Here is a 72,089-nt window from a genome sequence, read left to right as displayed (position 1 = left end):
CGGCTATTAGCTAGCAAGTAGGGCTATTAGCTAGCTGGTGGGGCTATTAGCTAGCCAGTAGGGCTATTAGCTAGCCGGTAGGGCTATTAGCTAGCCAGTAGGGCTAATAACCCGGTGGGGTTATTAGCTAGCCGGTGGGGCTATTAGCTAGCCAGTAGGGCTATTAGCTAGCCGGTGGGGCTACAATGGAGAGACTCAAGCGCACTGCATGTGCATCCGGCCCGGCAAAGCATCCATTGGTCGGCTTCTGCTGGTCCTCGTCGTGATAGGCCGACAGCGTAGCGCACTCAGAAGTAGACTCCTCCAGACCAAAAGTTTTAGCTCACTATTAAAGGATTTGTGCTGTGATCTCTTCATCAAAGAGCACTGAGGGGGAAAAGAAACTTTTCATATTATTGCTGGATTTAATGGAGGTTTGACACCGGAGAGTCTCGGAGTCCATAAAATGTCCTCTCAGATGAACACACTGCTGGAGGGAGGAGATCAAATTGTGTCTCCGCTCCTGTGCTTGAATGAAAGAGCACAATTAATTGAAATGGTGCGTGAGTGATATGCGGAGACAGCCGGCGGTCCGCGAGGGACGAGGACGGAAAGCTGATGTGTTTTTGACACATTATTATCTGTATAATAGGGTTTTTCCTCCTCTTTGGGAGCGCTGACATGACACAAGCGGTAACACGCCGGCCCGAGTATCCCTTTCCATCAGCCGACCTAATATCATACTTTTACCCCCCCAGTTCAGTGGGGCCCGTATCACATATATAGTCTCTATGATTGAGTCCCCCCCCCCCCCTCTCTTGATGGCATATTCCTCATTTAGGCTAAATCAAAGAGACGTGGTGTCACACCTAACCACCGCTCATTACCGGAGTACGGCCAGCAATTCACCTGCGGAGACGCGGTAATGCCGGATGGAAATGTGCCGAGCAGGAGCAGGAATGGTGTTTTTAATTATGTGGCACCTCACCCGCCGGCCCCGAGCCGCTGCCCGAGCCTCCGAGGGCCCCGAAACCTAATTTCAATACGTGCGTCTCATCAGACGGTGGGGAAGGGGGGCTCTGCACCAGCAGCACAAACACAGTGTTGATGATCTGCCTAAGGCTTCCATCAGCAGCTTGTTTCTCACTTACTTTGTGTTTTGTATATACGTGTCTCTGCTGCTGAAGCCTGAAGGATTCACACCTAATGATCTCAGTGCTTCCTGCTTTCCCATCGAGTCCTCCGGCCTGTCAGTCTGGACTAAAGCAGCCGCAGTGGGAATTAAAACCCACCAGGAGACCCTATGTATACATGTAGAGGGTTCTCAATATAGATTTGATTTGTTGAGTTAAAACCTTTTAAGCCCCAAACCCCGCGGCGCCCATTATCGGACAAGAAAAGAGAAGAATAAGTCAAGTGACGTTACCTAAAGGATCTCCGGAACCACAACGCTGATTAACTTCATTTAAAATGCTGAAATACAGTAAAGCCTTGTGGGAAGAGTTCTATCGGCGCAGAAAAAATTTAACTTACCGTTAAGTTTATGTAATAACATAAACCCCGTGACCCCGCCGTCACTTACGGGCGGCGGCCGTAACGTTTCACCAGATCGTTAATAAGTACACTTTACAAAGATTTCAATAAAAGACAGCTCTTCGTAACCTGTAAGGCCCTGAACCTCACAGTTGGAACAACTCGGTGAGGCATTTTGGGGAAATCTTGCTTATATCATGCTGGATGTTCATAGTTATGATCAAAATATGTTATAAAAGTGATTATTTTTTTGCACAAATAAATTCTGAAAAAAATGATATCAAATAATCAAAAAGGTATTCCGAGAATGGGAATGATACATCACTGGAAACCTCAGTGCCGGGTCATGTACATATAATGGTGATTTAACGTGTATTGTTAGAATAGTGTAATGCTTGTATTGGTATCCACGCTGTGTCAGATCAGATCCTATTTGCTGATTTAATAACTAGTTTGTGAGGTGGGCAATGTATCAGAAACACCTTTTTCATGGTTCAGCCCACTATAACAGCAGCAGGCTCCACCTGAGCCAACACACACACAGCGGAGTAGTATCAACACACACGGAACATTAATATGGAAGGTGGCGTTTATTTATTGCAGCTCCACAGTATTACATTATAAAGGTGTTTTGAGTGGCTTGTTTTATTTATGTATGTGTATGTATGTATATATATATATATATATATATATATATATATATATATATATATATATATATATATATATATATACATATATATATATATGTATATATATATATACATATAAATATATATGTATATATATATACATATATATTATTATTATTATATATATATATATATATATATATAATAAAAAAAACTAGAATGAAACCAGAAAAAAAAAACTCAACATCAGTGTGCTGCTATCCAAACAGCTGTAAGGCTTCATGGTGCTTTCACTGGTCTTACTGAGAACTGTTGTCTGCAGAGCTGAATGCATAAATAGATATTTAAAAATATTTTTTTGAGTTTTTTCTTTCTTTTTTGGGGGGATTTTCCCTTCCTTGTAAGCTTAATGTTTTTTTTTGCTCATGTAAGCAAGAGAAGCACAAATGATGGACAGACTCCAGAACGTCATGTTTCAGAATCAGCTTTGATGGTGAAGTATAAAGCGTGGACACACACACACACACACACACACACACACACACACACACACACACACACAGGGTTTGACTGCTGCTCGTAATGCTCACATATAGACATATAGACATGCAGATGTTCTTTATTGCCCTCTGGGCATCCATAAGGTCTTTTTGATTTCTGATTCTAAAAACAGGAAACGCTGAAGCCATCAGACAGATCTACACAATAAAACCCATAAACAGTCAGACAATAGTGCAAAGGATGCTGTCACATGTGGAACGATGAATGTAGCAGGTTGCTGTGTATACATGAGCTGGTAGTAGTAGTAGTAGTAGTAGTGGATACAGTATAGTATATAGTGATGATCTAAAATATGAAACGCAAAGAATTTACTAAAATGTTGCGTTTCACGCAGTCTTGTCATATATATATATATATATATATATATATATATATATATATATATATATATATATATATATATCAGTATGTGAGTGAGTGACTGTTCATCGAAGCCATGGCCTGGAGGAAGAAGCCGTTTAGGGTTCTGCAGCGCCCCCGAGAGGGGAGAAGCTCAAACAGCTTGTCGTTGAAGGGTGTGAAGGGTCCGCAGTGAGGCCTCCGGCCTCTGGAGGGGTTTGGGTCCTGGAGGGCCGGCCGTCCCCGAGGATGTGCGGTCCTGATCCACACCCGGAGAGCGGACTGGAGGACTGCAGTGTGTAATGCATCAGCAGCGCCCTGAGGCAGGTCCAGCTTCCTGTCAGGGTCTCTGTTGGAGGTCCACCAGGTCCAGGGTGACGTGGATCCCAGAGACCTGGAGGCTTTCCACAGCAGACTGCAGCACATTTAAATCCTGTGTGTCCATGTCACAGTTTATATTACAATATGTCCACCAGTGATGACCGCAGTGGCCTTTGACTACTACTGGATATTAATAAACCAGGCAGATATTAAACAAGTTCACACTTCACCATTGAAACCTAGTTGGGGGGTGCAGCACAGAGGGATTATGGGAGCCTGTGAGGTCCCCATGTTCAGGATGATGTATCCAGACTCTGCAGGAGCAGCAGAGGTCAGAGAGCTACGGGGCCTTCAGGAGGACTCTAAAGAAACGGGTTTGGTTTGTCCGCTCTGGGCCACCGTAGGACTAGAAATGAAGGGCTCGTTCTTACGAGTAGTATACATTCATGAAAACATAGTTATGAATAACATTTCTCTTTTTTTACAATCAACACTTGAAATGATGCAGGCACTTGCAAATGACACGGTAGTACAACATGTAAACCATACTTTGGTGTTTAATTTTTACCTCGTGTCATAAAAGAAATTGAGCGGTCCGATTTGACATAACTATTTAATGATTTAATGTCATTGATATAATGCATTGCAATCACAATACAATTCCTACTTTCGTCACCCAGAACATGTGTTAAACACTTACATTCCTGCATTGGATCTATTTACGACCAAACGTCTTCATTTAGGAAAACACAAAATTCAAGCATCAGGTGACATTTAAAATCATAAAAAATAATGGAATATATTTTCAGGATTCTGAGCATCATTGCATATCTGTACATTAAGAAAAGTTTATATATATATATATATATATATATATATATATATTAAAAAAAAAAATATATATATATACGCATCATATTGTAGTTGTCATAGAAATTCACAAAGTTATATAGTATGTTTTAAAATGGTAAATGATCAGAAAGTCAGATACAGTACAGTATACATCTAAATAGTCATGGTACAGTCTGTTATGTGGTGACAGTGTGTAGTTTCATTAGAGCAATATTTAGTATTAAATATGGAGAACTCTCCTGCGTTTATGAACCGCTGACCTTATTTCAGAGATCCGACCAAAACGCCCGGCCAAAAGATGCTGACTCATGTGTTTCAGGACCTGCAGGACTCAACATCTTGACGTCTCTAATGATTCTTTACTTCAATACGGTGCGGAGAACCTGTTAGATAATGTTGAACTCTTACCAAAAGTTCTCATGCAAACACAGATCAAATAACATTGTGTGATATATTTAGATATTTGAGGAGTTTAAAGGACGGATACTTGCGAGTGCCAAATGAGGCTCCAGTCTGGACTCTTTGGTTGGACTGAAGAAACAAGCTGATTGAAGGCTGGTTTAGTCCGGGCTGAAACCGGACCCCTCCCTCCCGGTGAACCTGCTCTCACCCATTCTGCTGCTGTGGCCCCCGGGGGCCCGAAGGCCCCTCGGACAGAGCCAATATAGCGGGTGCTGCTGACGAGCCTCAGAGGCAGCAGCTGGAGGAGAGAAACCAGGTCCTCTGAAGCAGCACAGCAGGTCAGGGTGGAGTTAAGGGGAATGTAAATGTGGAGATCAGTCCGCTGAGTCCCCTGAGGAGCGGAACACTGTCCAGGTTCCATCTGCAGGGATCATTCTGGTTTATGATAACCTGGGTCTTGAGCTTGGACGTTTATTACTGATGCTGGAGACGTTCAGCTTGACAACACCCCCATCATCTATATGCTGTCAACTATGATAAAAGGCATAAAGAAAGTACAGGCAAATATAATATCCCCTGATGACAGAGTTCTGCATCATCCACATACAAAAGCTGGATGCAATTAGAATACATTTGATTGGTTTATTGATTATAATCAAAGCTAGTTAATCCAGAACATGCTCGACATTTCTTTGCTAAAGCAATAACTGCCCCTTGAAAAGGGCCGGTTACACCTTCTGGCAAATACGCTTTTTTATGTGCGATGGCATTACGCGACAGACCCTGGAGGTGAAATTCCCCCGTTTGGCCACTAGGTAAAGGGCTTTAAAGCGTGGCCCTCTTCGTGGGGTCTGCAGATGTCAATGTTCTCGTCTGTGTGTGTGCTGGAGGAGGACCAGGAGGACGTGAGCTCCACATCTCAGCAACATGTCATAGAAATATTATTGTTGTACATAACTCAATGCATGTATACACATATCTGCAAAACACTGAATGAACCCACAAGACCACAGCTGATTGACCATACCATTACTTTATTGTAGATATACTGGGCTACAATTATTAAAAAAAGAAAAGAAAAAAATCCAAACAAACATAATTAAAGGTATTTATGATCCATAAGGTGCAGACCGCAAACCACTGCAGCACGGTATACAGTATGAGTGAGGAGGTCAGTTTCTATTCCAATGTCTCTTAACCATTTGCTGCAGGTTGTGATGGCCCATAATTCCCCGTTCTGATGGCAGTTCATCGCTCCATCTTCCAGCTCCCCTCTGCTGCTTTGGAGACCCAAACCAAGTTAGTGCTCTTATCAGACACACACTTCTTTTCTCCCCCTCCATCTTTCACTCCTTTTCACACTCTGACATGAGGTAAAGTATGGCGCCCAAGTGCAATGCTCAATTGTGCTACATGTACAAAAAAGAAAGAAAAAAAAAAAAACACCATAGCCAGTACGAGAAAACGTAGTCGGCTCAGACTACCTCACCCCTCCTCAGTTTAACAACAAAAACATACAAGGCTGCTGGATACGGATGCCACTTAGACGAGATTAATTATGATCCTTATTTCCATCAGTCACAGACTAAAATAGAGTGGGTGTGGCACCGTATGAGTGATTCACATTCTGTTTTAGTATCCCCTGTCCCTTTGGGAGATTTACAGATCATTAGTGTGTTGAGCTGGTGGGAAAGTCTAAACTGCTGTGTGTGTGTGTGTGTGTGTGTGTGTGTGTGTGTGTGTGTGTGTGTGTAATATTTCTCTGAAGGGGAAGCTGAATGCACAACAAAGAGTTACTTTGAGAAATAATGACAGATTGCACTCTTATTTTAACTGATTGTATAAAGAGACGGACTGAAGCTTCGCGGTGCAACCGAGTTCTGACAAATCCCCACTTCCATATTTGAAGCTCTACTCCTGTAATCTGTGAAACTCAAACCTGATGAATTTGTGTAAATCTAGTCGAGGCTAACACGGATCTCTGCAACGGCGTAGTCGGCCCATTGTAGGTCAAATAGTGGTGGGGAGGGGCTTATATTCCGCACACAAAATGTGCAAAACATTGTAAATATATATCTATTTTTTTAAATCATGCAAATTTATAACTTTCCCTCTGAGAATCTCTGATTTCATCCTCTGAAATGTACGACTTTAATCCCGGATAATAAACGTTTCCCCCCCCCCCCCCGGTAAATTTCCTTTAATCGAGACAAATAAAAGGTTGGCTTTTTGTACATTCGTAACTAATCGTTTTTCCTCACACATAAACCTTAGAATATTTTTTAAATGGTTCTCGTAAATTTCAGTTTTTATACTGCAAGGATATGATTTATCTTTGAATTTTTGAGAATTTTCCGGAAATCCCCCCCGTCCCGGCTCGGCGCTGTGATCATGTAGCTCTGATGCTGATGCTGGACGCAGACGGTCACTTAATCACAGTCTTGTCTTTTGAGGTAGAAGCAGCCGTTTGTGGGATTATGAGACTGAATTAGGCGTCTGATAGATTAACACAGTTTAGAATACACACAGGTGAACGTCTCCTTCAACACGAATATACGGAGATAGTTGTAAGTCAAGTATATCCCCTCTGCCTGTACTCTGGAGCAGAATCCAGAGAAATCCAACTTTAGCGAGTGCAATCTGATTATTTCAACAAGCATTTACCATCTCATCAATTCCTTTTTTTTTTTTTTTTTTTTTAACACCCAGAATTCCAAAACAGATTCTCAACTGATTCAAATGAATAGCTAGTGAATGAGAGAACAAAATAAATAATAGTCGACCTGGAGTATGGGAGAGGAAGACGCGGCTCTCCTCGGCAGCTCGATGGCTGACAACGGGACGACCAAAGCAAACAGATTTCCACAAAAAAGAAAAGAAAAAAAGTCAAATAAAGAGGTATTATAGTTACAGTGCAAAAAAGATGAGAAATTCAAGCTTAATACAAAAACATAGCACCAAACAAAAAAGAAAAAAATATATAAAGACAAGAAAATGCATGCAATTAACTGAGGTATTCAAGTGAAAAAGGGCTTATTGATAAGGGGAGGAAAAAAATAAGTAATTTAGCGAGAAGCAAAAAAAAAAAAAATGTCGAAACAGAAACCCCCCAAAAAGACTGGTATCCTTATCTTCAACCCCGTAGTGTCCCGTCGGTTACAGCTTTGGTAGGAACGGGATGCGAGGAACACTCGTGTGCTGAAGTTAATTGGCCGGTTCCACAAAAGGAGAGCGTATTTGAAACGATGAGAGCCTTAAACACGAGTATCCTACGTAGAAAAGTCTGCAGCATATCAGCGCGCCGGCGGCTTCCTCTTCTCGTATCAAAACATGTCCGACTGAGTCGCCGTGGTCGTGCCGCCCTGACGCTCCATGGATTTACAACATTTATAGAAGCAATCCAGTTGTCATGGTTTTATACACAAACTACAAGAACATGCGACCTTAAGTGCGGTTAAAAACTACTTTAAATTACAGTAACTGGGAATGTTGGAATTCCTCTCCGTTCTGCAGGATACGGGAGCCTTAGCGTCGAAGGCCGATATCAAATATCATTCATGGATCTCGTTTGTGTTTTTTTTTAATATATATATATATATATATATATATATATATATATATATATATATATATATATATATATATATATATATATATATATATATATATATATATATAATTTTGGTGTCAACAGGACCACCCAATTGGAATAATGGAACCCTAATGGAATAAGTGCAAACATGATTAAGAATACCATTTCAAGACAGATTTCAGACAGAAGCCACCGGTTGGTTTGCTCCAGTGGTTTCCGTGAGCCACGGCCGCCTGGCACCGCTGAGGAGTTTAGCGTTTTTTGTTGTTTTTCCTTTTTTGTTCTTCCTACATTGATTTACACCTTTTGATTGAACTATATACACAATCTAATACTACACAATAAGCATAAGCCTCATCTCATTGACATTGCTAAAAAAAAAAAAAAGAAAAAAAAAGTGAGGAACAGACATTGCGACCTGACCTTCTTTTAAACACTTTGCTGAACGTTAATAAAGCACTCATGTGATTACACAAAGCAGAGAGGGAAAGCAAAGATTGTGTTTGCGCAAACAAAAAATTAAGTAGTAAAAGAAGTGATGTGAAATCTGTTGAGATCCGCTCTGCTCCTCGGTTGCGTCTCCACAGTGATTCCCCGGCTGCCTCGGTCGCACCGTTGCGGGGCCGGCGTTGCGCTGCGTCGGGAAGCGTGTTGCTTTTTAAAAATGTATTTTCTCTTTACTCTCTCCCTCCGTTAGCGTCAGTAGCTTATGTGCTAATGTTGAGAGCTCAGTTGGTTTGGACCTGAGGTTGATTGGCTTTGAGGCTGCGCAGAGCTCGTCGCGCCGCCGCCGACTTTGCGATCCGGTAGCTGCGGCCGACTCCTTTGAACTTGCCCTTACCGACGACCTCCACCGTCACCCGGACCTTCCCGTCGTACGTCCTCTCTGCAGGGCTGCACACGGAGGAAAGGAACAACTTGTCTTCAACCAGTCCCTTTCATCTCTGGTTTAGTTGAATGTAAATGCTCTCTTTAACATCTGGTCAAATAAATAGCTTTACATGAACAATTAAGTCCTAAGCAGTCATTAACCAATAGCCTTTTATCTGTGGGAAAGCCGTCACATATGCCATCTGTTAACTGAAGAGCAGAAGCTGGTCTCCTACCTGAACTTGGCAGTTTCTGGTTCCATCTCCAGCAGCTCCCTCACAGGAGAGCGTGGCACATTGGCAGAGAATTTTTCTTGAAGTGGAGAGGGGATAAAAAACATTTAAAAAAAAAAAGGAGTCATCATAAACTAATCAGAAAGACAAAATCATGAATGTTTGCCATCACCCACTCATGGACGGTCCAACAAATAAAGAATGCGTCCATAGACAAATGTGCCTTGACTCTTCCTCACCTATAAGTGGCCTCATCATTGGATAATACACCTGCCACACCGTCTCCAGTGACATCCTGCTGTCCATGTAAATCGCTCCGGCTAGCGACTCAAAGATGTCCCCCATGGCCTTCGGTACCTCGATGTCCTCCTCCTTCTCCTCATCTTCCTCAGAGCGACGCAGCTGGTTGCCGAAACACAAAAAAGGATTTTATTAATCTTTCACGCCGAAGGTGGCGCCAGAATAATTCTCTGAAGACGTTCGTTAAAGTGGACTTGTTTGTTAGCAGTGTTGGGGTAGTTACTCAGAAAAAGTAACTGGTTACAAGTTACTAGTTACTTCTGAAAATTGTAACTAGATTACTTTACTAGTTACTGCATTTGAAAAGTAACTTCACTACTAGTTACTTTACTTTCCATTTTTTTAAGCAAATGTACAAATTAACCGTAAAGATACATGGACAAACATCATGGCCCTTTCATCACTTTATTTTCAATGTTCAATAAAGGGCATCTCTTAGCCTTTCCACATAGTGTATTGTAAACATGTAAAACAAAATGGCATATACAACTCAGCCATTAACTTGAACGAACATTAACCCTGTTCACACTGTCTGACCAAAGAAATATGCCTCACTTTAAAATCCACAAACAACAGGATACAAGAGGCTACATATGGTTGGGACATTCAGGTCAAGCAGCAGAACACATTGAAAACAGGCTTTGGGAAACATGAGACCCACTAAACCAAATGTTTAAGAACAAAACCAGCTTGTTATAGGAATCATTGTAGTGGTTTAAGAAAGATAGAAAAATAAATGGTACTTTTGGTGATTGGACGCTGCAACTGATCGCTGGAGTTTCATACTAGAGTGAAGACGATCACAGATTAAACTCAAGTTATATATTAAATCTGTTAAATTATTCACCATCTGGTTCAAATATGTTCATTGTAGGTCTGAACCACAAACTACTGTCTTCTAAGATTGTATCTGTTGTTTCCCTCAATAACGTATTATGTATGTCATTAAAAGCAGAGAGCTGGAGAGAGGAAACACTTTTTACAACACGTAATGAAGAGAAACTATATTTATACTGTGGGGTATTTTATAATGATGTCACAATCAGACTCATTCCGCCAGTAGAAATGGATCCTGCGCGTATAAGCAGGACACATCAGTGTATATAAATACTCAATGCAGATTATTAAACGGTAACAGACGACAGAGAAAACATCTCCACTCTGACACTCATGATAACTAACTGTGTCTTTATTAATATAAGTAGTAGTTTAACACCATTAAATCAACTATTTTAAGTGCATTTTTATTGGCATGTTCGCTAAAAACTCTCCGGACAAAACTCCGTCAGCTGTTAAAGCGACTAACAGCTGATCAGATGTGATCCGCTGTCAGTCGGCCGCAGTCATCAGAAACCTACGTTGCTTCACGTGACGCTTCAGAGGAAAGGACGTCTCATGTCTATTAAAACATATTTCCTCGCGTCTTCTCTCCGCGCTTGGTTGAGGGAAACGGTGATGCAATGTAGAGACTTGGGACGTACCTGTGATAGGCTGTTCATGCAGGAAGTGTCGTGTGACTCGCGCGCCACTAAAAGAGAACTTTTCGGACTGGTAAAAATGTCTTGAGTAACGTAGGAACGTGCGTTACTGAGGTCTAGTAAAGTAGTGTAGTTACCAATATCTTGAGTGTAATGCGTTACTTTACATCGTTACCTATACAAGTAATTACGTTACTGTAATCCGTTACTTTGTAACTCGTTACCCCCAACACTGTTTGTTAGCATTGGAGTTTTTTTCCTCTCCAAAATTTAAATAAAATACCTCACAGACTAAGTGCCAAAACTTGCCATGGAAACTCAATGACAATTTGCAACCCTGAACACATCCAACGCAGACGGCCAGTGAGCATCTGGGTTTTAATACATTTCTTAAATATATGAAGCAACACGCTAAGTCTCTCTTTAAACCATCTGCTGACAGACTACTGACACCACATGCTACACTAGCAGCTGCATCCCGTGGTCATGAGAAGTGGTACCAGGACTAGGGCTGTGCGATATACCGGTCTAAGTTGTCCTAACGGTATGAATTTTTCACATACCTTCATACCAGTCGCCGCTGTTTGGCAGGCAACAACATTTAATGTTCACAGCTTGAAGCTGAAGGAACAGCGGACCGAGCTAGTTAGGTCTCATGTTAACTCATTTGACTCAGGGTGTGCAAAAAATGACATTGCCAAAAGGCATGCTGGGTAAATGGCACCGCCCACACAGGAAGACTTTTCTTGTGAAGGAAGAAGTCTTTTCCTGTGCAGGCTTTACCCATCATGCCTTTTGGCGATGTCATGTCTTGCACACCCTGAGTCAACTTCTATCCGTGAGACATAAGTCACTGTTCACGTATCTGTGACTGTAAACATTAAATGTTGCTGCCGGCTGAAGAATGACTTTCGTCATTCTTGCGCCACTAGTATCAAGGGATTCCCCTGGGTCCTAAATCCCTACAGTTTAGCTCCCTATGCACCAATCAAAACAGCTGCTGGCCAGTTGCGAGCGAAGGCGGTGGCAGTCCTTTTCGGCATCAATAATTTAATGTGTTTATTTTGGAAAAAAATACCGTGATATACTGTGAAACTGCCAGAATCTTACAAAATATCGTGATATGAATTTTTGCCCATACCGCCCAGCCCTACTGCAGCAGTTCTGTATTCCTTTCAGCTGCTCTCAGTAGCTTGTGTGTGAGCCTGCTGGCCCCGAGGCAGAAGAGAACCTCTACAGCAGAATGAGAGGAGATCTGGGGCCAAGATAGCAATTTCCACGCAAATTAAACCCAACTGCATGTTCTCAGTGCTGAACTCATTGGCATATGAAACGGAGTCAAAGAAGCTGACAGCCTCGTTATTGAGGCAGATCTTTTTGAATACTGACTATTATATGAAGGAGGTAAAATAACTACTCGAGCAAAGAGAAGGTTCTTTTGGGTTTGGAAGCAGGACTCACCTCGGAGTCCATGCCTTGCATCTCATTCTTCTCCAGCTGAAACTGCACAAAGTCGTCGATGACGTGGAAAAGCTCCGGTGAGATGGCCTTGAAGTACTTGTGGTAGTCGTACTTGACGGCCAGCGAGGCAAAGATGGTGTTGTTGACAAGTGCCGAACGCAGGTCGGTCAGCACGCCGGGAGAGTGCTGCCGGGGGTCTTCATAAAGGTGCTTCGTTATGAGGTAGTCTAGGATTGCATCGCCGAGGAACTCCAGCCGCTGGTAACAATCTGGAGGGAAACAAAATAAACAGTCAAGCTCTTAGTACATTCTAGCTAACTTCAAAACAAGGGATTTACTAAATTGAGTTGCAAAATAAAACCGTGTGTGTGTCTTAATAAAAAAAATGTGTGCGGAGCAGAACAACTGGCCGGCAGCGTGTCTGAGATTGAAGTGAGACACTGAGAAAAGTCGAGGTCGTGATCTTCACAATAAAACATCTTTGATGTGATGTGTCCAGTCTTGGCCAATCAGAGTTAAGATGTCTTCATTTCCCTCAAACTTGTTTTTAATGGAAGCTAGTCAGGTTGCTATCACGTTAGCTAACGTGTTTGGGTTGTGTATTGTCGTTAAAGTTACTTCATGTTCCGTTACAGTTCAGTCTTGCTAGTAAAAAAACATAGCATGATGAAACATGCCGTCACCCCCCGGTCTGGTTCAGTTCATGCTGTCACTCGTCAACGTTAAACCGGCACACCGGAGGATCTGGCTGCAGTACAATGAAGCAAATCATGTAGTTGGGCTTAGCTAACAACGTGATGTCGTGGTCATAAGAAACCCAGATATTGATTAGATGATGTGAATGAAATAGTTTAAGGAAGAGGACGCTCTATATGCAGCGCAGCTTGATGAAGGGCTGAGATGAAGTGGAGCTGAGCCTGAAGGTGGAGGTCCAAACAGACGTGAGGGGAGCAGTACAGCTTCCCTCTGTCCAGTGTTCATACATATTGATAAAGCAGGGCATGCTAAATGCAGCATCTACTCAAAGGAGATCAATTACAGTAAAAAGGGCTCACATGCCTATATATTTGGCAGATGTAAAGCATACATGTGTATGTTTTTTGTGTTAGTCCATTTTTATTTTTTTAATTAACAGCTCAGGGATGTTCAATGAGCAACCCGTTTGTGCTTTCTGAACATGGTTTGCACTGTCAGTTTTGTTTTTGAATAAAGGGTTGGAAATGAATATATATATATATATATATATATATTTTTTAAATAATCAAAAAAATTATCATTAAAATAATTGTTAGTTGCAGCCCTATTTACAATGTTGTGGTGACCCACATACGGACTGTGAGAGACATTCATCTAAGGGCTACTGTGCCTTTAAGAGCTGGTGGGGTTTCCGGGGTCTGGGTTGGTTTTGGTTGGTTTGGTTTCCGGGAAGCGTGGGGTTTTGCGCTGCCGCTATAGTACTGCACAAGTATTGTACATTTTATGTGGAGCTTGAGTAAACTATCTTGACTGCAACTACGCCTACTGTCTCGCTGTTTCTCAACTCTACAATGTAACATTATTCAAGATCAGCAACTAGAAAAGCATAAATACTGATGTCCTAATCATACTTTACTGAATATTGGCAGATAAAGATATTTCACACTGATGGTTGGGGTAAACTGTCCCAATCCGTACGAATCATGATCAACAACGGAAAATAGGTTTGCCTTAACTTCTTTGTAAAGTTTTTACAGCTTGTTCTGGTGACTCCTAAAAAGTGGCAAAAAAAATAATTCAACGTTAATCATTCAATTGAATTCCTATTCTGTGGAGACATGGGCAGAGCTGAGCAGTGTTCAAGGGCCAATGACACGCATCCATCAATTATGTATGTATGAATGTTGGATTGGATGGATGTGTGGATGGCTGAATGACCAATTTACCAAGTTCCAATTTTTGGCATCGTCAATCATAACATTTAATCTAAATAAAGATTCATGTCTCACTGCCTCGGCATCCATTACCAGCAACAGTTTTCATAACCAGATGCTACTTCTAGTCCCCAAACACAGCACTCTGAACTGGACAGGTGTGAGCTGAAGTCTGACCTGTGATGGTGTTGTAATGGTAGGAAGCGTGGGTGAAGGCTTGCAGCAGGTAAGCCTTGTTCTCAAAGGTGTAGTTGATCTTTCTTTCAAAGTTCTCAAAGCCAGAGATGAGGTGGTTGAGAGTTCGCTCTGCGTCTGGATGGTCCAGCAGGCTGCGGGGCGGGATCTTCAGCCAGCCGTAACACAGGTCGATGGCGGTGATCTGGCAGCTCGGCACCACTGCTCCCATCAGGGCCCCTCTCTCCAGCGGTAGCACCTAATGTGATCGGAAAACAACGCTCAACCTGTGTGACGGCTGCGAAGTCTCATACACAAAGGCGGCAGGCCGTGTTGAGATTCGTGTTGAAATGCCTGCTCTCTCATGAACTAGCCCCACCTCTGACAGTTGGTACCCGCTTACCTTGAGGCCCAGCGAGCAGAGGAACATCTGGGCTGCTCTCTCTCCACAGCTGGTCAAGTAGCAGCCCAGCAGAGCCTCCACGCAGTCAGCAATGCTCTTGTCGGCAATGCACTGCTCCGTGTGCAGGTCGTAGGAGATGGACTGCTTGCCGAGCTCTGCGCCGCAGTTCTCCTCAGACGGGTTCCAAAAGCCGACCACAAAGTCGTCGTCCTCCCCGGCCTTACTGGGGTCCAGGTAGCACATGGCGTCCCACGAGCTGTAGTCGAACTCCTCCGCGGTGGGCGTGCTGGGCGCCGGCTCCGTGGGGTAGTGGGCTGCGGCGGGGTGGTGGTGGTGGCGGGGCTTCTTAGGGGGCTTCCACTCGTACGGAGACTCCGGGGCGGGGGAGGAGCCCGGGGCCGCGGCGAGAGGGGGAGGCAAGGTGCTCAGCGAGATCTTCTTACCGAAGGCGCCGGAGCCCAACAGCATGTTGTCGATGAACTTGATGTGCTCCTTGTAGTACTCCAGATCGTCCTCCATGTTGACTTCGTCCTTGGGCTCGTCCTTCAGCATCAGCTCACCCTCCTCGTCTATCTCCTCGTCCACCTCCTCGTCAGAGTCGTTGTCAGGCTGCCCGTTGGCCAGGAGCTCCTCTTTGGCCTGGACGATAGATGCAAAACAGACGTTAAAACCTTCATCTCTGCACTTCATAAGGATGCCAGTTGATCGACACTTCAGACCCCCTGAGGGCCTCGAATGTAACATTTACTTTTGTCTGAATTCTTTACCTGGAATTGTCTTTAAGTCACTTTGTGCCACATTAAACATATTTATATATTCTAACATATTCATCAACAACTTAGTGAAATAGCATTACTTCTTTTTTACAATTATTATATCATATTAGTAGTCTAAACTCAAATGTGATGTGTTGCCTGACAAGGTGAAAGCCTGCCCTCTAGTGGGCTGACAACATCCGTGAATGAATACATGAACGTGCTACATTTGTGAATGGGCCCCTCAGCTCAATCTCTTTCACACACACTGCCAGTTCTTGTCCTCCCTCTGCAGTGCAGTATAAAGTGGAGAAGAAGCACGACGTCCACTGACCTCCTCCGAGTCCGGTATGTCTGTGCTGCTCTTGTCCTGGTTGACCACGTAGGCAGGAGGCAGCCAGTTCACCGGGGGGTCAAAGATGGACACCACCATCCTGCTGGGGAGCCCCTTCTTCTTTCCCAGACGGTACAGGTTACAGTTGCTCACCTAGAGGAGACGGGGAGAGGGTGAGTTCAGACCTGGAATGGCTTCTTGGATGCATTGCAATTCTCTCTGAAATTTCCAATTATCAAGTTGTCAAAATCTTTAAACTCAATTCTCAACGTTATGCTCGTCGTTAACAATTATGCGCAGTGTTTTAAAAACAGCATATAGTCAGTGAGAAGAAATAACGCATGTATATACAAATTTTGAGGCATCAAGATGAATCGATACTTGTTTCAGGAATTGCACTGTAGACCTCTGAATCTAATCAAATCCTGAGGTGCCTAGAGATTACCACCCATTCATACACTGATGGGAGGGGCTTATTGTTGGGCAGGTGGCCCCAACAATACAAGGGGCCAACTGCCCATCGAACGCTAATGAAGGCCAACGTGAGGATGTAAGAAGTGGCAGCTTTAACTGGAATATATTTGCACATTTATATTTATTTAATTGTGTGTTACATTGTGTGTATGTTTTCTACAGCTGCAACACAACTTTAGCATCGACAGAAGCAATGAAATGTCTTTAAAGTGTCCCATAACAAGTCTCACACGAACAGTCTCACCTTCTTGCTGCGCATGTAGCTGAGCCGGCCCTCGTGAGCGTCGGGGTAGGTGCAGAACAGGTACGTGGTGATGGCGTGCTTGAGGAAGGAGTCTCCGAGCATCTCCAGCCGCTCCAGGTTGAAGCCATCGCTGGCGTTGGATAGGGTCAAGGCCTGCAGGATGAGGCCCGGGTTGGGTCCCAGGCTTTTGGGGGAGTCGCCAGTCTGGGCTTCGTGCTGGGGGACAGCGGGCGGATCAGGAGAAGGTGCTGTGGGAGTGTCGGGACCCGCGGCTGCCCGGGTGCAGACTGAGGTAGCCGTAAATGTGTGGTGTGAGGTCTTCCCCGGTGTACATTCGTCACTGGGCTGCGGAGGACTGGCGCTGGGCGTCTTCGAGCTGAGAGCGGGCTGCACGGGAACTGAGGTAGTGGCTTGTATCGATTCAGGACTCTGCAGCCCAGGGGAGCCGGGCTGGGAGCGTTGGCAATTGTCACGTTGCTGAAGGTGCTCGTCATGGGGGCCGTCGTCATCACAGTCGGTGACTAGGGCAGTGCCGTTGGTTAGGTTGCTCGTGCATGTGGCTTCTCTGGGATCGGGGGCCGCGTCGGACCCCTGCTCGGGCTGGGAAGAGTGCCCGCTACTGGGGTAAGCTAGGGGATCGGGGCCAGGGCTCTCAGTCTCTTGATGCGTACACTGACCCTCATCGTCCTCACTGCCGGAGTCAGGACAGATGAAAGTTTTGCTGTCGATGGATCTCTTCCAGCCAAAGTCTAGGTTTGGGTACCTGACACACACACACACACACACACACACACAATGCTGGGAAACTGTGCAATAGGAAAACAAAGAAAATGCAGAAAAAACGTTTTCTGTTTCTAGAAAACTGTTAACATTCAACAGCTCATCGGCCATAATTCTTACTTCAACAGTTAAGGCAATCAAATATCAGAATCAGCTTTAAATATTGGCATATTGTCAATAAATAACCAAAATAACTGAAATGTCCGTTAAGTAAATGTACGTTCTTCGGGAATGCTCCATCATGAGACTCTGACGTTGATAATTCCTGAACTTGTTTGTGCCCGTTCATACGAGGCAGTACTGTAAAATGATGTGTAACAGGGCTCAAGCCCTTTAATCACATGCCTTAAAGTTTGTATCGTCTACAGCTGAGTGGGGTTACAGATACACAGCTATAGTCTTACTGTGGCTCAGCCTGAACCTGCAGTGTGTGTCCACATATAACCCACTTCAGTTCATCTTTCGGCATATAGTTTCACACAATTCGTGTTCCATTGAGCCTCAGTAACCCAGCAGACCAACCAGAACGCTACGGTTCAGCAGAAAGCTGACAGCGACTGGAGATGATGCACGAACAACCTGTGAACCACTGTACTGTAGTGTTACAGTAGAGTGATATAGTGGAAGGCCATTGTTTTATTAATTATGCAAATGCTTAACAAAGCAACCATAGGGACTCATGTGTTGTGTTAGTGTGTGTAATGGAGACCTGAAGTTGGGGGGCAGGGTCTGGGCTCCCACTCCGGCTTCACTGGCAGTCTGGGCTCGGAGCTCCTCTGCGGTCAGAAGGCAGTGGAGGCGGTAGAGGATGCTGGGCAGACACACTGCTTTCCGCCACATGGAGGCCGGGATGGGGTGGATGGCACACAGCTCTGGAACCAGGATCTGACGAGCACAGCAATAGTTTAGACCGGGACTGTTGCAGGACAGAATGTATGGAAGGTGACATGGCCAAGACTCGTCTCTGGAGGTGGTCACACTGACGTACCCTTTTCCCACCAACATCAGAGTGTAAATGGGGTTGTTGTTTGTGTGGAAATTACAACTAAAAGTAGGTGACAGACTCCTCCTCAACTGCAAGAGGACTAGTATGCCTGTCTGTATTCTGGTGCGTTACTTTAAACAAAACAAGTAAAAAGCTGCATGCATACACACATTATATATATATAAAAACATGGACACCCCCCATATTCTCATTTGTTTATTATTGTTATTGATTGTTAATTGTTTATTCGCCTGGCATCTGTTTGTTTATCTGCAAGGGAGGTTTGAATGATTTGAAAGGTTAATATTGGTTACAAGGATTTAAGTTCAGGCAGAGGGAAGTGAGGGAAAAAGCTACGCTCGCGCTATTCAGTAGAGACTAGAATAGCCTGTAGTACGATTGTGGAGCTGATCAGTGTGTGTTTCTGTACTTTTCAGTGTGTTTGGGTACTTTCAGTGCTGTTGATAAAGAAATACATACAAAACCATGCACGCATGGACCTCCTATGTCCAAGTGCGCAAAAAAAAGAGAAGTTTTTTTTGACCTTTTGACCTCCAAATTCTAAATCAGTTGACCCTTGAGTCCAGATGGATGCTGGACTCTCTTGACAGTGCTGGCATCAGTGTGAGCACCACCACAGAGGCAGCGTTACCTGTTTGTTTTGCAGACTCTCCCACTTGGCCTTCCTCTTCTCTGCACTGCTGAGGGGCAGGGCTTTGCCCTTCTGGTTCAGGTGCCGAGGGGTTAACAGGTTCAGTCTGGGAGCACACAGAAAACAAGAGCCTCTGCTTTAGGCCGGGCCAAACAACGCATGTACCAAAGGCTGTCTTCACACTGCAGTTTTATAACAAATCAAATATTCAAGAGAAGGCTCGGGCATTCTGGGTATTCTCCAGCGGTTTAGCTCTAACATGGTCAGAAAAGAAAGGGGGCAATAATGCAGATCCAGAGCGATCAAATTATTTATTCCTTGCATTCTTCTCCCTCGTCAACATCTGGTGTCTTAATTACCCATAATGCAACTGGCCTTCGAAGGGCTATGGTTATGCTAGTACCATCTTATGTATCCTGGAGCCTCTACTAGTCTGCAGCAGGCTGCAGTGGTCTGGTGAGATCACTTCCTTCTAGCTTTCAGACCCAACCAGCACAGACTCAAATGGCATCACTTGAGGACATTTCTCAGACTTCACAGTTCCCTCTGGGAACACTTATGGCTTTACACTACTTGAAACCCCGGTAAAAACACAGGCGGATGTGTGAAATTGGTGGAGTTCCATTTAAGATATAGACTGCAATGGGGTTTTTTTTCTATGTATATTGTGATATGAAACATTTCAATCTCAATTTTCTAGGCTACATTTTATAGTTAAATGTATCAAAACTGGAGAACTCTGTTATCTCACCTCTAAATTATGCTCTCAATGTTGTGCTATGTAAATATGTTTGTGCTCTAGGAAATAATGTTATCATAAACACATAGGTTGTATAGATCTGAATGGTGAAAAAAAAGAAGAAGTGTAAAATCTAAGCACATGCACATCTACAGCTATATCTGAGTGTCAGGTTCCAGGTGCTGCTGACCTGGAGGAGGTGTGGTCTACGTCCAGAAGCGGCTGGTTCAGGTTGGACAGGTCCAGGTTGTACTTGGTTTTGTAGTACTCGGCAAACGTCTCGTACTCGGGCGAAGGAAACTTACTGAGCGGCGTCAGGTCGGTGTACACGTCGGCGACGTAGAAGCGGTGAGGCTGGTCAAAGTTACGATACCTGTGAGGGAGTTGGACGGTCATTATGTGGCTCACACCGGCGTTCCTCATCCATCAGGAGCATTTACACAAGTAACCACGGTACCTTGGGATGATGACAGCATCCTGGTAGTCCTCCAGCTTGAAGGTGAAGGGGTTCTGCTTGGTGTACTGAGTGGTAGGGATGCCGGTGCGGGCCTCAGACTTCTCAATGTCCTCCATGAACATAAAGTCCATATCTAGAGTGTGGGAGTCCCCAACTGAAGGAGCCATAGAAGCAGCAGGGAGCGAGAGAGAGGACACTGATAAGAGTCTACACGCCAGGACCAAACCATCCACCCGGATCGACCGAGAGCGATTCTACTCACCGACATTCAGAGGTAGAACGCAGTAAGCCGAGTCGGCCAGCGTGGGCTTGAACTCCAGCGCCGGCTTCTCCAGCCGGAGGATGTGGGAGAAGATGTACTGGTGCAGGCGGGTGATGAGGTCGAGCTGCGCGGTGGCGAGCGCGAAGCCAGACTTCTGCAGCTCGATGGAGATGGTCACCTCGCCCGAGCGAGTGTACACCGGGAAATGGGGGATCTGGACGGAAGGAAAGCACCACACACACCGACGGTGAGAGGGCAACACTGGAGATATTTCTTTCTTTTGATAAGTGAACAAAAGGAGCACAATTCCAAGGGGCGATAACATGTTAGTCTGGTGCGAAAGGTTTTCACCGGGTAGCCTACTCGAGGTATGGGGTTGGCAGTCAGGATGCCGAAGCACCTGGTGGTGTCCTCCGGTGGGTAGAGCTTCCTCCTGCGGAAGTTGAGTTCATCGGGGAGAGGGGTGGTGAGGACCATCCCGATCACATAAAGGTAGTACGTCTGCTCGGGTACGGCGTAACTGTCCCGCAGACACTCTGGTATCTGAAGAGGACAAAAAGAAGCAGGAACAGGTCATTCACGAAATTCTACAGGAGCATTCCAAATTGCTTATTGTTCATTGACATTTATATTGTTTGTGCTGCAGAAGATAAACAACTATGTGCCCAAAAAAGTTTGCTTTGCGTTTGACTGTGTGACCTCATTACAGGTTCACCAGAAGTGGGCCGGCTGTGAGCAGTGCCGGCTGGGGAAGCTTCTGTTCGGCCCCCACGGGTTGCACTCCACTGAATATCTACCAAACCAACGGATAACCAAATATTCAGGAGCCCTAATGTGTGTGGATAACGGCTACGTGGATGGCCAGCAAAGATGAAACACTTCCTCATAAACAGCCTGTTTGGTCAGAGGTGAGCATACAAAGTCATTTTGATCAAAAACTACAGTAATTATATCTGTGAAGGTATTTAAAAGTATATCAGCAGTAAAGGTTAGCATTCTTAACAACCAAACATTTACAATGAAAGCTCAGTCTGAGTAATCAGTGTTCAAGGTTTGTCTCATGAAACAACAAACCAGAGACACGAGAGTCAGGGAGCTGTAGCGGACCAGACTTTCTTACGGCTTTAGGGTAGCACTGCCTCCTCTTGGTGGAGCCGGGCCGGCCCGGTACGCTGGTCTCCTCCTCATCATGGAGGTCCAGCTCCTCCTCGTACTTCACCGTCTCCTTCCCCACCGGCATCAGGTGATCATCCAGCTCACCTGGGAGGAAGAGAGCAAGAACAACAGAGTCAGGTCGTCTTACGGCAGCTGACAGGAAACATTGTTTGACAATATTGTCATACATCTGCAACATTTCAATTGGGGTTTTACCTATTTTGTGGAGTTTCTCACAACATAGTAGTGCAACTGCTTTCTCTGCCAGCCTGGCACAGTTCATGATAGGACCCTGTAGAGACCATTGCACGATTAATAATAGTCTGAAGAAAGTGCACTGTATTAGTGTTGATATTCTGGAAAGTCAGGGCTCACCATCACTGAAATTCTTTTAAAAAAAAGGTAATGATCTTTCTCACCTTAATAGGAACCCGCAGAGGGGAGTTGATGGGTAGGTAGAGTGTGGACTGGAAGCGGTCGCCGTGCCTCTCAGCAGTTTTACACTTGGGCGCCAAGTGGGTGAACGGGTCACTGGGCAGCCGGGCGCAGTACCTGGGGGGGAGGGGGTGGGGGGTTAACGCAGTGGAATGAGACTATGAAGTGTAGCAGCGCATGCGACCTGTAGAGTTCTGTACATTGTAATTACTGTAACATCTGTATCTCAAACTCTGTTTTAATGACTATGCTTTTTTTATTTACTTGCATAATCATTTGATGTGTACTGTATTTGCTGCCTAGAATAAAACGTTGAGGAATATGATGTTTCTTATAATTGGATAAAATCCCAATTAAGGCTCCCGTCCAAACTCAATAATAAACAACATATTCCCGAAGCCCAATCTGACTTCAAAATGATGGTACACCACCTTCGAGTGCTCAGGTTAGCTCAACCAAACTGTATGTATGTATATATTCCTTCTACCTGTTAATGTGTCCGATGGCTGTGTTGATGGTGACCCGCGGACCTCCATCCTCAGATTGGAGCACGTAGGGCGGGAGGATGTTGTCGTCGTCCAGCACCTGCTCCACTTCAAACTCCCCCACCTCCACTGACTTGGAGCACTTGTTCCTTAAGATCTGCTCACGAGTCAAATGAGATCATCGTCACAATATGTCGTACTAAATCTACTGACATAACTCTCAGATCAGAAACTGCCCGCTTGGGAACTCATTGAAACAATCAACCACTGACTGAACCCAACCTTCTCTATGGCCTTGTAGGTGGTGAGATCGTCCTCGAAGGTCCTGGTCCCCTCACTGTCCGCCAGCATGATGTAGTTGGAGACCGGTGCTCGGGCTCTGCCTTTAGACTGGACGTAGGACCTGTACTCTGTGGGCAGGTCGAACCGCACCACCAGGTTACACTTTGGGATATCCACGCCTTCCTCCACAATGCTGGTGGCGATCAGCAGGTTGGTTTCATGAGCCCGGAATTTGCGGAGAACCTGTGATTGAAAAAGAAGGGGGTGTTAATAAATAAATAAATAAATAAATAAATAAATAAATATCCAAATTTGGTATATTTCAATACTTTTGGTCAATTAGAATATTGGTCTAATACATAGCCTATTGTATCAAAGTATTGCATTAGCGAGCTTGTAACATGGGTATTCCTGTGAGTGACTCGTGGCTGCTTACCTCCTCTTGTTTCCTGAACTCCACCTCCATCTGCTTGTTCCGCGGCTGGTTCTTGCCGATGCTGTGGCCGGTGATGAAGTTGCTGCTGATGTATGCCAGCTCCGGGTCCTGCTTCCCCGCCTCTTTGATCAGACTGAGGAGGAAACACAGACGCCATGCGTCAACAACATTTTACAACTTCTCTCAGCTGCAGTGGCCGGGATATTAAACTGTATTCCAGAGGGTCACGGTTCCGGTTTAAAACAAGACATTTACTAGACATGAAGAAGTATAATAAACCTCACAAAGAAAAGGACGGAGCCCTACCGATTGAGGATGACAGCTGTGTACCGCCTCTCCACAAAGATGATGCCACACAGGATGTTGGTGAACGGCGAGGGAAAGTTGGCCTCAGGCCTCTCTTTGACCTCCACCTCCTCATCCTCGTCCTCGTCCTCCGAGTCGCTCCATGACACGTAGTCGTCCTGGTTGCGGTTGTTGTACCACTCCACGCTTTCGAACTGCTGCCGCTCAAAGGGCTTGTACTCGTGCAGGATCTCGAGCAGCCGGAGAACCTTGGGCGTGACGTACTTCAAGTCGAGCGAGGCGGGGGAGAAGTGCTCCTCGCAGAGGGCGTGCACCTTGCGCAGGATGGTGTCGGTGAAGAGCAGAAACTTGCGGCTGAGCTCCTTCTGCTCGTGTTTGATGTACTTCTGGAGCTCCCGCACCATGATGCCCGCGGCCTTATCTGCACACCAGGGACCCAGGACCTGCAGCACGGCCTGGCAGTCCCCCAGGACCTGGACAGGAGTGAGACAGTGTGAACAGCTGTTGAGTTTTTTTTTTCTTTTTTCTTATAAACTCATGAACATTAACTGCCTATTGGCCGGCGGAAACTAGGTCTAAATTTAGCACCTGGGACATCGTCCTTGTCGCCAAAATGTCAGGGCAGAAGGCCAGAGGAGCCTACTACTCATCACTAATAGAGAAAAACAAGAGCAACCCTAGGTTTCTCTTTAGCACTGTGGCCAGGCTGGCTGAGAGTCATAGCTCGGTGGATCCGTGTATTCCTATAGACCTCAGTAGTAATGACTTCATGAACTTCTTCAATGGTAAGATTTTGGCTATCATTTTTTTTATATTTGGTTTGATACGCCGTCTTTCTCTGCACTTCTGTCACTGCTAACGGCAAATTGCCAACTTTTCCATTCAGTTTGGGATTATATTATTTATAACTTCATACCAAATTTGACATGATCATAGTCCGAGTTCCGAATTACATTTCAGTAAACCTCTTCAGGGTAGCGTTTATTTATTCATTACAAAAATGAGTGATATTCTACTCGTTACAGTATCACTTGAGTTTACAGTGAACCTTTGGACACAGACAGGGAAATCATGAGCATAAACCTATTATCGAAACGATTTTATCAAAGTAGGACTTCTTTGGTGACGGCACATTAATAAAACAGGTTGTTTCTGTACAGCATGTAAAGAACATCCGCAGGAAGAATAGTCATGTTTGTATATCATAGTACACACATACACAAATATGGATGTGAAAAAAAGAAGGGGTAAATCATCAAATAGTGAAACAAATACAAAAAACTAAATGAATCTTTGTAGCTCTGACCTGTTTGGAGATGAAAGTGGGATCATGGTCCTCTCTGGTGACACATATGTTGCAGTCACTCAGGAAGTGGAGAGCTTCATCCAGCTCTGCCTGCAGACAGGAAGAGAGGCCACTCTTATCCATGAAGGGGCCACAGTCCAGCACCACTTCTCGAGGCTGAGAGGCGTATCTGAAATAGAAAAGCGTTCACCTTGGAGTTACTGCCACCGGCATGCTACTACCACCACCGTCTACTGCGGTCAATGATTCTCATTCATCAGGTGATTCTACGCCGTTTGAACACAGTGATCATCATTGCAAACCTTTAGCAAACAAAAACTCATAGTTTTACCTGTCCAGGACCACAAGGTCAGTGGCAGTTTCAGCATTGCTCTTCAGGATGCTCTCCAGATTCTGGATCTTGTGCTCCAGTTCTGACGGGTCACACTTCCCATTTAGGATGGAGGCTGTGAGACCCAGGATACGGGGACTGCCCGGGCAACCCTCAAACAGCTGCACAGGGGGAGAGGAGAGCAGGTCATTCACAAATCTCTTGGCAAAGACAAAAAAGAAGGTGAATTTGAACCACAATTTGCAACCACCATCTCACCTTCATTATCTCACAGTAAGGGTGGTCCGTGATGGCCAGGTGACAGTCATCAAACACCACCAGGTTGATTTTAGACAAAGGTAAGATTTTATTTCTCAGAACATGCAGGAATATGTGGCAAGTCATGACCAGGACCTGGATAAGAGAAGGTGGAGATGGACATATTATTGGGAGCAGTGACCCAAGTAGTTGTAGTCCATCATGAGTACCTTTTAAAAGCGCTATACAAATAAAATATATTATTATTATCGCGTGACAGCATCCAATCGGATGATGATGGCTACTTCTGCTGTGCAGCGTTCTGATGATAGTGAACAACGATCACAACACAATCCTCACGGCTCGGTTTCTACCTCGACGTTTCTAGCTTCGCTCTTGCCAATTTAAAAGTTGTTCACAGTGTGTCATTATCAGCGATCAGGGACTACAAAGCACCAACGCTGATCTTGTGGTTAAATATGTTTACTGAATGTTGGCAGAAGAGCGGCAGTACAACTTAAATATCACACTATGGCGATTAAACTGTGCAGATAATGTGCAGTTCACTTGCGTGCCAAACTGTAGGCCTTCATAATATAGTTCTGTTTTTGAAAGGCACTCAGCAAGACAGTCAATAAGACAGTAAGCATGCAGCTGGTGTTAACATATCAAAACAAACACTCAGGCAATGAGAATGATCAGCACACCTGATTCTCCAATATCTCTTGACGCCACCGCTGGTCAGTCCATGACGAGGCCTCCTCCACATCCGTGTACTCTCCCACTTGGAGGTCAGAGTGAGTCCTGACCATAGCTGCTTGATAAACTACAGACGGAACTGGACAATGCAAACCAGAGAAACAGTAAGCTACTTTGAAAGATCCAATGAAATGTAAACCACTGCTTCCTGTGAAACACTAGAAACCCGGGGCAGGCGGGTACGTACCCGTGTTCACCAGAAAAACAGTCCTCTTCGCATTTTCTTGGTAATGTCCCCGAATTTGGTGGGAGAGCTCCTTTGTTAGAAGTACTGCAATAAAGGTCTTCCCTGAGCCAGTATTCAAGCAGACAATAGTATTATGTTCAATAGCTGCTTCAAGAAGTTCTACCTGTGGAGGAAGGGACAGGTTCAGGGACAGTGAGCTGGTGGAGGAATGTGAATTCAATACAAAAGAGCAGCAACGGATAGCTTTAGAGACGCCTACGCCTTGGTGCACTCACGATCCGTCACACCCATGTGGACGGCCGCCTCCTTACCTGATATTTCCGAGGTGTATAGATGTTGTCGTGGATGGCCTCCTGCTGCCATGGCAGCCCGAAGAAAGGCCCCATGGGTGAAGTGGCAGGGGTGACAAGCTGCAGGCCTGCCATGCTTCAAAGAGGTGGAGTTGAGGAGGGGGGGACTGGGCTCCTCCACTTTATCTCATTTCATCATCCTCAGCGGTGCAGAAGTTCACTGGCAGGGGAGACGAGGAGGCCGTGTTAACGCACTACAGATCAGCTGTTCTCACCCACTGGTGGGCCTCAGAGCGCCCTCTAGAGGCAGAGAGGCGGCCAAATGGTTCAAGTCAATCAAAATAAAGACTTTTGGGGTGATTTACAAAGCTAGTTCATATCCATGTGCTTCTGTCCATCCAGGGAGAGGGATCCTCCTCTGTTGCTCTCCCTCAGGTTTCTTTGCTTTTTTTCCCTGTGAAACTGTTTTTACTATCTTTATTGGGGGAGTTTTTCTTGATCCGATGTGAGGTCCCGGGACAGGGATGTCATGTGTACAGATTGTAAAGCCATCCGAGGCAAACTTGTATTTGTGATGTTAGGCTATATAAAATAAACTGAATTGAATAATTTACTTGATTAAAATGTTTTTCATGAGCACCAATGATGATGCATTTGTTATAGTGTACCTGCCTCAGATCTGAATTTATATCTGAGTTTATTTTATTTTTTTTATATCAAGTTTTGTCCTTAAAACTAATAAATGATGATTTTTATATTCACGTGGATGTCGATAATGACAGCCTAAAGTGTTGCATGTAGCTCATTGTTGGATTTGATTGGCTTCTGTCAGAGTACAGGAACCAACTAACTGCTTTAACCACACCCTCGACCTTGTTCTTACATATGGCATTAACATAGAACATTGAATAGTCTTTCCTCAGATTTATCAGCTCGTCGATGGTGCTACTGGCTCATTGAGAGTGACACTGGACTCGATAGCCCCTCTAAAAAAGAGGATCATTAAGCAAAGGAGGCTCGCTCCATGTACAACCCTCAGACCCGCATATTGAAGCAAGCATCACGGAAGCTTGAGAGCATATGGCGCTCCAACGGCCTGGAGCAGTCCCGGTTGGTTTGGCGGGATAGTCTGAGAACATATAAGAAGGCCCTCCGTAATGCCAGAGGAGCCTACTACTCATCACTAATAGAGAAAAACAAGAGCAACCCTAGGTTTCTCTTCAGCACTGTGGCCAGGCTGGCTGAGAGTCATAGCTCGGTGGATCTGTGTATTCCTATAGACCTCAGTAGTAATGACTTCATGAACTCCTTCAAGGGTAAGATTCTGGCTATTAGAGACAGGATTAATAATCTTCTTCCCTCACCAGTATCGATCTATCCTCAAAGAGAGTAGCCTTAGAGGTAGCTGTAAACCCTGATATGTATTTAGATGGATTTTCTCCCAACAACCTTGACCAATTGTCTTCAATGGTTTCTACTTCTAAACCTTCTACCTGTCTTAGACCCCATCCCGACGAGGCTGCTTAAAGAGGTTTTTCCTGCAATTACTAGATATTATTAATGTGTCTTTACTAACAGGCTGGTTTAGAGCTTGAGAACAGATTTATTTAGAGCTCAAGAGCAGCTCGTTTAGAGTTTTAGAAAAGATTGCTCAGAGCGGTTTAGAACGCGTCATATTAAGCTGCGTTCACACAAGCGTTGCAAAAGCTTGTCAAAGCTTTTGGTGTGGACGCAGCTTTATGCCGTGTTCACACCGGACGCGGCTCGAAATTTCGCGGCGCGTCCGGTGTGAACACGGCAGTTTACTTGCGTGAGTGAAACGAGGGTGTTCACACCAAACGCGAAAAAAAAAACGCGGCGCGAAGGGCGTGGCTTAGCTCTGTTGCTTGCCTCTGTGAGAGACAAGCGACGAAGCTTTTATTTCCACTATCGACCATGGAATAAATAACCACCAGTTCTGCTTTATACTTGTTGTGGAAGTCCCAAACATGTCGGAACATGAAACGCCCTCGTATTTGGGTTCATAACATCATCCGTAGCCGCACACAGCTCTGTGAATTTCACCGACTCCTCCAGGAACTGCGTCTCACGTATCTCCGTAAAACGATACAGATTATGCCATCCACTTTTTGTGTAAATTCCACATATGTCGGAACATCAAACTCCATGGTGTCTGGGTTCATACTATTATCCGTAGTCCCACAACAGCGTCTCAATGAAGCCGCTGTCAGCGCTGGTTCAGGCGGAGCAGCAGCAGTTTCATTCAGAAACGGGGAGACGGCGGTGGTGACGGGCGTAGCTTCTCAACGCTGATTGGCTGCCGCAACCTTGCATCACGCGATTTCTCCGCCAGAGTTGGGAGAATTCAACTCACACGAATTCGCGCCGCGTCCTTCGCTTTGTTCGCCCCAGGTCAAACGTTCTGTTCGCGCCGCCTCAAACGCGTCTATCTCGCCGTGGCGCGAATAAATCGCCAATTCGCGTCGCAGCGCAGCGCGTCTGTTGATTGACTTTACATGGAATCTGGTCGCGCCGCGTCCGGTGTGAACACGGCATTAGACTTTGCCATGATTATGGTCTTGACTTCCTCATATGCGTTCATGATCATCTCCTGCCCCTCGGCGGAGAAAAAAAGTGGCTTGTCCTTTGAGTTTATTTGCCATTGTAGCGTTAGAACATCATTGATTCAGTGCTCGACTATTTCCCCTTTTGAAGCAGACGGGCAGGCGCAATGATCCAGATGACTGACGTCTGGTTCGAATTAATGAGACTGTTTGAGTGCGGGTCAGCCTTTGAGGGAACCGAGTTACCCTGACATCAATCATATCGGTAATTTAAGCTGGATAATAGGACAATTGATCGACTTAGTTGAACCACGTACGAGGAACGGGGCCCTGCTCATACACATCCTGATAATCCACAGAATCGTACAGTAACACTAGGCTTCACAACATTAAGCTAGATGTTGAATCTGGTGTATTTAGAGATTAAGAATAGCTTGTTTGGAGCTAAGGGCAGCTTGTCTGGGACAGGACAACAGCTTGTTTAGAGATTTAGAACAGCTTGCTGACAGTTTAAGATTTAAAGTGCCAAAACAGAAGATTATCTGGTGACTGTAATAATGTTCGTAGAATTAAGGTCTTCAGAAATATACTTACAGGTAATAAGTGAGACTTCCTGGATAAGCAGACAACACTTAATCTGGGCTTCATGATAAAATATCTCTCAATCAACTCCTGATGCTCCCCCACATTTAGCTGCAAACAGACCTGAAAAAAACAAAAACAGAAAACATTGATTTACTACCAGTAATCCATTTCAAACCAGAATCTCTCCATTCTCAATGAATATGAAATGTGAAGGAAGCATTCAGGTAAGCTTGGCTGTATCCGTTACTTATGTGCTGATACTATGATAGTACACTCAAAGTAACGTCTCACCTCTAGAAAAATGGGAAGTGTCGGGATTGTGACTGGGTCCTCAGCTCTGCAAAGACAAAAGCAGAGAGCAAAATGAGAATGGTACGGTACCGCTGGGTGCCAGATGCTGATTGGAGGTACATTGAGCAGAGGGAAGAATCAGAATCAGCTTTATTGGCCATGTACGTGTACGCATACAAGGAATTTCTCTCCAGATTTTGAAGACGAGAGTAATGCTGCGTTCACACCAAATGTGAAGCGATAATTCGCGCCGCTTTTACCGCGTCAGTTTACTCGCTTGATAATAAAAGTGTGTTAACACCAAACGCGGCGCAAATATTCCACCACGTCAAAGGGGCCGTGGCTTATCTCCGTGAAAAGAGCTATCATTTCCACTACCGACCATGGAATAAATAACCACCAGTTCTGCTTTATACTTGTTGTGAAAGTCCCAAAAATGTCGGAACATCACACACCCTCGCGTTTGGGTTCATAACATCATCCGTAGCCGCACACAGCTCGGTGAATTTCTCCGACTCCTCCAGGAACTGCATCTGGCTTATCTCCGTAAAACTGATACCTTTTTCTTCATCCACCATGAAAATAACCACTAGTTCTGCTTTATACTTGTGGAAATTCCACATACGTCGGAACATCAAATTCCATGGTGTCTGGGTTCATAATATTATCCATGACGGCCGCTACCAGCACTACTTCAGCAGCAGACCAGCAGCAGTTTGATTCAGCAACGGCAGTGATGACGGATGGAGCTTCTCAATGCTGACGCAACTTTGCTTTGCGTCACACAACTTTTCTCACCAGAGTTGGAAAATTAATTTGCGCCGCCCGGCGGAAACAACGCTTTTTCGCACCCCATCGCGTCTGTGCATTGACTTTGCATGGAATCTACTCGTGCGTTAACGTTTGGTGTGAACACAGCATAAGACAAGCTTTTAAACACATTTTTGACGCAGCCCATGATCGCCAACGCAGCACACGACTCTACTGCAAAGCCCCGCAGCTGTAAGCAATCCAGCAGGCAGCTTGGTGCAGCAAACAAGTCTTTATAGGTAAAGGAGCGACGTGGGCCACGCAGTCGGAGAGCTACTGCGGGGCTTGGCTCTAAAATCTCTCGTGAGATTATCATTGACCATGTGTGCGCGACGTCAGAGCAAGTCGGGATCAAATCGGACACAAATCGAACCGGCATGCATATAAAACATAATATGCCCATCAACTCTGACCAATGATGCAACACTGATGACTGGTATGTATCCAGTAGCAACGCTGAGTCTGCCCTGCAGGCTGGGATCATCCCAGCTTGGTGTGTGGCACCATTAAGACACACCAGTCCTATTGTATCACGTGTTCATGTCAACACATTGGCCCAGACAGCCATACTACTGTACTCATTATTCTGTAGAACACGCAGTCAATCTTATAACGTACAACAGCAACAAAAACACTACTGCTGTATATTTTGTGGGCATTTTGCTGCATTCCAAAAAAAAAAAAAACTTTCCTCTGTTGCCATAAGAGAAGAAACAAATAATCTTCTGGTATTCTATTCTTCTGGTACGGTTACCGTTTTCATTGTTACGATGCTGCTTTTCTTCTGGCATAGGCACATAAAAACAGTAGTCAATAGTCACGAGTGTGACTTTCTATTCTTGGACTCAATTCAAGATTAATTACATAGGGGTGCTAATTGCGGGATCTCCTCCAGTTCTCTCCTGTGCGCCATTTAAAACAAATAATGCCATGAAAGCAGAGTAAATGTGTATAGTATTGGTGTTTTTATAGTTGACAAAAGTATTAATCAACTGACTAATGAAAACACAGAGACAAAATTTATTAATGCTAAATTTGCTAAAATAAACTAAATTTACTAAAACGTTTCACTATGTCTCAGTGACTTAAATAACAAGAGAACTTTAAAAAGTTACATTAATTAAATTGGGAGGCTTTTTTTTCCCCTCAGCAAATTGCCAAATAATAAAGTAAATAGACAAGATCAGACTCTGCTCTTGAGCACACAGCTGATGGGGACGTGGTTTGTTTACGTGCCGCTTGCTGCCAGGACACGGTGTCCTAGCGGTCATGCCATCTTCACTGAATGAAAGTGACATTGTGTGACTCCTGTGTCGGTGCCAAGAGGCTGACAGCCGCGGTAGTGCTGCTTTTTCTTCTTCTTCTTTCACAATCGAATATGCAATTTTATATCCGAATGCAACGTCTAGTTTATGTATGCAGAAACTAAGTTTTAGAAGATCTTGTTTTAATGAAATGTTATGAAATACTCAAGTAGCTGTAAAGGTATAAAGATTAAACGGTTTATTTTTCTGTCAAGGCAGACAACGTTTCTATCTGTAAACATGGTCCTCAGGCATATCTAACCCAGTGGGGCCATATCTACATGTTAACCCCTTATGGTGAGTAGCATATCGTTTTCATGTTGGTTGAATGTCGGTGAGGGAGATACAACTAAGAATCACACCACCAGTACATGATGGTGAAAGTGGTATCTGTCAGTGGAACATGACTGTTTGAAACCACAGCGTGACATAACAGAATCATCAGTGGCACATCAGAACCAGAACCATGTACTCGCCAGGTATGTTTACACAAACGAGGAATTGTTCTTGGCGAAAGGTGCATAACATTAGACGAGACAATCATCAACAACAACATCATTAAGTATAAAATAAAGTGCTCAGACCAACAGATAACAGTAATGTAAACAAGTGTTCTGTAAGTCACAACTAGTGAGTATATGCCAGTGAGAAAAGGTATATGACAATAGAACTTGAGTGAAACACTTGTTAAAAAGTGCCATAAGACGTCCAACGCAGACTAAATAACAAAATGGAAAAAGGAAGTGTCGGTCTAAAGCAACCGCGCTCCTAAAGTCAGTCCTGAATCGCTGAATCTTTCGCACCTGTGAGCTCATGTTGACGTGCCAACGCATGTGCCGTTGCCCTACGGTGTAGCACAACGAGAGAGAGACAGACACAGAAGGCAGCTAAACCTTAGCCGGAATAATTCACTGTGGTGACCTGTCGGCAGCCTCCTCGCTATGGACGTGTAGCAGCATCACCCCGCACGTGCCAGTCCAAAACGTTCAGCCGTTACTAGCGGAGACCACGCCGAGCGACACGGGCTACGTTAGCTAGCTGGCAACTAAGCAGCTCAATGTCTGCCGAGCATTTTCACGTCATTAGCGTTGAGCTAACGTGAGGACACATGGCCATGACGTTAAATCGACTTCATTCAATATTAGCAGGTGTCTGCTTGATACTACCTTCGCGCTAGAGCCCCTCTCGCGAGCCGTGGCCTCATTACTGGTGGCAAAGTGTGTCGCTAGCAAATGACAAGCTACGTGAACGTTACCACACGACTAGGTTAACTAATTAGCGTATTCACGTTATCTTAGCGGATACCATGTTGTAAATAAATACTTGGTACAAATGGAGCAGCTAAATAATGGCCTCTTTCATGCCGCTTCGACCACATATTCCCACAAGAGCGATGGAAAGCCTGTAGCAGCGTCCAACAAGCTAGCCCAACCTAGCATGGCTAGCCGATGGTACCTCAGACGGGTCGTCTGGAAGCAGCTACTGACCTGGCTAAGCTGATGGCCGAAGGCATGCGTGTCTGAGCGGGCTCATCTGCCTGCGTGACTTGCAGAGCTTAACTGAAACATGGCGTAACACACACATGAACAGCCTGTAACGCAACACAGAGACTGAAGCCACCATCACCATGTCAGCGAGCCCGTTTGCTAGCAAGCTACTAGCTAGCGAGGCCAGCACACGCGAGAGCGGCGTTATTCCAGAAAGAGGCTCGTATAGTCCGGTACGTCACATCACCTGGTGGTTGTTTTCCAGTTGATAGTCTTGCCTAAAAGGACTGGAACTCGTGTGGTGGGTATCCCCAGTGCCAGTCACTCTTGCTGTTCCGATTTGGTGGCTATTCGTTCCTCGGTGGGACCACTTCCTTTCACCCGGGCCTCTGCTGCGCCAAAACATCAACGTAAACTCTGTCTCTAGCGGGGGCAATCTGCCACGCCATTCTACTAAAGGGAACGAGAATCGCTAGTGTGCTCATAGTCTGGAGGTCTACTGTCACTGGCCTCATTTAGTGGAGAGGGGAGACACGTGACTTCACTCACAGACTAGATTTTATTTTATTAGAGGAGCAAGGCTCACATTAGCAGCTATCCTTGCTGATTTTAATATATATATATATATATATATATATATATATATATATATATATATATATATATATATATATATATATGTCAAAAAAATTGTGTTCACATTTGAAATGCTTGTTTGTGATTTTGATAGTAAAAACAACAACACAATTTTCCAAATCAGATTGTTGTTTGTGTTTTGGGATCCATTATGTTGCTATAGTATTTAAGGTGAAAACATAAATGGCAGGGCATGTATAGGTGATGTGCGGATGCAAAAAAGATTGCCAAAACTGAGCATGGTAAACATTTGTTAATGTAAAGGCAACATCCCAAGTATATTTATATATCTTACAGTTAACATATCCTACATTTAAATTAAGATGCATCCATATTTACCCCAATCCAACAGGCGCAGGATGTCCAATCAAAGTGCAGCAGGCGAACCCTTCGCTGTCATATTTACATGTACACTGCTGAAGCTGTTCACTGTGTGTCCACTAGGTGGCAGCCTCACCGCACACAGTCATCGCTGTTCAGTTAGCACATAACTAGAGCAGGAGAACAGTACCAAGAGCATAACCTGCAGGGGTCAGAGAGGTCCACGCAGTTCTCTCAGACCTTTTCAACACCACTCGGAACTGGATTCAACAAAAGATAATTGGTGCTTTCACTGTACTTAAACTAATGGCATTCATGAAACTGTTTACACAGGGCAATAACTAAAGCAATCAGGAAAATAATTATGTGAAGCCATAGGATCCAACTTCATGTTTACTAAAGCAAATATAAGAACTAAAATGTGTATGTGGTGCAAAGGTCATGTAAAGTCTCCATTAAAAAGACATTGTCACCTAATATGAGAAAAGTTTGAGAAAACTAAACCAAATATTGACCCTTGATGGTTTTGACAGCTCATTCCAGTTCTTTTACACATCTGGCTGACTGACATCTGTTAAACCATCTTAACACGATAGACCCCTAGGGCAGTGGTTCTCAAACTTTTTCTGTCACGTCCCACTTTGGAGGCCGGCCCAACAAAATTGTAACAAAATGGTCCAACTTGTTGTGACCATTTTGTGACCAAAATTAGTAGGAGTAAACCGGATTGCTCCATTAGACAAAAACTAATAACATGTGCAATCACTTTGTTAGAACAATGCAAATAAAGTTCTATCTGTACAAAAAATAACTAATATTTGGCAAAGCAATGATCTATTGTGGCTGCAAATAACCTGTTTTGCATTGAACATATTTCAAGATAATAACAATAACGTTCAACCTGTACAAAACAGAATGAGTGCAGCTGTGTGAGCATCACGTTGTATCAGTATTAGTGGCTGCTTTGAGCTGCTTTCCTCTACAAATCTTTTAAAAACAGGGTAGTAGATTTGATACTGCCTCTCAATTCATGCTCAATGTTGAGCTTGAATTGAACTCTGTTTTGAGAGACGCAACAGCAGAAAAGCCGACCTCACCGAGATCTCACAGAGGGCTTTTAGCAAAACACACTTTTTTTTTCGCGGAAAAAGAGGTGAAACAGGTTATAATATTGCTTTGAAACTTTAAATGAATGAATATATACTTTATTTATCCCCAAGGGGAAATTTGGTGTCGAGTAGCAGCAATTTAAAGACAGAAAATAAGATATATACAGTAATAATATTAATAATAAAGCTTCATTTATCGTTTTGTTTCGTATTTGGCCACTTAAAAATCCCTCCATGCAGTTAAGACAAGATCCTGGATATAAAAGTTATTTACAAAGCACCGAGCTAGGATTCTCCAACACTGAATGACATCGAGTGAATGAAACACGACGGATGAGATCGTGCAGCAATAATGTTTGTGGTCGATCTCTGGAGGCTACTTTTAAAGTCCCCCATGGACTCATTGATCTGTTCATTACATATAATAGTATTCATAATTACACCGTGTCTGAAGAAGGACTAAATTGTGGATGCCGAGTTAGGAACTCTGTGAGAGTATTCTCAATGTCAAACAACTGCAACAATTCTGACTGTTAGCCGAAGCCAGGAGCTGATACTGACTTTTCTATTTCCTCATGTCCTCAATGTTAAGCTTTATATTTAAATGGACTAACTTGAAACTATCCACAGATATCTGAATCTGTCAGTACCCTAAAAGTCAAAACACTCACAACAAGAGACAAAAGGGTTTGAAACACGTCTTTTATTGCACTTGACTGGTGCTGTTGAAACAAATAGAATGACTGAGGCTCCGATAGCAAAGCTAATATGCTCTTCCTAGGCCAGTCCATCCGCTGTCTGAGGGGCTTTACAAAGGCACCAGCCTCATGGGGTGGGGCATGAGTCAAGATGCATTTACGGTGAAATTGGTCCAAACCTGAGGGCACCGCTTGGCGTTTTCTCCACCACTAAAACCACGCACTAAAAGGGAACTTCATCACCTACATCTGACCCTTAATCTAACCTTAACTGGTCAGAGTTAAAGGGGACATATCATGGCAAACTGTTTCACTGCTTGTACATTTACATGTGGGCATCTGGAGTGGCTTTCAACGCCCAAACTGAAACACAACCCAGCCAGGTTTGTGTGGGCATCAGAAAACATTCAGAATTGTCTCCCCCTTTTATGTCAGAGGGCAGGTTAATTTGTTTCATATGTATATCGCGTTTTGAGAACTACCTTTGCGAAGGCGCACCATATTTATTTAGCAAGCCAATCAGAGCAGACTGGGAGTTTCTGATACATGTACACACACACTCATGATGATGATGCAGAGTGCTATCTGATGATGTTCACAAATAACATACAGCATAGAGAAAGATATTTCACTGTAATGCGTTCTCTTTTCATTGACAGGCTTGGACAAGCATAGCTCAATCACATAAAACGTTAAAAAAAAATCCATAATGAGACACAAAATATTACAAATACATGATCTGCGTCCACTATTATACAATATAGAGCCGCTGGGGTGATGCTTCAGTACAAGAGTTATACCAGACGCCCTACGTGTTAAAAACCAGCTGTCCATCACTGGGTTCGTGGTGAGTTGTGTACTTTCTTTGTGAGCACTTGTACCACTATCTTTGGCAGTTTGGATTCTTTTTTCAAAAAAGTGCAACGGATCATAATTCCCCTTCATCAGTTATCTTCCCAACAGTACAGGCATGTGAGCCCACACAGCATCATACGTGTTCCTGCTCCAGCTCCAGTTGTTCATCTCAGCTTGAAGTACTTTCACTTTTCACATCGTCTTAAATGGCTATTCAGAGAGGCAAACGGTGCATCCATAAATCCATAGCATATATCTATCTACATTTAGAGTGCGCTGTCGTACAGTGGCAGCGCTGTCGGCTTTGCACAGCTATGGACCACTCACTTGGACATCAGGGCCACGGTGAGCAGAGTTACTCAGGTAAACTGCAACATTATGAGAAACACAGCAATGCTATGAGAAGAAGTCATAACCTTGTGAGTAAATAGTCAATATTTGGAGAACAAAGTCACAACTTTACAAGAAAAAGACATCTTGTTGGTTCTGGTGATATACTACGGGTCTTTGGTTCTCTTATAGATAATAATGTTAGAAATGGAATTACACAAAAATAATTTTCTCAAAATATTATTACTTTTGCTCATAACATACAAACTTGGATTATTACAAATTAGGCTGTTATTTTAAGTGACTTTTTTTCTGTAAATTTACAACTTTCTTTTTCTCCAAATAATACAACTTTATTCTTGAACGTTATGACTTTTTATCTTGTAAAATCACAATTTTAGTCTGATAATATTATGAGTTATTCCTCCAAATCTCAGACTTCATATTCCCCAGCAGTTGCCCTGATACATTGTCATACAGTTTACTTCAAGCCACATCGAAAGCTAAAAAGCAAAAACCTAAAACAAAGCTCTAGTAGTTTAAAAAACACATCTTTAAAAGCCTTCACTTGGTCAGTGTGGTGCAGAGGAGAGGCAGTTGAGCTGTGTGTGTGTGTGTGTGTGTGTGTGTGTGTGTGTGTGTGTGTGTGTGTGTGTGTGTGTGTTCAGGGGTCCAGGTTCAGCAGCAGGCCGGGCAGTGTCTTCAGGTCCATCTGTGGCAGCAGCCAGACGCAGTAGAGCAGCAGCCAGAGCAGTAGCAGCACGTAGAGCTCCCAGCTCTCACTGCACCTGCACACACCACCACAGAAGGGGTCAAAATAAGAGATATATATATATATGTATGTATGTATAAGATTATGGTGGCAAGGCTTCATTCATTCAAGTCATCATTAGTCAAGGAGGACAGAAATCGATTGTAATGTTGGTTACAATACAAATATTCAAGATACATTTACTGTTCCGATAGAGACCATTACAGAAACCTTCTAAGTCTGAACATGTTTCCTAACTGCATTTAGAACAAAATACAATCAAAATCTTATTTTGTAGGATAGGAGTTCATGTACTACAGAACCGTGCTAATGTCGGGGTTTCCCAAGTAAGGAGTCCTCAATCAGGAGGGCTTATGAACTAAATCTAAATTCTAAGGGCCGCTAAACTGCATGATGATTTCAATGCTTTTCCTTGAGATGCTTTAGAGTTCCCACACCATGTGTTCAAGGTGATGTGAGTTTGATCAAAGCTCAAATTAAACGCCAGTCTTTTTTTTGTCCATTATAGCAAGCGAGCTAGCTAGTGAGAGCCGTGTTCATCTCTAGTAAGCTACGGTGCATTCAGGTACAGGTACATATCGTAGTATCTCTGCAGGACTCTCCTGTGCCCCGTGTGTTACGAAGACATCCAGCCTTAAAGTGTTAGTTAGTAGTGTTCAGTCTGTTCAATACTAATATCCAACATGAGAAACGACTCGTAGTCTATAACAGACCATAAAACCGTGTGAAAGCCAGATGTGGTCCACTAAACTAAAACAGGGAGGGCTAAGTTCTCACCAGATATCCCCGTTGTCAGCTCCTCTGGTCGCTGCAGCCACAGCCGTCTGATTGTCCTGTGAATCGTAAAATAAATACAAGGGAACACTCTCAGTATTCAGTATCACGGAGAACATCAATCCAAAAGGAAATGGAGCGTCAAACCAACCAAGTCCTTGAAGCGAGCCTCCTTTCTGTGACGGAGAACCGGAGTGATCTGGCTTTCGTCCTGTCTGCTGGACCTTCTGCTGTCACTCCTGAAAAGACACGATCCATTAGGTTCGGTCTCCACAGGAACTACAGGGTAACGCTATGATGACGTCTTTGGGACTTTCAAATATTAAGAGTATTAAACAGAAACAACATGTGTCACACGTTTTTTTGGGGGGGCCACAGAACATTTCACAGAATACTGACTACAAGATATGGTGGACCCCTCCGGACTGGACTTTGCTCTGCCAGATTAAAAACACTGGTACCGATGCAGACTTGAACTGATGATATAACCAAGATGTTATGTCAGACTGATGATGCGTTAGTCATTACAAGAAATGAGAGGCAGAAGAAGAGTCAAAGCAAAGATAAATCAAATGTTGAGGCTTTTGAAACATGATGCTCCAAACATTTAAATCATGTAGGTAATGGATGTATATCTGTGTATCTATATGTAGATATGCATGTTAATGAGTACATTAAGAGACAGTGGCCCCTGGGCACAGACATGCAACAGGACCTACATAAGAGCCCATACATACACACTGAATTTATGTGGACACCGTTTCCAGTTTACTCGTTTTATTTTGGGAGCTTGCATTGCTACACCTTGAAAGGTACGACAAAAATATGAATACTTTTGACACAACATGACTCATGACACAAGTAAACAATCCTGAAGTTATGCTGAAAGTTTGTTTCCCACTTAACGCGAAATGCCGGCGCCCTCACGCATGCTTCATTTCCTCTTAAACCCTTATGTGTGGGTAAACACGTTGTTTTCATTCATTCATTCACACTAATGTCTTGCCCTTTCTCCAGTCCATAGCCACTCCCCCCTCATACGGCTGTCTTCACCCCATCACCAGCTCACATAGATCACTTTGTTCAGTACATTTAAGGGAATATTGGAGCAAAGAGAGAGTCCCGGTCAGACCAGCCCCATCCACTGCCATAACACTGCTTTCCCCCAGGGCCCACTGTGTTTCTCAGTGTACCAGGAAGCTGCCTAAGAATAGAAAGCCTACCTCACAGGCTCCGTGTTTTCCCTGGCAGAGCTCTGCTGCTCGGCCCCACTGACATCACTGCCGTCTGCTGCAGCATCAGCACCCCAGAGTCCTCCAGCCTTCTCCCCGGGCAGCAGACAGAGTTCTTGGGATCTAGATGCTGCGTCAGTCTCCGGCGTGGTCTTGGTGATCACCTAATGAGAGAGAGACACGAAGAGAGGCAGAGCTTTCAGCAGGGTAGTGACGTTCAGGAGGGAAAGACGGTTTAACTTCTGCTGGTCAAAACACCAGAAGTCAACAACAGTACTACGTTTACATGCAAAAAATATTCCTTATTCTGAAAAAAACTATATTCCTACTAAGCTGTAGATGGCTGAGGGAAATTAAAATTCCCCGAACATTCCTGTTGACATACAGCCGTGCATATACTTACTTAATAATAGTGGGATATTAGTCTGCATGTAAAGTCAATGTATCTCTAAAACCCATTTCAGGATGCTCATGAGATGTAATGTGGATGCCCATGGTCCCCAGAGGAGGAATCCTAATGTTTTGGTGGACCTTTTCTCTGGCGCCACCTTCAAAGTGGTAAAAAAATAAAAACTTCTATTTAGCGAGCAGGTGGCCATGAAAGTGACTAAGCTCATAGACAACGCGTAGAGGACTAACCCGTTCACGTTGGGAACTCTGTGAGCGTTCTTGTCGTGATCACCCTCGGTCCAAAATGTCAGCGCGATAGATCAGCAGAGTTTCACACATTGGTGCTTCAGATGACGCTTATGAACGGCTACACCAGCATGTATTGTCCTAACGTCTCACACTTCTATATTTGGAAGTGTAACAACCTTTCTTTACTCTCGAGGGTGCTTGGACAGATTTTAACGATCTGGTCAGTGCTTCATACGTTGTGTGTGTTGGATCAAACTCTGTAAATCCTCTTTTGCAAATACATTACACGTCGCACAGCAAACTTAGTTTGTGTTCTGAGAACTTGTTTTAATTAAAGAAAACCACAAATGTTGATGTATTACTGAGTAGCCAGTTTGCTCTGGCACATGTTTAGCTATTCCAAACCCCGTAATTAAGACGTGATAATTCACGTCATAATTATAATGAGCAATAATTCAAAATTATTGCTCATTATCTCCGCATTTAATTACATTGCAAACAAAATCTACATCCACTCAGTTCCATTTCTACCACAATCTTCACAGTGTGACATCTTTAACGATGGAACCTGAATTTATTGAAAATTATGAGACGATAATCTCATAAAATAGGCACACAAAAACAATGGAGTGGTTCAAACTGGAGTTTAGATGATTTCCCCCGTTTCTGTGAATTGCGATGATATCTCATCAGTCCTTATAGGTGGTAGTATTCACGGTGGGTTTAACTGAATATTAATTTCTTTCCGATAAATCATAAAAAAAAATCACAGTGAACATGAGTGTGAGTACACAGTGACAAGCTTTCAAAGAGCATCAGAGGAACAGACTGCATGATGAATGTCAGCAGGTCATCTGGTCATTAGGTGAGATATTACACATACAATGTGACATGTCACATTGCTTCATATTCCTGTTGGACATGAGACACACACACAGACAGGCTTTCTAAGATAACACTTAGTTTACATTGAACGAAAGAAACATAGCAAAGTAACCCAGAACACTAAGCTCTAAATTTGGTTTGATAAAGAAATGTATCAAGTTCCAGGTTTCTAAATGTGAAGATGTGCAGGTTTTCAGTTTTATGTGCATGTTAATCGATCTATTTGGGGTTTGGATTTTGGTTTGAAAATAAGCTAATTGAATGTGTCATCATAGGCTAATGTGAATATGTAACAGTATTAGCATAGCATAGTTTTGCACATATATGGTCATAAAACAAAGTATTGAACAAATTGACATTTTAGATTAAAAAGGTCAGCAGATCAGCAGTTTGTACAGTTCATCCGGTGGGTACCATACCTTTCTGAACCAGATTCCAAGGCAAACGTTGTTTTGACATTGATTTAAAACCAAAAATGTCAACTTAATGGCTTTGCAAAAAACAATCACAGAACATATGTATAAAATGTCATTGCAAGAAATTTCAATCTGGACCAAAGTGGTGGATTGTCCAACCAATAACAACCTATCTAGACATGCCCCAAAACTACACTGCAACTAGACTGAAATACTTAGAATGGTTTAAAAGCGCAAGCACCTTTGAAACTGAAATGATCTGCTTGTAGTGAATAACCCACATTTACCTCGTCATCCTCTGGTATCGAATCCAGTCCATTCCTGAAGTCTTCGCCCGGCAGGCTGAGGGGCTGGTCGGGTTGAGTCTCTGAAGCGGGCGCTGGCTGGAGAGCAGATACGCTCAAAACTGAAGGCCAACTCTGCATTTCAGTATCAAGTGGCTCGACGGACATGGGCTCCTCTTTGTCAGGGTAGAACAGATCCATGGGTTCGATAGGGTCACCAACGGCATCCTCTGTGGGAGGACATTGATCAAAGTTTGTAGATAACAAATCTGTGTCTCTGGACACACGACCTGGTTCATTGGACGCAATCCCTGTTGTGCCATTTGATTTAGAGTTGACTGGATCTAATGTGTTCTGCTGCGTGGTCGCTGTGTCGTTGTCAGAAGAGGGGTCCTTGTGCCCTTCCGGTCGATCAGTTGAATCCATTTCCTGCTCAGCATTCACAGGTTGAGATGTAGCATGCGGAGAAGAAGTCTGAGAAGTCAAGTCCTTCTCAGCGTTTCCTGTCTGAGAGTCGTGGTGGGGATTCTCACATTCCTGTTTGGCTTCACTCATTGCCGTGTTATCTCTTGTGCCAGGCTCGCCCATGTCTGAGTTTAATGATCTGCTGGTGTCATGTTCATCGAAATGCCGACTTTCCATGTCCCTTATTTGTTCTGAAGCTGTTGGTTTATCATTTTCGGATGCCAGGCAGGATGGAATCTCAACATTGTCATTGGAGTCACGGCTCAATTCATGTGGCTTTTGACGGTGGTTGACATCAGTGTCAGTTCCCTCTGGCTGAGGTACCTCATCATTCCCAGCATCATCTTGTCTTTCTAGGTCACATAGTCCCTCTTCGTCCTGTTCTTCTGGCTCACTTGAAATAGAGATCACAGGAACCTTTATGCCAGGGCCTGGGTCCAGACTTGCTTCTGAAGCTCTTTTTTGAGCATCTAGGTCGTCTCTTAGAACTCCTTCACTTGCTTCATCTTGTGTTTCTACAACATCGTCTCCTCTTTCCTTTAAAATCCCAAACTCCTCTCTTGACTCCCCTCTTGTCTCCTCGGACAAAGAGTATTTTTCCTGACATTCAGTTTCCACTTTAAACTCCTCAGAGTTATTTCTCTCATTCGGACTTTCAGTTTGACCAGCAATGTGTCCTACATGGTCCCTTGCACCCCCAATGAACTCCACAGTGCTCTCTTCAACACTGGTTTGCTTGAGTTGCAACTGGTTGGATTGATCAGTTTGAAGATGTTCCACACTTGAGTTGGTCAGTTCCTCTGCCCTGCACAGTCCCAAAGAAGGTGCTTGCTCTTTGCTCTGACTTGTATCCGTCTGTTGAGACTCTACTACCTTGCTGTGATCCGGTAGCTGTTCTAGCGCCATGTCCTGGTTGTACTTCTCAAGGTTTGCTTCTTTCTCTTTCACTACTTCCGGTTGCTTTTTCTCAAAATGACCTTGAATTTTCTCCTGGGTGCTCTCCAATGAGCTCAGTGAGTAAATCCCTTCATCGATATATGACTCAGTAATCGACTGCTCATCAGTGGCTCTATCCTCCATGGAAAGGACACATCCTTCATCAAGAGTAGTGACCTCCACAGGGGTGGCTCGATACACATCCCAGGCCGTTCCACTGTCACACAAAGAACTGTCACTTCGGCTTTCGCAAAACCTCTCTGGCATCACCCCAAATTCGCTCTCCACCCAGGAGTCCGGTGAGCTGATTGCCGAGTCCCCAATTACTGACTCAGAGGTTACCGATTCAGGCACCGATGAGCCTGTGGGCGAGTGAGTGTAAGACAACTGTGGGGAGTCAGAGGTCGAGTTGGTTAGGACCTCACTGGCAGATTCCTTGGGCTCTTCGACCACACTGCTGGAGAAGTCTTCCACGTGGGGGGGATTTGCTAAGATGTCTTCACTGGACCACGAGCGAGCTGCAGCCGGCCTGAAGGGGGGTGACATGGCGCTCCGGTCCTCTGACACAGAGGAAATTAAGATTTTGGGTGGCGGTTGGGTACAGACCCTCTGGAACATGTAGGACCTCTCCTTTACTCTGCTAAGGTGGATGTTATTCCTCATGTGGTTGGAGTCATTGTCGCGGAAGTTGAGTCGGCTCATGGAGACACTTCGTTCAATCAGCTGGACGGGCTCCTCCGGCTAGGAGAGGAACACAGAAGTTGGTAGAAATATCTCTGTGGTCAAATTCAGAGATTCGTTTTGTAAAAATCTGACATCAGACACATGATCCATGCTCTGTAAAAGCCTTTACACACCGGGGTGTGACGATTAAGCAACATGAAAATGCGAAAATACTCAACCTTTTTCCGAAAAAAAAAGGACATACATTTTGCGATACATAATATTCGTGTTCTGTGTAAAAGTATTTATGAGAAAAACAACAGTTAGAGAAAATATATTGCCATTTAAGCACAGGAAGAAAAAAAACCTGGTGTGTAAAGGCTATCAGAAAGGATTCTTACTTCCTCGATGCCAGGAAAGTGCCTCAGAAACTGTGAGACATACGTCATGATGGATTGCTCATCTGGTGCATTGATGGTCACATCTGAGCATGGGAAGATAAACAATTTACAATTACCACAGAGGCATTTTACATAAAGACCCCCACGTTATTCAAGCTTCCTTGCGACAGTTATGACACACTTTAGAACATAACAGAGCTGGCAATTTGACTTGGACAAGTCTGAAAAGGGCTGCAGGATATATGTTATTTCAGCATCGACATTGCAATGTGCACATGCAGTCACATCGCAAACACTCTTTTGCTGCTTGGTACAAAAGGAAACTTGTATGGTTTTCCATGACTAATCAAGTGTTACCCATTAATTACCTCTAGTCTAGGTAGGCCCAGACTCTTTCATTAAACCATGTGCATGTCTGTCCGGGGGGTTCAACACTGCACAAGCTCTGCAGTTCTGACTATAATGGCCGTTATGTAATTAGATCAATGAAGCTGGCAATGTTACATAGTGTGAAAGGGTCAGTAAGTGTGGCAGAAAATATAATGGATTTCTAAAGTTCAATTCAAAGAGAGAAAAAGTTGTAAAATAATATAATAATAGTGGGAAAGAGTTACTGGAGGAATTGTCCCTTTTTGCTCAGAGTACCAACACTAAAACCATGTTATATTCTGAAAGTTAGTTTAAAAAATGATATTATATATAGTTTACAGACAGACTGTACAAAAGGTAGTGCTACGTTGTTGGATGTTACAGGCAGTGTGATGAATGCAAATATAGATCCCACTGTTCTGATTGCATAAAAACAAGTAACTTAAACTAGTAAGGTCAACTTTTTTGGAACTTAGATTTCATGAATATAGTGTTTTTTCCACAAAAATGGATATAAAAAATAATAATAATAGCAATATATTGCATTGCTTATAGTATCGCGATATATTAACTTGTACCCTCTGTATCGTAATACGTATTCTAGCGCTAGTAAAATAATAATTTCTTTTACCCTCCGGCTCCAGTAAGCGGGGGATACCCAGGCTGTAGTGGGCTATCCTGAAGCCGTCCTCCAGGTTCTCCTTGGCGGTCCTCAGCAGTGCCTTCCTCATGTCCACCAGGCTGGGGTCAATGGACTTAATGACCGCCAGGAAGGCCAGACCACTTGTCCAGCTCTTCCCAAAGTCGCGCACTGCCACACTATACCTACGACGGGACATGTCAAGTGGTCAGAGTCAGCCCAGAGACCACCAAACAAAACACTGCTTGTCCCTTCTTACTGTTTTGCCTGTTGTCCATTGGTCTGTACCGTATATTCAACAGAAATAAAACCCAATACGAAGAGATTGTTAAATTATTTCAGACTTCCAGGATTATATTGAACACTCTTTATTGAAAACAGCTTATCACTCACTTGCGTGTTCGCTTCTGCACCCACTGGAGCAGTTTCTTGATGGCCTTGCTGTGTTCCCGCATGGCCGTGGACGCCGACTGTCTCTCGTCTGACGGCGTGCTGCAGTGGGATGTGTCGGAGTCGGAGCTGGTGGGGATGGACGACAGGCTGGAGGAGGAGGGGAACTGGCTCCTGATGTTCCCAGTGAGCTCCTTAATCTGGGAGTAGACAGTGAGTTGGGTTATATTCCCTTTAGTCGACTCAGCTGCGGAGGATCGAATTCAGCCATGTTTCTGCCTGAGATTGTTGACAAAGAGTGCTGTACATAGTTCCCTATGAAGTTGGTCCAGTGTTAGAAACTACCCCAGGTATAACATAGAATCTGTTCGAATTCAAGAGTCTTGGAAAAGACAGCAAACAGGTACAAGTCCCAGTCAATAACAGGATGTATTACACCATAGTTACCATTGAAACAATGATACACAATGTAATCAGTTCAACAGAGGACAGCAGATACGTGAGAAACAAAGTCCTCACAACACAAGAAGATCAGCTCAGTGCTGAATCTGTGGATAGACCTTGGAGATGGAACAGTCACGTAATGTTGTCAAAAGCAGCTTTCTAAAGTCAAAGATAATAACCAGGGTGATGTCAGACTTCAAGAATACAAATTCATAACTGAAAGCCTGCATAACAGAAATGTATCAACAACCAGTTGGCCAAAAGTAGGGGGTGTCTTGGACGTGTTATCATGCAAGATATTTATAGGTTGAGTCCTAACCGGCTCAGATCTGGTATCTTAAGATGTTATCAGAAGAAAACACTTTCCAGGTGGTTGAAGGGAAACAATACCCTGTTATTGTACTATTATTAGTGCTGGGCAAAGATGAAAAAAAGTAATCGATTAATCGCATGATTGTTCTGTGATTAACAACGATTATGCTCAAAATTCAATAATGACTGAAAAACTAGTGTATTGCATGCTTTTATTTTAAAGTAATGTTATCAGAACAATATAACAGGCACTCTGGAGCAACAGCAAGTAAACAACAGTATAGAAATCCGTTTTCTTTTTTTTCTGACCAGGTACCAGAAGAAACATTTGTCAAAGCGTGTGAAGCAGCACCCAGTTCATCAATGTGATGAACTGTAACTCCGAGATAACTCTGGTTACCCAGCGATGTCCAGTAGTCTCCAGTGAGAGAACAGTGGGTGCAGGTTGGAACATAGTCCGCTCCGTTTCAAACAACGTGTGTATTCTCCTGACGACAGTGCGTCTGGAGGCTCATACGCGGCATTAATCATTATCGGCATTAATGGATTGCTACGCGTTAACGTGCCCAGCACTAATTATTATATAATATCATAGCACTAAAGAACATCCCTCTACTCCCTTTATTTATTTACTCCACAGCAAAACAGAACAGCTAAGCAACAGTGTTGGACAGGTACCCCAACGGGACCAGAGCCGTTGAAGAAGTCTCATGACTACATCAGACGACAGGGTGGACATGGGTCAACCCTTACATGCAGACATATGGCTTGAAACACGTGGCCATTCACAAGGAGGTGAGGGTTTAACACAATGTAAATTGGTAGCATCATGAGAAACGTTTTGGAGCTTGAACAATTAAGCGGACTAATGCCGTCTCAGCCTTTGACCATTTTTTAAATTCACGAGGTCCTCGATTAGTTTTCACTCTGCACAACAGGAATCATTCTCCACACCAGGAAACAAGCATGGACAGTTGTGATAAATGTGTAAAAAAAATAATTATTCTAAAACTATTATTTCTGGCTTTCATTTCAATATGATGAAACATATTTAACTTTTATTTGCAATCTGTATCTTTATCTCACTAAATGCTCAGTTCACCAGTTAGTGTGCTGAGTTCAGCACTGAAACATGGACGTTCAGTTGAACGTCCATGTTTCAGTTCAGTGAAGCATTGATTGGACATTTTGATCAAATCTTTTTATTGAACTGGTTTTATTGATTTGAACTGCTTTGCCCATCACCACTTGAAAGAAGATCAGTGCATTGTGTCCATTATCAGCGTTCCTCCAGCTCAGACAGGCAGTGGAGGCCGAGTGCTTCCAGAAGGAGAGGACCGTCTGTGTGAACTGCAGAGATCATTGTTTCCTCATGGTGTCCGGCCAAGGCATTGAACCGCAGTGTAGATTACATAAACCACCCAGTGAACGGCACTTTGGTGGGCTCCTGTGAATGGAAAGCCAGACGGCTGTGAAGCAGCCACTTCGCTCTCACACTTGGCCTTATTTTGAGTGAAAAAAGAGGCAAAGGAAAGGAGGGAACTCAAAGTACAAAGCGGGAGCGGATGAAGAGGTACTAAATGGGAGAATGAGATTACCTGGAAGAAGAGGATGATGTTCCAGATGAGTCCCAGGACGATGGAGGAGTTTCCATCCGCGACGTCGGCTGCATCGATACTGACGAGCTTCACCTGAGGACAAAAGGTTGCACGCGTCAATCAACAGGCGGGAGGTGCACATGTCTTCACGTACCTATTGCCGTACTCACGTTTCTCTCCTCCAGGAAAGACAGGACCTTGGCGATGTTGTTGAGTCTGAAAATACGATGGGAGGACCTTTTGAACCCGTGAAGCTGGAGGATCATGAGGAATAACAAAAGTATGATTGAACAATATAAAAACTGCTAACCACAACTCTTGATGCCAGTACTGCTACGGTGCACTGACCAGCTTGCAGCCGGAGAGTTCTTCCAGCAAGGCCATGAGGATGTGTCCATCCTGTATGTCCCGGAAAAGGTCATTGACCTCAATGGGCGGGTCACACTGGAAATGGAGGGAAAGAAAAATGGAAGCGAGAAAGGGGAGGAGAGGTGAATTAGAGCTGAATGACTAGTCAATTTATCAAATAGTAGATTCACAAAGTAAATGATCTGAAACTCTTATGACGATTGAATACCTGTTTTAGTAATTTGTTAAGCAGAAATGTCAAATATTTGCTTTTTACATGTGAGGATTTTATGTTTTTCTTCATCGTACATGACACATATCTTTGTTCGTCTGTTTTCTTTGCAAATGTATTAATAATGAAAACAATCTTTAGTTGCAGCCCTCGTTGACAACAATGTCACAGAAATGGATAGCATGACATATGTATCGTCACAGTTTTTGACACCATTACACTGTACATCTCTTTGATATTTGGATAGATTGATCCTGCTTGGATTGTTTCTCCAGGGAGCGCTCTACAGTTTGTGCACAAATAAATGCTGCAGCTCCTCAGGACCAATGCAAGCGGTGCGTAAAGAGGCAATGATGGACTAAGTCAATACTGCGTGCACTGAGGAATTTATTGACTCAATCGACTCCATTCCCCATCAACACTGATTGGACAGCCACATACAACAGGTGCTGATGATCTTTAATTCAACAGTGGATGGAACATGTGGAACAACGTGTTACTGCTGGACGGCTGCTTTCAGTAACAAGAAGGCCATGTGGAGATGTTCATGTGTGTGTGTGTGTGTGTGTGTGTGTGTGTGTGTGTGTGTGTGTGTGTGTGTGTGTGTGGACTGGAACTTTCCAAGTAGACGGAAGACAAATGTGTGATTGTTAATTAGTGGGTCAGAGATTTGATGCGGAGCCAAACAATGAGTAAGAGAAGAGAGGCTCATTGTGAGAGAGAAAACAAAAGATTTGATCAGAGTCTCTCAGACTCTCGGCTCACCCGGACTCACCCCTGGGTGAAGGGTGGGGGGAGAACAGAAAGCAAAGACCGGCTCAGGAGTGGGAAGTGGCGTGCCAGTGTAAACACAGTGAGGTTCTCATGTACAGGTGTACAGTGAGCATTACTTTCAGATACTTGTGGTATTGGGCTGCATCAATAGAACTCTCGAGGCTACAATTATGATACAAATCAGGGCAAGGAGGCGCTAAGGGTTTTAAAGAACCATAAGTACCACCATGTAACCAAATCAGACCAAAGGTCTATATCAAAATGTTATTATATGCTAATAGCATAGGCTCTAATTTCTACATAATACATTTTTTGCCATACCTTATTTTGGCTTTTTTTCCCCGTTCTCCTTCATGACACACTTGAATAAATGTAATAAAAAAAATATACATAAAATACAATGTATGTATGTTTTTATTATTTTATTTATTATTTACTTATTTGACAAAATAATGTGTATGTGATGGTGCTGTAATTTGTGTATTTCTAATTAATCAATCCTTTTGTATTAACTTGTGTGTCCCCTTTGGGCCTCCATACTGCCCGAGCTTCTAGTCCCTTTCATTGACAGGACTCTCATTGGTTCCCTCGGAGCATTTCTCCTGCATGGGGCCCAAAGCCCCGGGCAGCAGAGGAGGGGCCCCTCATTGTTCCCATACAGCAGCGAGCTGGGAGCTTTGTGGAGGAGAAGGACCTCTCTGCGCTAGCTGGACCTGGAACATCTCCACCGCTCCTTCAGATTAACACTTTAAATCCTGATGACACTTTAATTGCGCACAGGCAGGGAGTGGGACAGAGAGACTGCAACTGTCGTTTTATGTACAGACGCAGTGTAAAACACAGACAGTGAGCGTGGTGGTGAAGATGGAGCTGCCCTCGCCCGGGGCTCCATGAGCAGCTCTCTCTCCGCTTTGTGTATTTTCTGCAGCCACTGTTTCACGAAGCTGTCAACGAACCTTTTCCAAATGCAGGTTCATCCATCGGGTGAAGGTCCTCTTCTGAACAAGCTCTCTTTCTACTGCAACACAGAAAGAGAAGAGAAAAGGATTTCAGTCACCAGGAAACTGAAGCCGAGGCCTCAGCACTCATCAGAGAGCGTGACTCAGCCCTCAGAAGCACATCCCTGTCACCCATTTGAACTGATAACTGATATTTGGAGTAAGCTGCAGTGACAGCCATACTCTAAACATAACTATGTGTGCCTCTCATTGAGGAGGCCGTACACCACACAGGTGTTTCCACTTAGACCTCCTCATGCAACCCTATACATGTTAGCACACGGGGCACCTCTGGAATGACCATGACGTGATGGAAATGTTGCCGCGCATCACCACAGACAGAACCGTGAAGCATCACATTATTAGCATGTGTTCGGGCCTTTTTTCCATGACGTAGTTACCACTAAACTCAAAATGTAACAACTTGTAAAACAATGTGGTAACTTGTTACATTGCGAGTAAAAAAAAGTACATTATTTTCTGTGTACTTTGTGTTGAGGGTTAAATAGCTAATGATAGCATGCTAACACGCTAAACTAAGATGGTGAAATGCTATACCTTGTTTGCGTCACCTTGTTAGCGTCACCTTGTTAGCGTCACCGTGCACTTGTTAGCATGCTGATGCTAGCAGTTAGCTTCACAGAGCCCGTAGAACAGATGCGGTAGAACGACCGCTACGAATGCGTCACGCGCAAATCAAGCTTAACCGAGGCTTTTATGTCAGTGGTTGACAGCATGACATATCTGTGTAGTGATGGACGCACCGGGAGAGGGAAGCTAGTAAGCTGGCATCACAAAGTCAGTACACATGTATTGTTAATGAGTTATTAGGGTTACGTGTCTTAAATATCCTGGTTTTCTGGATTGGGAGGTGGACTGCAACCTTTACTGACGGAGCCTTGGTCCGCTCGGCCCACGCCGACTCTACCGCACCAGAGCGCAGACAGGGGGAACTCTGGAGAGGTTACCATGGCAGCAAAGTCAGCGGTTATTCATCTTTATGACCAGTACGGCTTACTGGAGGCACTGGGGCTCACTCTGCATTACACACACACACACACACACACACACACACACACACACACACACACACAGTAAGGAGAGCTTCGGCTGATGCGATGGTATTGATTGTTTCTTGCTTTCTCCAGTGGAAACGTGACTGCTCCAAAGAGGGCTGATGGGGAAGACAGCAGAAAACACGAGGAGCAGGAGAAGGGGGGCGGGGGGTCATACCATGTCGACCTCTTAGTTGTAGCGCAGTGGCATGTGAAGGGCCCAGCTACTGATTTGTTAATGAGCCTCATCAGTAGAGTAGCAGTCTGTCCCGTATAGAGCTGCTAACTCAGGGGAACGCCCCAAATGCAGAGCATCCCCCCCACACTGATCTCGGACAATGCTGGAGTTGGGTTGGTATTCAAGAGACGTAGCTGAGGCTTTAATGCATGAATCTCTGTCAGAGATGACACAGAGAGGAGGTGGAGGAGGGGAGGGAGGTGAGAGAAGATGAAGAGGACGACAAGAAGAGGAGATGACGGGGAATGGAGGGGGAGATGGAGCCTGAGGGCAGACGAGCGAGATAAATGAGGAGCACGTTCAAGATCATTACCGCTACAAACTAAAAAGGGAAAATTGTTGGTTCAATAGCCCGGAGGACACATGATTAAACGGCATGGCTCTAGTCGGAAACACTTGCCCTATAACCCATGCCACATGACAATGCTTTACAATAGCAGCTAGTTCAGCACCATCACCACTATGCCCTCCAGCTCTGTCAAACAGAATGAATAAATCATGCAAGTTCAAGTTACGAGGTCTCTCGTCACCTCGGGCTGATAGGGGACCATTCTGTGCCTCCCTCTGGCTGGCCCCTTCCAGCTAGAGAGAGAAAACGATGGCCGCTGCTTCCAGGAGCGGAGGAAAGTTGCAATGTTACGTCACTGAAAGACAAAACAACCGTGCTGGATTTTACAAGGAATCCAATGTGAAGAGACACTATCCAACAAGACGGAGAGAAGCGAGGGTTTGCAAACGTTTGCCTGCAAATGTCGTCAGACGTTAAGTGACAAGTGGCTGACAGAAACGGCTTCTGACACCGTCTCGTCTCAGAAGTCTTTGAGGGGAGTTGATGAGGACATGAACAGAAGAGCTGCTTCAGCTCCATCGTCTCAAAGAGAGATGACATCAACCGGCCCTTGAGTAAAGTTAGTGGAGTAGTTACCAAATATAAAGTTCTCAAAAATATATGCATGAAACTGATCAGGTGAAACCAGTGGTAAAGACTTTTCACTTTCTTGGCTCCAAAGCCCTGCACCACCATCCATTTCAGCAGCTCCTGCTTGACTCAGAGGCAGAACACAGAGATGTTATCCACCACGCTGACGCAAGATGACTCAGCCGAGAAATTGGGCTTTTTCTTTGTCTGAAAAAGGGGACAACAAACTGTCGGATCCAGTCTGGCTGGCAGATTTGGCTTCTTCTTGGTTGACATAACAAGCATTCAAATGCGCTAACCGTCGGCCTACAAGGGCAAGACCGCAGAGACTTTGTATTCCACTTTGTTCTGGTCCAACAGTATGACAGGAAGCAGCTGGTTTCACATTATAGAACCTTTGAGAACAGTTTGCACAGTTTTTTAACCTAATTATTTATAAAACCCTGCATGCGGCATTACATTGAATTGTATTGTGATGTATTCAAGGTCAACTAAGTAAAATGACTATTTGGTGAATTTATAAAGCTATCATGAGGTGTGTCATGTAATGTGTGTGACATGTAATGAACGGTTACAGGTTGTAGGCATTCATTAGTTGGACACTCAAAACTGTATTGTTTCTGCCCTCTGAGACAACAAATGGTAATAAACTATATCTCAACTGCTCCACTTACTTTGAATTTAGACTGCTTGCAATTGCTAATCGCTGCACCTGATTAGATTTGATAAGGGATTCAATACTGGCTTTGAATTTGATAAAATGCTATCAAACCCCAAACCTACCATGCACTGCAGGAACAAAGTAAAGTGTTAGGATTTAGCTATGTTTAGACCCTTATTAATAGTAAAGCTAAAAAAAAAAAAGACCGTTTTTCCTGAGCATGGCAATCAGTTGTATTTTGATATAGAATCATGTACAAGTGTATGTTTTTTTAAATAGTGGCACTAGAGGCAACATCCAGGATTAATCCACTGGAGATCATGAATATTCACAGCACATTTCACCAGGAATACAGACCGTGAAAGTTCCTTTACTTCAACCAAAGTATAGGTGATAGATTTGATTTGATGATGGCGCACGACAAGTCATCAGAATGTAGGTTTTTAATGTTGATTCTATAGCCGGCAGTTGTTAGAAGAAAAAGAAAAAGCCAATAACGTAGTGTGGTAAAAATGGAGGTATTGAGGCTCGAACAGCAGACCCGCTATGTGACCAGAACAGTTCATCAACAGGAGGTGACAAAGTGAGATGACTACTCTCTTGGCCACTTGCATAAAACAAAACACCAGAGCTGACAATGTGGCACATTCATCAGGATACACTGAGGTATCCGAGCAAGTCCGGACACGGTGACCTAATCTTTCATAAAAGCGCCAAACACTTAAGACGTGGTGCACTCAGCCGTCCTTCCCTAACAGAAACCAGAGCTCCGCTTTGGATAGTATACCTGGAAAAATGACATCAGCTGACGGCATTTTAATGCTGCACATGCTAGGCCTCTTTTAAAGTTACGGACGGTTTTATTTTACAAGCCTGACTCCGTGTGCGTTTCCCCGCGGTGACTGGTTACGTAATTACACCCAAAATGAGCTATGTTAATGTGATGTGGAAAATTGCAGCTTTGCAAAAACACAAATAAAGCGCCTGTGTGCGCTGCAGTGGATCTGTGTTGGTTATTTTTTAAAGCTAGACATACGGTAGAAAAAGGGTTTGATCATTTATTCTGAGGGGAGCGTCCTCATAACCCCTGTTAGTTTGGTGCTTTGTACAAATGTGTGTGTCAGCATGCTTGTGCCACTGGATACTACATCTGGTGTATAATGCATGCCAAATGAAATTCAAACATTAACCATGTTTTGTTGATTCTAGTTTTAGACACATTGGATGTCCAGCTAAGGGATAATAACTCCACATTCTAAGATGAAAGTATACATCAGAGCTCACACAGCATTTAGCTCCAGGCTTGGTGAGCTGTTAGCCTACGGAAGCACCCAAACCGACCCAGACCGTAGTCCAGAGTTTGCAGGTAGACGTTCCGTCTGCGGGGTTACCCTCTGAAAATGTAATAAACGCGGGTCGGAAGGCTGCCCGTGTGAAACAGTGGAATTTCCGTCACGTTTCTTTCGCTCGTCACGCCATTGGTCCAAGAGGGGTCCCGCGTCATTCTGGAATGTACAAATGTGTCACATGTCCCAGCAGACATTTAATCCAGGGCTGGCAGAAGGTGAAGTGTGAATCGTATCTGGGCTTGAGTTAATATCGGGTTAGTCATCGCAGGATCAGGAACTTTCACCCAGGAGACCGCTGTTCATGTCCTGTGTAAAACCCAAATTCTACGTGGACTTATTTGTCAAACTACATCCATATTTATGTTTGGCAACGTACGTAGTTATTTTAATCTAAACCACAATCTTTTCCACTATTTGTTTCAAGCATTGAAACAAATAGTGGAAGTTTCTGACCTGTGACACTGCATAGATACAAAGTCAGGCTGTTCCAGAATAGAGTGGGCAGTACAATGAAGCTGTCTCACTTACTTTTCACTGTTTGATTGTATTTGATCATTATAATCTGCACAAGGCTGTATAAAATAGATAACAAGGGAAAGCCTCAAAGGTGGTTTTGAACCTTTGAGGAACCTAGTGTACAAATAATGAAAATGTTTCCTCACCCCGTCTGAGTTTGTCTAACACCAGCCATCTGGGTGCTTTGGTTGATCTTATTTGCTTGCCATGCAAACAACGGCGGCTCAGCTGAGTCTACCAAAACCACATGGACACGTTTAGCGTGACCGCTCTTTCATTACAGTTCTGGGTGGAGTCGAGGGCACAAAGGGAGTAAGCAAATACAATTAAGTGGCAATTAGCTCTGGAGGCTATAAATGAACACTAAAAAAAAAAAAAACTAGACGGGCAATGAGTGACTCTTTTGTGGCGTCTGTGTCTCTTTGCTTTGTGAATTCCAACCAAAGCACACACGTTAATTGTCCTGTAGTCCCTCAGTGGGAGGATCAATGTATCTCAGAGACACAGTGGGCATTGTATTCACTGTGGCTCCGTAAGGCCATATCTGCACAAACATCCCAAGCCTGAGACCAGGCATCCACTCTATAATAATAATTAAAGCTGCAAGCCAGCGTCCCGTCAGCACCCCCTCAAAAAGGTGTGAGGAGGACCCGCTCACCGCTGCTTACAGCTTTAATTATGATTACTATTATAGAGACCTGCGTGTGTGTGTGTGTGTGTGTGTGTGTGTGTGTGTGTGTGTGTGTGACACCAATAAAAGATCCCTGTGGCACCCATCACTGATGGAAAATGGGCTTGACTCCACAAGAGTTCTCCCTGTAAAATGGTTTTAAACCCAACTGACCTGAAGACCTAGACCTACAGCCTGCAGGTCTAGACTGTGTGTGAAGACACACCTGGTGAAGAAGCAGGATCAGAACCAGTCAGTGTAAAGTAAAACCAAGCAAATGCAATGCAAACACAATGGGAACTATGAGAACCACTACAAACCAAATAAACACTACACCAGCTGTCTGCAGAGTTACTGTTGAACCACTCAACCACCCAACCTTTGTTGGAACCGGCTATTTACGGGAGCGTTCAGTTGCTACTGGACACAATCAGACAGGGAAGTTAGAGAGCTCACTCCATAAACACGGCAAGTTATCAACAGGGCGAGGCAATATGGAGAGAAATTAAATATCACCATGCTTCTGAACAAACACCTCCACATCAATATTGCAACAATATCAGTGGCGGGCCGTGCGTTTTAGATTTAGGCCTTCAGTGAGTGCCGTATAGTCCACATCACGGGCGGACTGGGGGAAAAAAGTGTTCCCCGGAATGTAATGCAGCCTTTAAAACCAGGAAATGACAATATTTTTGAGGGTTTTTTGTGGTTGTAAAATTTATTTTTATGGGCTATCGCTGTTATTTATTTGGTGTGATAATTGTAGATTTTGTAGCGTTATAAAAAAGGGAATATCCTTGAAGTTTGATTTTTGTCCTCGTCCGTCCGTCTGTCTGTAGTTTTACAGTTTTACAGACAGACAGACAGTAAAACTGTAAAACTACAGTTTTACTGGTGATGGTAATGACAGTAATGACTGAACAAATCTTCATATGAGATTTGTCTCACAATCTGACTATATAACGAAACAAAAAACTGTATTGTTATTAATTATTAGTGTAGTAGTTATTCATTCTAAAAAAACTCATATTAGATTTAAATATTAGAAGTGGAACGCCTCTAAACTATACAACTGTTCTCAACAGTCCCAATAAGAACAATGAATGGACTGATGTACTCATCTAAAGGCCAACCGTGTTTGGACATGAGCCACTCCATGTCTGACGAAGCATAATTCAAGTTTTTACTCTTTTTTTTATCTACAGAGTAGTCATCGACTGCTCCCCGTCTCTTACTCAACGATATTCAGTCACGAGAACAGGAAGCCTGAACGAAGCTACAGCTGGCCACACTTTGGACTTGGAAGTGTCTGAACAAACTTTGGACAACGGCCTAGTTCACCTCGGGTCATGTGTGGTCGGTGATGCTGACACATGACTGACACCATGTTGGCCTGTTAAAGGTTTATGTTCATTGGGTGGAAGGAAAAGTGAGAGATAAGACGAGGGCCAATCAGATCTGTGCAGCTGGAGCTACTCATCACACTCACATGTTAGAAAGGGTTAATATTCATGGGACGAGAGGCGAGACCGAACCCAAAGAAGAACTTTAAACACGGAAAGAGGAGGTGTCAAAATCTAGAAAACGCAACAGAAGCAACGCAGTGTAGAGCAACAACGTGTAGAGCATCGTAGAGTAACAACACAGAGCAGCAACGCGTACAGCGACAACGCATAGAACAGTGTAGAGCAACAACGCATAGAGCAACAGTGCATAGAGCAACAACACGTAGAGCATCATAGAGCAACAGCACATAGAGCAACAACACAGAGCAGCAACGCGTACAGCAACAATGCATAGAACATCATAGAGCAACAATGCATAGAGCACCATAGAGCAACAACACAAAGAGGAACAATGCGTACAGGAACAACGCATAGAACATCGTAGAGCAGCAACGCGTAGAGCAACAATGCATAGTATCTGGACCTAGTGCCGACAGATCCCCACACAGAGCAATCCTCACCCCTCTTCCTCTGGACCCTCTGTATAGGAACCTGGTATCTCCCTGTAATGGAGTCAACATGTTTGTCCACCGGTCAACGGCCAGAGACGAGTGCGTTGGTTACATCAGAGCAATCTCTCAGAGTGGTGGACTGAAACCCATCAGATTATCACTGATATCCACAGCGTAGTGCTTTAGAAAACATGGAAGGGTCCGTTGTTGCACGGTCGACATGTTGACGTGTCAGGTAATGCTGCTCGAGAAAGGCCGCTTCTATTCATCACTACGACGACAGGTAAAAGATGTGGACGTCCGATTCCAAGGTGGGGAACATGACAACCTTATGATTTAATGCCACAATTCAAAGATCATGAGATTGAGCACCAAAGTACTTTTAATAAGCCGCTTCCCTTTCACTGGGCCGACCTGAGGCCCCGTTCATGTTAATCTGCCCAATCAGGAACTCATTTTTTTCGGATTATTCCGACAGCACAAAGCCTTATTCGAGCCGGCATGGTTCAGCCTCGCGGCCAGCAGACTCGTCCTCACACAGCATGTCAGCCGGCATGCAGCTTTTATCAGCCCTGCATTGTGGAATCAGAGCAGCTATGTACATACTGCAGTGAGTTAGCAGACTGATGAGGCAATGGTACGGGGAACACTGAACTACACACACACACACACACATACACACACACACACGATTTTCACTTAGGTCAGACGACACACCATGTGAAACACTTCTTTTATTACAAATCGTCACACATACGCAGTTGCAGACACAAAATCTGACCTCTGGGAGAAACTTGGGGTTCTGTGTCTCGCTCTAGAACACTTGGACATGTGGACAGGGGGAGCGGGGATTGAACCGGCGACCTCTGATCCACAGCCACTCCTTTTCTAGCAGACACAAACACAAACTGTCCTATTCTTTTTTTAAACACGGAAAAATATGCACAATATAATTGAACTGAGAGCTCCATGCGATACACCATGGGCCATTACAGCAGCCTGTGTGTGTGTGTGTGCGCGCGTGTGTGTGCGTGTGTGCGCGTGTGCGCGCGTGTGCGTGCGTGTGCGTGTGTGTGTGTGTGTGTGTGTGTGTGTGTAAACATCAGGACAAAGAGTATATCTGCAGCTCAGGTTGAACCGGTGGAAAAATGAATCCCTGGTGGGTGTTTGTCTGCGCAGTGAAGGCCCCCGGGGGCCGCAGGTCAACCTGAGAGCAGCGTCACTGAGAGACACTGCCTGGTGAGGCACATGGCTCTCTGTCAACACTGCTGCTCACCCTTTGAGGCTCTGCCTCTGATCAGCATCACATTGGAAACATACATATAACATCCTGCCTGGCTAGTTATATAAAAGTGGTTTTCAGATGAAGCAGAAACAGTGGCGTGCGCTTATGAGAGAGGAGGAGGCGGCTCCTCCTCCTCCTCCTCCTCCTCCCCCTCCTCCTCCCCCTCCGTTGAAGAGCAGTCTACAATGGACTTAGAGATCTTTTCTAGTCTTTTTTTCGTGAAATATTCAGACATTATTTTGATTAAATAACGACTTTATTCTCGTAATATTGCAACTTTTTCATAAAATGTAACAAAGTTACAAAGTTGTAATATTACAATAATGAAGTCGTAATTTAACAATAATAAAGTCGTGATGTATCCATCATGACTTTATTCTCATTAAACTACGACTTTATTATCATAATTGCAGAGAACACAGATATGTGAGACATGTTTTGAAAGTGCAGAAAGTTTTGAACATGAGCAAAAAATGAAATCTTGCTGAAACACATGGGTTATTAAAGTCCAGTAGCATTGAGGTGAATGTAGCCACATGTTCATTTAATGAAGTTTCTTCTTCAAACAAAAGACACAGCAGAAGAGAGAATATTTAATGATGACTCAGCAGAGATGAGTTGATCAACAGGAGAGAAAATAAATACATATATACATTTATGAAAGCAATACAGAGAGCCTTCATTCTGTACATTAAAAATGACATTTCCGCCAAAAATTTTAGCTTAAAAATGTTGCCTCCAAACCTCCTGGAGGAGCACATCCACCTTACTGTATGTGCCCCCCAATGTTGAAACAAAGCCCCGCCCCCTGCTGCCATAAGCCTCATGCCCCTCTTGAATATGTGTCCTTGCGCCAGCAGTGGAACCACCTGCATCTCATAAAAAGCAGACAAAGAGTGAGCTAACCCCGGCTTACATCACCAACGGTTATCTCACAACATAACCACTGACCTTTTAAAAAGGGACGAGGTATTTTTAGAGGGGGAAAGGCTCGGCTTTATGAAAGGAACACTTTTTAGGCTGGTTCCTGAGCACATCCAGAAGTAAAGAGAGTGGGAGTTAAAGCTGCTCTCTTCAGTTACATGGTTGGCCAGCAACACAATAAAGCATTCAGACGGTTTGCCCACAGTGTGTATGCTACTAAACGTATCATTTACATAAAGGGCCTTTATGTTTTATCCCTGCTTGTGTTGTCTCACTAACATTTTAAACCTTAACCTATTCACTTTACTATCATGTGTGACGAAAACAAATAAGAAGTTCAATCAGAGAACGGTTGATATTTTGGCCTAAAAAATGACACAATGAAACAATTTATTATCAAATTATAGCTGCAGATCAATTGACTGAGTAATCAACGTACTGTGATTAGGGCTAGCAATATAGTGAAACAAATATTCTCCTATTTTAAAACGTTTTGACCACCATGAACAGAGATGACCCGAGTGGAGCCGGTCCGAGGGTTATTTTAATGAATCAGAACCAGCTAAAATAAAGCTTCTTTTACGGTCCGCCAGGCTCGGACTGATCATCACAATGACCGGCCAGCTGATTGGCCCGGAGAGTCAGGTTGAAATACAACCACTACAAGACAATAACAAAAGAAATACAACAATACAAGTTACGTTACAAGACAGGGGGGCTGCAGCTAGCTGGTTAGCATGCTAATATCAGTAGATATCTCTTCTTGAAACTAGAGATTGAGACATAAACTCATGTTTACAATGTTTACTAAGGGAATAAATCAAGAGAAGTACAGTCATTTTCTATAGACTTCTATACAACCAGAGGAGTCGCCCCTAGTAGAGAGAATGCAGGTTTTAAGACATGAAGCATTGGCTTCACTTTTCAGAACCGGATGTTACCGTCTGACTTTAACACTGTAACCTCTTCACATTCTCTTCATAACATTAGTTCTTTTTAAAAATATTTTAAAACAAAAATTCTCACACCTTTAAATCAGAGTATGGTATCTTGACTATGTACTTTAGCCTTTAACCGCATCCAGTGTTCCCTTTGATGTTGACTGAATGTTTGCTACCTAGCACTTAGTCACCTGTTGTGTGTTTGCTAACTACTTACATGAGCCAATAGTAGGATTAACGGCATGAATGTTCTTGTCAGTCCAGCTGTTGTAGTCAGCTCTGTTCAGCTCTCAGTGATGTTGATCATGAGGAGTATGTTTGATACACGGTCTCTGCCTTCTGAATTCAATTACTCACTATGACATAAATCAAAAACAGACACTTTGACTGTGTCAGAGTTTTTTTCCTCAGAGCAAACAGACAGATCTGCTCCCCGATTCCTTTTATTTTAGAGGCAGCCTACCTGTCCCCATTTTCCTCTCAACTACCTCATGAAAGATTCTGCTCAGGGACGTGGCAGTGAGCTCAATAAAATCACTCATTCAACAGGCCAATGGCTGCAGGAACAAGGAAGCCATGAAGGGACGGTGTGTTGTGAGGGGAGACTTTGTGATAAGGATACCTTCAACATATCTCGGCAGCATTATCCCCTCCAGTGATCTTTCATCGCCTCCTCCACAGAAACCAGGTGCTTACTCATCGTCTGCGTGTTCATCATGTGGCCTGTCAGCCCACACTTCAGCACACCCACACTGAGACGCACTGCACAGCTCACTCTTCAGTTTCTGCTCAGAGGAGGGATGTTACACAATCTGAATAATGGATTGCAAAACATACGGTTGAGTTTCGGATAGAGATGCTATTGCAGCGACTGCTTTCCATTCATTTCATGCATTCTGTGTTTCAAAATGCACTTCAAGAAGCTTGGTCGCGTCAGGTAACAGTGTGTCAGTTTGTACTTGTTATATGCATAGTGCCCTTTCAAAATAAACTTCCAACATAGGTTTACTTAGTTTTTAAGTTTACTTTAGGTTAGATTTAGGCAACAAAACTACTTGGTTAGGTTTTACAATAAGATCCTGACTTGGGTTCATAAAAGCGTGTTTCTTACGTTCCATAACTGGCGTAGAAGACCGGAAGTACGCTCGGAGTAACAAAATGATTGCAAAATAAGTAAATGTAGACTGGGTCTCACATGGGACACAAACAGTTTTTCGCTCTTTATACTTCGTCAATTGCACTGAACTTCTAATACTGACATGTTTGTGTTTACATGGGAGTTCGTTGAAAGCCCTAATGGGTGCCCCGGTGCATCGGCCACTGACCAGGAGTCAGTGTTGACAAGTGGGGAGTGAGAACAGGTTGTTTACAGAGAAACAGAGTGTGTTGTTAATCACTCATCACACAGTCAGGGAACAGGACGAAGAGTATAAAGCCATGCTAGCAGCTCAGTGAGGCTGAACTAATGTCGTGTTCACACCGGACACGACAGAATTTTGTCGCGCGACCAGATTACATGCAAAGTCAATGTACAGACGCGACTGCGCCCCATTTCCGCCGGGCGACGCAACTGACGCATTTTAGGCGGCGCGAACTGAGCGAAGGACGCAGGGCGAAGTCGCGCCAGTTGAAATATCCCAACTCTGGCGCCAAAAACGCGTGAGTCATAGTTGCGTCAGCCAATCAGTGTTGAGAATCAGCGTTGAGAAGCTCCGCCCATCACCACCGCCGTCCTGCTGTCGCTGAATCAAACTGCTGCTGGTCTGCCAGAAGTAGCGCTGGTAGCGGCTTCATTCAGACGCTGTTGTGGGACTACGGATAATATTATGAACCCAGACACCATGGAGTTTGATGTGCCGACGCATGTGGAGTTTACATAACAAGTATAAAGCAGAACTAGTGGTTATTTCCATGGTGGATGAAGGAAACGGTATCCGTTTTATGGATAGAAGCCAGACACACTTCCTAGAGGAGTCTGTGTGCGGCTCCGGATGATGTTATGAACCCAAACACGAGGGCGCTTCATGTTCCGACATGTTTGGGACTTCCACAACAAGTATAAAGCAGAACTAGTGGTTATTTATTCCATAGTCGATACCGGAAAAGATAACTATTTTTCACGGAGAGAATCGATGGCGATAAGCCACGCCCCCTTTGTCGCGGCACGATTTGTCTTTGTGGCGTTTGGTGTGAACACCCTCTTCACCCCCACCCTCATCCACCTCCACTGGCTTCCGGTCAAGTCCCGCATCACCTACAAGATCCTCCTCCTCACCTACAAATCCCTCAATGCCCTGGCTCCTCAGTATCTATCTAACCTCCTCCACCCTTACACACAGTCCCGGAACCTTCGATCCTCAGGCACGGGTCAGCTCTCCATCCCTCACACAAAAATGCAAACTTTTGGGGACAGAGCCTTCAGTGTGACAGCCCCCACACTTTGGAACTCTCTCCCCATAGAGCTCCGCAACACACCATCTCTGGACACCTTCAAAAAACTCCTCAAAACTCACCTCTTCACCAAAGCCTATGTCCTCTAGCTACTGTTGCATTTGTTATGTTTATTTATGTCTTTGTTAAGCGTCCTTGGGTTTCATGAAAGGCGCTATATAAATCCTAGCTATTATTATTATTATTTTCACTCGCGCGACCAAACTGAAGCGGTAAACGCGACGCGACAAATTGTGTGGCGTCCGGTGTGAACACAGCATAAGACAGCGGACATTCGCTTGCTAACGTACTCGGCATAAGAGGACGCAGGATTCTGTCCCTCTGCACCCAAACATCAGCTGAGAGGAACCACAGCTGCTTTGTCTAAGCAAATGAAGGCCCCATGGGAAGTCTGGAACAAAAAGTCTGCTGCAGCACTTTGCATAGAATGTATGACATGTTTGTTTAGATTTGTAGCAACTAATCCTTTAATAACACCTGCACACATTCCTTCTTTAACTGGTGTTAGCGCTGCGGTCTCTTAGCGCCGTGACATCTTCATCTACCACTGGTTGGGTTTAGGATAGAGCTGGCCGGTTAATCAATTTGAGCAATTTATTCAAATTCATGGTTCACGATGTTTAAAAATGGGCTAAATATCATAGACTGTATATAAGAACTGAACATAGTCATTGTGGTGTAACTCGTTGGTAAGTGGACGTATTAAAGCCTTGAGTTTAGCATTTTGGCTGTCGCCATCTTGTTTTTTTGCAACCAGGAAGTGACCATTTTTGGACTATGGAGGAGTGACATAACGAAGCCGCAGACTGCTCTAGTAGCAGCCTGTCAATCACCTTATAGCTCCGCCCTTAAAGCATAGAGTGGACCACTGCCCGCTGTAAAGTCTGTGGCAACTAAAACCAGCAGCATGACAAATGTATTCCAGCATCTCAAACAGAGGCACGCAAGACAAAGGCTGCCCTGAAACACCTGCTGAAAAGCAGCTCACCTAAGTGGAACCTGTTTTTATTGTGAGCTGGAAGACCGGCCTGCTGGTTCCCTGTCAGCTACAACCTCAACGCAGAGAGCGAGAGAAGTGTTGGAGACGAGGATGCTGTGGGGATGTGGAATGAACAACATCCAACATGCTAACACTGTAATATGGCTAAGAAATACCTCTCCATCTCTAGTGGAATTCAGTGTGTGTGTGCGCACATGTGTATGTGTGTGTGTGTGCTGCCTCATCACAAATCCCTCCTCTTCTCAGTAAATATAAGCCCTAAAGGTTTTTTTGCAGAGAAAAGCTTATTTTCCATAAATCGAGTGAACACCTGAAACCTGTTTACGAAAAGCTCTGCCTCAGCAACGCCTGGAGGAGGACATCGGGAGAAGAGGAGGAAATCAACTAAAGAGAAGGTCCGTGAAAGGCAGAGGCTGGCTGCATCCACCCTGCCCCCTGGGCATGCAGGGGGGCGGGGGTCTGGGGGTCTGGGGTTCAGGAGGACCACACTCAGCTCCAGCAGTGAACCCATCTCATGAGGAACCCATCGTTATCATTTCCGCCTCAGAGCAGATGCAGATATGACTCTCTACTGCGCAGGACTGGACATGTACACAGGGACAGATGGTGGCTGCACACACCTTCACACAGTCTCCAAGACACCACACACACACACACACACACACACAGAAAAAGGGTGTCAATTTTAGGTTTTGGCCAGAGAGATCCCTTAAAATGCTGAGAAAGCGTTCAGAAAACAAGACTCCTGAGGGTTCTATGTTTTCTTGAGTATCAAAGTAATCCAAGTTCATCATAGAGAGACTGTCTCCATATTTATTCATATTTCAAACATGTTTGAAATGAGAGGGCGACGAATACAATTCTGTATCTTGTGATAGGGGAGGGACTTAGTTTCCAATGAGGAGGAGCTCTCATGACATTTAGCCAATTCCGTTATCATCGTCCAGCTAATTACTGTCCCCGCTAACATGTCTGGCATTAACTCCAGACTCTGAGGCTTTGTTACATCATATCATATATTTCTAACTTCTCTCAGAGGATACTGGAGCCTAATCCTGTGTTAAATAGAGCCCTCATAGCTGAATGCAGTGCACTGAAAAGGATTTCTTTCCCAACATCTTGGTAAATGCGCTTGTTCTTTTTTTAAACCTCTCCAGGAACCGCAGCGACCCCGTGGCCTCGCAGGGGGATGAGCCAGAGCACAGTGCGTAGGAGGAGGGGTCTACCTGATCTGAACCGGGGAGGTTCAACTGAAATTTCCCGTCTAGAAGTCTAAAAGTAAGGAAACCGTGAGGAAAAGCATGGACAGCAGAGCCAGACTAAAGGCCAGATGGGGACCAGCAGGGCCTGATATGCACTTCAGATTGAACACTGTGTGCTGGAGGCCTGAGAGGCAAAGGGTCAGGACAGGACATCAGCCGCCTGTTATCACTAACAAACAGCTGACTTTCTCACCCTTTTCTTTGCCGACAGTCACATAGTGTACGCTTTCCTGATCGTCCTGTACTACTTTAGTCAGCTCCATTTTCCAGCCAATCAGAATCCAGCTTTATTCTACGATATCACTGCTATACACGTTGACAGAACACAGTACCACGACAGTGATGTGGAAGTCCCAGTGAAAGCTAGAACCATTTCACAAGAAAGATTTAAACCAAGTCCTTTGCATTTGATTGGAGGACAGTTGGCTCCACACACACCTCCATCACCTGTTGGATCAGGCGGATGAGGGTTCACCTGCCTGCAGCACCGACACAGAGCCGGAGGAACAAGTTCAAAGCGTCCCTGAAGAGAACAGGACCTAAGCCACATTGTTCTGGAGATGAAAGCACACCTCTCCCCGTCTCCCTCCATATTGCTCTGGTCGCTACAGAGATCCACCAACGCGGTTTGATTGGATGACTGTTTCTTTATAAAAGCAGGATGACTCATCCAACATTTTAAGCCGTTTTACATCGGAGAAAAGACATGTATAAATACTCTGATACAGATTGTATTGCCGTGTTAATTTGACATTCAACAAGAGATAAATGAACAATTAACACAAGATCAAAACTGAGGAAGTGTTTCTCATTTCACTGGGACTTCAGCTGTGTGTGTGTGTGTGTGTGTGCATGGGCGTATGTGTGTGGGCGTGTGTGTGTGTGTGTGTGTGTGTGCGTGCATGTGTGCGTGCGTGCGCGTGCATGCGTGTGGGCATGTGTGTGTTGCATGTGTGCGTGCATGTGTGCATGGGCATGTGTGTGTGTGTGTGGGCATGTGTGTGTGTGGGCATGTGTGTGGGAGGTGTGATGATGTTCAGGGACTCCAGCTGTAATGCACACGGAGCAGCTCTCCCTCTCTGTATGTGTTATGCAACAGCCTCCAGGTTGTTGCGGCTCAGACTCTTCAGGCGGCCGGCTCGTCCCTCAGTGTTGTGCAGTGAACACCAGCAGCCTTTGTTGTTGTTCTTCTTTCTTCAAGAGGCTGGGAAAAAGCCCATAATTGACAGGAAGAGCTGAAGGTCAGCGGCCAGCATGCAGCGAGAATCTGCAACTCCAGCTCACACTCCAGTAGAGACACACACCACAGGTTGTGTACCTGCTGCTGCTGCAGGGCTACACACACAGCAGCTTTGTGGTGCTCTACATACGGCCCGAGGGCCAGAGGGGGCCGCCAACCATCCTCTCTGTCACAATGCAAATATATTGATGGGGAATTTTAATGTAAATGAGGTGCCAGAGTGCATGGAAAGACTCACAATGGAGCAATAGAGCTTGTTTACCACAAAGAAACAGAGGACCGGACCCTAAAATACACTTTCAGCTGTTGAATGCAGACGATCAGCTGTCCTTACCAAAGTGAGTTCCGAGGTCGGGGAACGTCACTACGACACAGTCCGGTCAGTGGAGTGTTCGCAGTACCAGGAGGAATCATAGAAACACTTCCAAATAAGACCCATGCTGTAATAAACCAGAATTATTCATGTGGACTGATTCTGACTCAAATCTAGGACAGCGTGTTCTCATTCCCAACACAGACGCCTGGTCAGGGTTCTCAGCTCCACTTTGCTGCTCTTTGTCTGCTCTTTACGATCTGTTCCCAACGTGGGTTCACTTAGTGTTAAGCTTCACTTAAGTAATTGGTTAGGTGGAGGAAACGGTTGTAGTTTGGGTTAAAATAAGTATGTTTGTTACATAACTGTTAACTACGTGAGTTATGCTACGAAACCAGAGATTACATTAGAAGCAGTGAAAAGTAAAATAAGTCAACGTTGACAATAGCAGAAGTCTCCTAGTGAAAGTCTGTTTGTTTGACCTGAAAAAGTCAAACTGAAACGCATAATTTCACTACATTAAAATCCCAACCAGGCGGCTACCTATGGTTCTGTCGAGTGAAGCCGATGTGGAAGTGTCTGGTTGTATAGAAGTCTATGCTTCATGTGTTAGAGCTGCATTCTCTCTCCTGACCACCAGGGGGCGACTCCTCTGGTTGTATAGAAGTCTATATAAATGACTCTACTTCTCTCTTGATGTATTCCCTCAGTAAACATTGTAAACATGAGTTTATGTCTCAATCTCTCGTTTCAAGTCTTCTTTAATACAGCATGATGTTCATTTAGTAAAAAGGTCTTAGGAATGTTACACAAACATATGACAAGAACTATAACAAACATCCTTTGTCATTATAAGCACATTCCAATCCATTTTTTAATCTTTGTGCTCTAAGCCAGGATTGCGTGGCTCAGTTGTTCTGCTCCCAGAGCAACAGTTGCTCACCAGGTGGAATGAGACACTTCCTCCATCTTCTATCACGTTTCAACCCATCCGATGAAGAAACCCTTCATCACCTTCATCATCCTGACAAGACCACCTAAACCGAGACCAAGTCATGACCAAGACCAGAGTGTATGGAGACCGAGACAAGACCCAGACCATGAGGGGTTAAGACCCATTCAAGACCAGAGCAGTGAGTCCCACACTGCAGGACACACTCATGACCATATGGCACATGGAACCAAAATCCAGAGTCCTCTTTGTGAGACCTCAGGTACTGCAGTGCTGGTGAGAAGCACCACGCGGACCTTCCTTCAAAGGTTTGGGGATTGAAGGTGAGACTGAAGCCGAGCTTCCATTAACTATTGTGTGCAACATGTGGAAAGGAAAAGTTTGATCAAACTTCCCCAATGACTGAAAGAACACGGCTTGTGGAAATAAGCAATTATGAATTCTGAAGTGATGGTCGGGATGCATTGGGAGAGGTGTACTGCTCGCCTCTCACAGGCTTTTGGGATGAACTGGGTTAGAGCTTTACAAAGCTTTCATTCTCCACTCATTAAATCAATTACTTCCACTTTAAAGAGCAATTATTGTGAGTCTGCTCCTCTAATCCGTGTGAAGCTCCTGGAGCTCAAAGGAGTTTTAATATACGTCTCATTTGAAATGTGTTCCAGTGTGGTGCAACGACACTGTTGTTCCAAAGGGTTTGTAATTATAATGCCGTCCTGGAGAAGTCATGGTGCATTAACAGTAATGTACTGTATTTCTAAATGAACCAATCCATTATTAAACTTTCAACTGACAACATATCCATTCCACATATTTAATATGAGGGAAAAACATTTTTTTTTTAAACTTTCTGAAAACAAAAACAGTATAACAAGTATAGAACTCTGGTCGTGTGTGCATAACTATAAAGACCATGTGACATCATACTAGATATGTCCACTAGATATGTCTACTAGATACGTGAAAGCGTTTCCCTGGTCCATCAGCACCAGGAACAGCAGGTTCTGGTCTCACAGGAGGACTCCACTGGAGAGGCAGAGGACAGTATATAGTATGAAGGAGCTAGAGTGCTCTGTTAGGAAGGAGCCCATCACTGACCATCACAAGCTCATACAGGACCTGCAGGTCTGCTGTGAGGTTCTCCAGGTCTACAGAGGAGCTGTGAGCTTCTCCAGGTCTACAGAGGAGCTGTGAGCTTCTCCAGGTCTACAGAGGAGCTGTGAGGTTCTCCAGGTCTACAGAGGAGCTGTGAGCTTCTCCAGGTCTACAGAGGAGCTGTGAGGAGCTGTGAGCTTCTCCAGGTCTACAGAGGAGCTGTGATGGGCAGCAGCCCACAATCAGACCCTGCAGACCTGGTCTACATGATCCATCATCAACACTGTTGCCCCTCTGGCTGATTTCCCATCAGTCCACTAATCATTTCAGCTCTGAGAAGGTCTGCTGTTTGTTGTGGTAAATTATTTTGTGTTTTTCTTAAATCTTGGAGACGTGTTTTGGGATTTCAGGATGGTTTCTGTTTAGTTTGTATGTCTTTTTTAAATATATATAGGGGCCGTTTTTGTTTGTTGTTGTTTTCTCTTGAACGGGTCATGATGTGTTTTTATCTCCGTCTCATAATCCACAAATCAAATCAACCAACCCCCAGCTCGTAGAGTTCAGATGATAGCGGTAGTATTCACACAGCACGGGGCAGAGAGAGCCCTTCAGGGACCAGGACCCCGCTGACCACATGCCGGGCTCTTTAAACACAACGACCCTTCGTGAATGGAATACACACACACACACACACACACACACACACACACACACACACACACACACACACACAAAGTTTACCCTCACCCTCGTCCTACCTTGCAGGTTCTGCACTCGGATGTCGCTGATCTGCCCGATGAATTCCTCCCGCTCGAACCAGTCCTCCCACTCGTGTCCGGCCATCTGGAGCCGCGCAGAGTGGCTGCGGGATCCCGCACAGGGACGCGCAGAGAGTCCCTGCTGAAGGAAGAAGAGGAGGAGGAAGAGGAGCTGCTGCAGCGGGCTGCTTATCGTCCGGCCGGCCGACCGAGAGCCACGCGAGCCCGGCGCTCGTACCGAGGTGAGGGTGCACGCGGGAGGGTGCTCTCTCTCCGACGGGACTTCGCTGCGCTCACTGCGGGCTCTCTCTGAGGGAAGCCCGAGGGGAGGAGCGGGGAGCGGGCAGGAAGGAGCCGAGCACCTGGTTGGTATTCCGAGGTGGGATGGAGCTGATCCAGGACCCGCCTTCTCTCTCTCTCTCTCTCTCTCTCTCTCTCTCTCTCTCTCTCTCTCTCTCTCTCTCTCTCTCTATCTCTCTCTACTCTCTCTCTCTCTCTCTCTCTCTCTCTCTGGGGCGTTCATGTACACAAAGCCCAAGCGAGTGCCAAGTGACAGAATGAAAACGTTGTACAAAGTAGAGAGCAATAACAGAATGTGTGTGCAGAGCTGCAACATTGTATCAAGATATAAACACAATAAGTGAACACAAAGATTGTGATTAGGTTCTTAAAGGGCCAGCGCGTGGCAACAATGGGATCTATGAGCAGAAATGGAATATTATATTCATGACTATGTTTTAGTTTCGTTTTGTCACCTGCAACTTTGAGTTTTTTGTTTGTTTTGGATTGCTAAGAATTAGCCTTCATATCTACATAGGGAGCAGGTCTGACACCAGGTGAGCCTCTGGGGGGCCAGGGGCCACTTCTCTGGGGGGCCAGGGGCCACTTCTCTGGGGGTCAGGGGCCACTACTCTGGGGGGGCAGGTGTAGCCAGCGGATATCTGTGCTGAGACTTCCTTTTCTGTGCTCTGCTTGTTGCTCTGAGCTCATAATCAGAAAGGTGTTTCTGG

General features: G+C 44.4%; 2 protein-coding genes across 3 annotated transcripts; both read right to left on the bottom strand.

The window, feature by feature from the left end:
- Positions 1-8,939: 8,939 nt before the first annotated feature.
- On the bottom strand, positions 8,940-27,066 carry dicer1 (dicer 1, ribonuclease type III; the record flags this gene model as incomplete). Of its 2 annotated transcripts, none has more annotated exons than XM_079228189.1 (27): positions 8,940-9,105; positions 9,318-9,393; positions 9,554-9,716; positions 12,554-12,822; positions 14,641-14,896; positions 15,041-15,679; positions 16,130-16,282; positions 16,848-17,610; positions 18,337-18,512; positions 19,265-19,370; positions 20,194-20,376; positions 20,461-20,614; positions 20,723-20,936; positions 21,086-21,265; positions 21,843-21,982; positions 22,094-22,169; positions 22,297-22,429; positions 22,800-22,954; positions 23,080-23,322; positions 23,516-23,648; positions 23,822-24,294; positions 25,128-25,296; positions 25,459-25,619; positions 25,717-25,851; positions 26,403-26,533; positions 26,642-26,804; positions 26,953-27,066. In XM_079228189.1, 27 exons carry the CDS (start codon positions 27,064-27,066, stop codon positions 8,940-8,942), a joined length of 5,724 nt encoding a protein of 1,907 aa, XP_079084315.1. The 2 variants fall into 2 exon arrangements, with proteins under 2 accessions (XP_079084315.1, XP_079084316.1); XM_079228190.1 differs by having other exon boundaries at positions 15,041-15,676.
- An 11,519-nt stretch (positions 27,067-38,585) lies between these two features.
- clmna (calmin a) lies at positions 38,586-71,164 on the bottom strand (the record flags this gene model as incomplete). The annotated part of the gene is made up of 13 exons (XM_079214336.1): positions 38,586-38,709; positions 39,471-39,526; positions 39,619-39,706; positions 40,691-40,863; positions 42,927-45,065; positions 45,389-45,471; positions 46,389-46,582; positions 46,791-46,987; positions 49,142-49,234; positions 49,312-49,395; positions 49,490-49,585; positions 51,452-51,513; positions 71,080-71,164. The coding sequence occupies 13 exons, from the start codon at positions 71,162-71,164 to the stop codon at positions 38,586-38,588; spliced, it is 3,474 nt and encodes a 1,157-aa protein (XP_079070462.1).
- Positions 71,165-72,089: the final 925 nt, after the last annotated feature.

The sequence above is a fragment of the Taurulus bubalis genome, assembly GCF_910589615.1.
Source record: "Taurulus bubalis genome assembly, chromosome: 1".
Taxonomy (NCBI): domain Eukaryota; kingdom Metazoa; phylum Chordata; class Actinopteri; order Perciformes; family Cottidae; genus Taurulus; species Taurulus bubalis.
This window is presented reverse-complemented; position numbering and strand designations above follow the sequence as displayed.